Source organism: Rosa rugosa, chromosome 5, assembly GCF_958449725.1.
Source record: "Rosa rugosa chromosome 5, drRosRugo1.1, whole genome shotgun sequence".
Classification (NCBI taxonomy): Eukaryota; Viridiplantae; Streptophyta; class Magnoliopsida; order Rosales; family Rosaceae; genus Rosa; species Rosa rugosa.
The window spans coordinates 8,433,299-8,494,790 of NC_084824.1; the positions used below are offsets into that span (position 1 = coordinate 8,433,299).

Consider the following 61,492-nt stretch of genomic DNA (forward strand, 5'->3'; position numbering starts at 1 on the left):
GTTTTTCAGCTGGTCATTTCCCTGGTTCTTTTGAAAATATTTCATCGCTGTTTCCTACAAATTGTCCTCCTTTTTCTTTTTTTCTAAATAGAAGAAAATTACCTGGGTTACCGGGCACATAGTACCTCTGCACTCTGATTAAAGACGGATAACCATTTGAAAAATGTTTTTTTATGATCTTATGTAATAGAAACTCTCTGGCAGCCTTTATTAATCACACGTTTATTGATGTGGTCTACTTGTAGTATTATATTTTTGGAAGGCTGAGATGTTATTTATTTTAAGGGGGCTGAACTCCTATGTGCTTATGGATTGTAGAGAAGAGGAAGAGCTGGGCGCGTTCAACCTGGGGAATGTTATCGTCTCTATCCTAGATGTGTGTATGATGCATTTGCAGAATATCAATTGCCAGAAATCTTGAGGACACCTTTGCAGTCTCTTTGTCTGCAAATCAAAAGTTTAAAACTTGGAAGTATCTCAGAGTTCTTATCTAGGGCTCTACAGTCACCAGAGTTACTCGCGGTAACAGTCGATTTTTTCTCTATCTACTGTAATTCAATTTCAATCTACCATTATTTACAATGTTGGTCTCTTTAATATTATTTCTAAACACCTTTCACTGTTCTTGAAATGGAAAGCATGAGGCAGGCATTTTCTCCCTTGAAAGCAACAGAACACTCTCAGTCAAAAAGAAAAAAAAAATCTAACTGTCTAAATAGCTAATAGCATGTTGAGTCATCAAAGGGAAAATCAAGGGAAATGTGTGGACCTATATAATCAAATAAAAATAGTCAACATAACACAGTAGAGGGATAGGGTGACCCACCAGTAATAGGAGGCCTCAATACAGGGGCAGACATAAGAAAGATCAGATTAGAATAAAAACCTTCTTTGTGCTTAGACCTCCAAACAAAGTTTGCATCAATAAAAATACCATATTCCTTAACATACAAGGCATACACTTATAAGTGTATTGTTATATTACCAGCTTGTGGTGTTTAGTTTTGTTATTACGTATTTACAATATTTGCTTCTCACCTACAATTCACATTTTTGGTTCTTACCTTTTTCCATAGGTGAAAAATGCCATAGAGTATTTAAAGATCATTGGGGCCTTGGATGAGAACGAGAATCTGACTATTTTAGGTGGGAAGAGAGATCTAACCATTCCAGAATTTGAATTCATGCATTTTCATGCTTGCACCTCTTGCAAATGGCTGAGGTATTTTTTTTTTCTTTACAACAATAAGACTCATGTAGTAAGTCTTTTGACAGGACGCTATCTAACTATGCTTCCTGTGGAGCCAAAACTTGGAAAGATGCTCTTGGTCGGTGCCATCTTCAACTGCCTCGATCCTGTTTTGACTATTGTTTCTGGCCTTAGTGTCAGAGATCCTTTCTTAACACCATTTGACAAGAAAGATGTAAGTCAGCTCTACAATTTTATTATATCTAGAAGTATCGTATGCCCCGTATTTCCTAGAGTTAGGATTGGAGGTGATAAAAGAGAATACACAGTACAGTGGACAACCAATCCTACACAAAGCTACAGCTGGCAAATGTAAAACCAACAAAAGAATAGACAAAGCAAACATAAATCAGTATCATTATTGATATCGGCCTTTTTTTTTTTTGTCTCCCTCTTTGTAGCTTGCGGAGGCTGCTAAATCTCAGTTTTCCCGAGACCACAGCGATCACCTTGCACTTGTGCGTGCCTATGAGGGCTGGAAGGTAGCTGAAAGAGACTTTGCTGGATATGACTACTGCTGGAAAAATTTTCTTTCAGCACAATCGATGAAAGCTATTGATTCTCTCAGGAAGGAGTTCTACTCTTTGCTAAGGGATACTGATCTTATCGATGCCAACACAGCTACCTATAATGTATGGAGCTATGATGAGCATCTCGTCCGTGCAGTTATTTGCTATGGCCTGTATCCTGGAATTTGCTCTGTTATGGTAAGCGTGGTTTTTTCCTATGTTTTCTTTAAGCTATAATATTTTATTTTTCTAAAAATTTTGATGCTGTCAATCTTCTCCATCTGTTGGGTTCCATATTTTTATGCAATGATGAACAGGCCTTTTTAATCAAATTGGGAACCTAAGTGAGACATGATAAAGCTATATCATAGTTTGGCTGCTTGGTCCTTAGCTAAATTTTCATCGGTATCTGTTGTTTTGTTTTATATAGTGTCATAAACATGGTATGATTCATTTTGTTTCCTATGGTTTTCTCGAGGACTAACATAAGTGGATGTGCAGCACAATGAGAAGTCATATTCACTGAAAACTATGGAGGATGGTCAGGTGCTGCTATACTCGGTGAGCATTCTTGGCCATATGATATCAATATAAGTAATTTTATAGATTCTGTTTTGGTTTAGTCTCATCTTCAGTTCTCTTGTTTAGAACTCTGTCAATGCTCGGGAATCTAAAATTCCATATCCATGGCTAGTTTTTAATGAGAAGATAAAGGTGAACTCGGTTTTTCTACGGGATTCAACAGCTGTATCTGATTCAGTGCTTCTCCTATTTGGTGGAAGTTTTTCAAAAGGGGATATTGTAAGTATTTTGTTTCTTGTGTTTGCTGGGTGTGTCAAGTTTTAATTATATATTTGCTGGAATGTGCAAGCTAGTGCAGGATCCATTATTGTTGTTGTGCCTTTTTTTTTTTTTGTTATCTAAAGTTGATATTAACGGGGATTAATTCCTGTTCTAGCAGGATGGACACTTGAAAATGTTGGGAGGATACTTGGAATTCTTCATGAAACCTGCTGTAGCAGAAATGTATCAATGTTTAAGGACAGAACTTGATGAGTTAATTCAAACCAAAGTAAGTGAAGCTGTGAAGAACTTTTCTCTTAATCTCATTAAATTCCATTTTTCTTTTCATTCTTTTAGTATCTTTTTCGGAATCTCTTGCTACTTTGTTTTCCCAGTTGCACCTGGAATATATTCTCTCTGCTTGTTATCTGTGACTAATTTTTATTCCTGTGAATACCAACCGAGCAGCTACGGAACCCAAGGATGGCCATCCACAAATATCATGAACTCCTTTCTGCAGTGCGGCAGCTGCTCTCGGAGGATCAATGTGAGGGTAGATTTGTATTTGGCCGCCAGGTTCGTACAACCTCAAAGCCATCTGTGGGGGCAGCTCAGCCAAGCTTGGTTTCAAGAACTGAAAGTGGACCTGGGGGTGATAATTCTAAGAGTCAGCTCCAGACATTGCTCACAAGGGCAGGATATGCTGCGCCCACCTACAAAACAATGCAACTAAAGAACCTCAAGTTCCAAGCTAGTGTGGAGTTCAATGGAATGCAAATTATGGGGCAGCCTTGTAATAACAAGAAGAGTGCAGAAAAAGATGCAGCAGCTGAGGCCATTCAGTGGCTTGTGAGTGGAACACAAATGGGCCATGACCACATCAATCACATGTCAATGATGTTGAAGAAAAGCAAAAAAGGATCATAATTGAGCCACAACGAGCCAGTTCTCCCATAAAGGGTTTTGTGAGAGGCAGAGCAATGTCAGTGCTTCGTAATGCCTTGAGAATCAATGTGGCCACAATGTCTGACTCACTACCTGCCTCGGATGAGTAAAGCTCGGGCATCTTTATCACTTAAAAGCCAGCAGTTCTGGCTGTCTCTCATCCCCATAATGGATCAGACTCACCAGCAAATAGCATTTAAGATACCAAATTTGTGGTTGATTTGTGGACTTTTGGATCATCTGTTTCGGCACATAGAGCTCACTTTACATTTGAGCTAAAGTTGAGGGAACTAGAATTTGACCTATTTTGTCCATTTCAGTGCTTTTTGGACATTACATTGATGGTGTGACCAAGGCAGTTGATCATGAAGGGAGGTGAAAAATTGTAGTTAGCAGCGACAAGGAGGAACATCGTACATACATTCTGTACAAATATTATTGATTGGGTTGGTTAGTAGGCCTGTGTGGTGTAAGTGTACTACTTTCGTCTACTATTGTGAATGAGTAGCTCCGTGTAAATTCCAGAAAGGACTCTGATCGTTTGTGTTAATATGGGGTGTGTTCTATATTTTCCCAAGAAGAAATGTCCTGGATAGATGACTCCTAATCTTTTCTCTGTGTTTGCAGCTGCAAAGCGCCGCCATTACACTCTGACAGGTGTGGCCCGTGACATCCGAGCAAGCTCCCTTCTCCGGTTCAGCTGGGTCGTATTGCTAATGTTAAGCTGGTCCATTCTTTCATGTAGATCCTTAGCTGTAAGATGTTAATGGAAACTTAATACTTGGATATGAAATTGATGTGGTTGTGTTTACGTGACTCGTTAAGCATATCACATGGCACTTGGGAGCATGTGACTCGAAACTCCAATATGGGAGATAAAACCGCTGATGGGTCTTTGATTTCTAATTTCTTAAATATCTTTTACAAGGATGGTTTTTTGTCTTATAGAGGACCACAACAGCTTTCAAAATTAAAATAAAGCTCTCTGCATCATACTGCAGTAGTGTTGCCCCCAACATTTAGAAGCCTTGGGGGTTCTTCCTCATTTCTATTCTGTGATCATAGATTAATCCATCTCTTTTCTCTTGAAAAAAGAATAAACAAATTTCAATCCGACCTCGAAATGCGACATTGATATGGTGTGTCGGGGCATTGCTTATTGATTAGGTAAATAATGTCGAAAAATATGGAATCTAAACCATTATGATAAATGTTTGTGTCATGGGACAGGCTGGGAGGCTCTGACCCCTTTCATGTCCCAATTGTCCATAATGCTCCTCATAAAGTGATAAATCTGAAGCCTTTACTTGTTTAAGCTCCAAATCCTCCCAACCATGTGACGACGCGTCTTCGTTGTTACGTTAAACACACACTGGGCTGTGTTTGTTGGAGTTGGTAGTGAGATGAAATTGACCTCTTTGCCTATATGGCCCTTCGTAGTTCTTATGAATATGCAACTGTGCGTGTGTTTTGGGCCACTTAATTGGTCAGGTTTGTGAATCCCGTGACAATTAACAAAAGCTGAAACATTGGAAAAGAAATTTTGGGTTTTTATTCCTGACTCCCATGGAGCAATGTGGGCAGGCTTGTCAAGTTGTCAGTCAAATGGTCCACGCACTTCCACTTGCGAGATCCGGAACAATATGAAAATTAGAACATCGAACTCAAAATTAATCCACGAATGATCTAAAAATTCGTAATTGTAACTTTTACTTTTATGGAACTAGATTGTTACGGAGAGAAATGTGGTACCATGGGTGGAACAAAGGGAGACGGGTTTTGAGTGGAGCCTTTGATGATAATGATTGGTGAGGAGAGCATTTGTGAATTGCAATGTTGAACAACTCAAAGCAATATTCCTCCTCCCAAACAACAGCTGGATTATTCTACCTAAAAGCTTGATATGATGAGTGATGAGTGATGAGTGATGAAGTTGAAGCTATATTGTTCATATTTATTCCGCATTGATTGGTTTGTAGGGAACCCACAAAACTGAAAACCCTACTACAGTACTACGCTCCCACGAGGATTATCATCATTATAAAAAAGTTTATAGCAAACGGGAAGGACTAAATAAGGGGTCCAAAGGACTACCAGTACTGTCACTATTAACCATCTGTACCTGTACCAGCACCTTAACAGACTACGTACCAACACAATATGATAATACAGTACTTGAGACAGAACAAAAGTTCAGATTGACATAATATTCAGGTTCCGTTTGTTGATTAATGACAGAATTAAAACTTAATTGATCCTGGAAATCAATGATTTAAAGCTTAGAATCTGGAATAATTGGATAAATAACACTGTCATGATTATCATAAAAACATATGGGATGAGGTGGAGATAATAATAATAGTACAAAGTCTACATACTAAAGTACCAGATAGCATAGCGAAGAACAAATGATAGCGCTTTACTTTCTAAACCCTAGCAGTAATCATGCGACGACCGTTCAACCCCGGCCGCAGACTCTTGAGCAACAAGCACTTCTTCAATGTTTTTTGGCATATAATCTTGTTCTTATTATCTTTATCCATCTCTCATACTGTTTTATTTTTGATGCTTTTTCCATCTACCCATTGTACTTTTTAAATTCACTTGATCCATCCAAATCCAATCTCGTTTCTCTCTTTGAAAAAAAAAAAAAAAAAAGGTACCAAAATCCCACCATGAAAATTAATACCCATTTGGTTCACGAAAGGAAAATCAATTCCCTTATCTTTCCCAAGGGGAAGGGAAACTAAAGTTCCTGTCAAGTTTCATTTCCTCTATTTGGTAAAGCAGGGAAAGTATTCATGAAATACCATTTGATTTCCCTTCTGGTGTTTGGTTAGTGCAGGAAAGGAAAGTAAAAATATATCAATGTTTCAATAATACCATTGTATTTTAAAATAAAAACAACATCATAAAAATTCAAAAGTACACCAATTTTTTATGCAAGAGAGGGTATTGTTGTCCAAAACTTTTGTAATAAATGCTGGGAAATGAGAAGGGAAAATCAATCCCATTGGGGTCTGAGTGGAATGATTTCCCCCCTTACTTTCCCCTATGTCAGGAAAGTATTTCCGGAGTTTGTGGTTACCAAACAAAGGAAGTAATGACTTTCCTTTCCTGAGTCCTCAATTCTGCGAACCAAACAAGGCCAAAGTACCATAGAACCGATTGATAATGAATATGATGAAAAATTACGCGCATGAGACACTGTTTTCAAGAAAGAGTATTCAGTGCACTGACATGCACTTGCACCAACAGAAATGGACGGTTAGATGACACTATATATATATATATATATATATTTATTATTAAAATAAGGTTGTCTATAAATATCAATAGTTGAGATCGGCTGAATTTGCTGGTTCACTGTCGGTATATAGAAAAATTTTCCAATTTTCAAATGTAATGGATCATAGATATGATGAGGTTTTCTCGAAAGTATTAAAAAGGATGGTACTTTTTAATTTGTTAATAATATAGTGTTATTCGCCTAAATCAAAATCTAATCTAATCTAATGATTAGTGAAAGACCCGGGTGGATTGGTTTACTCATGAGGGACGACTGGGTTTCAGCTTTTTCATTGATGACTGGTATTGTACTGTACTGCAAGGCCCGGCCACATATCACATGAGCATTTATAATAAAGGCTGCCCCGTGTGCTGCTTCGGTCAAAATTGCAATCCAACTTTGATTTACAAAGTCATCGCTACCTTTTTATTTTTATTATTATTATTTTTTAAAAATTTTTAATTTTATTTTTATTTTTTGTCTTAGTAGGAAAGATACTTTTATTTAAAGAAAGAAATCAAGAATGATTACGGAGCACGAATGAGTGGATCTGTAATATCTCTTTTACCTACATATCAATTATTGAGAGAATCACAAACAACTTTTAGTTATAGGTAAATCGTTAAAAATAATCTTTATGAGTAAGGGAGGCATGTCTTCTAATAGAAAAGAATGATTACCAAGCATGGAATGGTGAGCTGTGGTATCTTTTTTACCAGCAACTCGATCAATTGGAGAATCATGCATAACTTTATATGTAAATTGTTAAGGATAATCGTTATGAGTCAAGGATGCTCAATATCTAATCACTGTGATGAGTGGGGTAATCTATATATCAACTCGGTCAATAAAAATTAGAACAATCAGGAGAGCCATGATGCATCTTGGTAGCTAAAATTAAGAGCTATTTCACCATCATGTGCGCAAAGGTTGACACAAACGAAAAAACACGTGGTCTTTGAAAGTGACGCAAAAACAATGACTCACTTCAATACCTAAACACCAAAACTCTAGCTCAAAAGAAAGTAGACTCATTGAACCTAACTGTTCAACAGAACTTATAATTCTAAGAGGAAAAAAAGAACATAGACTGCCTCGTTGCAACCTTACAGAAACCTGCAAAAAACCTCCGATATTTTCAATTGTTTTGTGATCTCATAGTGACAACGCACAGTCTTGATTCGATTCAATACAATGTCAAGATAAACGCAAACAAATAAAATGAAACAAAAAGAGAGAAATCCACCTATCAGATTAATTTGGAAACACGCGGCGATTACAAAACAAATTAGAGGGGAGAATTTACAAAAAAAGCCAAAGGGTCGTTGTAGCAGAGGCCTTTTAGAAAAAGAATCGCCTCTGAGACTGAGATAATATATAGGCTGCAATTAAAGAATATCCTGAGGGGTACTTCCGGCATGGGTGTTACTCTCCCCTATTTATTGCATAACAGCATCTGAAAAAAGAAAAAGAAAAAAAAAGGTTAAATCTTTGAAACTCTCTTCTCTGGTCTGCTGACATATACTTCAAATCTCTCTTTGACCGTCGTACGCCTCTCTCTCTCTCTCTCTCTCTCTCTCTCTGCTTATATAAATCCACGCATTCACAGGCCTGTATATATATATGTAGTTACACAGAGAGAGAGAGAGACACGCAGTCGCGGAAAAATCAGTTTTGGGTTTTCTCCCCTCATCACCGTCCTTCGCCGTTGTTGCAGAGAGAGAGAGAGAGAGAGACTCTCAGTCTTTTGCTGCAGATTTTGATTCAATTACAAAGAGCTTTAGAGTCTTTCCTTCACTCATCTCTTTTGTTTCAAATTTCCAAGACCTCTGATCCGACGGCCACGATCTTCTACCACGCCTTTTTCTACGTAAGTATATCTATCTCCACCCTTTTTCCACGCCAACCTCTTTCTCTCTTCGCTCTCTGAACTAATAATACTCGTGTGTTCTTGTCATGAAAGAAGAATGGCACTTGCCTTTCGGGTTGTGAGTTTTTTTTTGGTTATGTTTTTCGAAAAGTTGGAGTTTTAATCATTTCCGGCATGCAGAGATTTGAGTTGGGATTTTATGGACTGCTTGGTTGGTTTGATCTCAGTAGGTGGTATTTGAATTTGGTTTAGTGTTCAGTAAAAGAGGCTTTGGTGGGTAGCCTTTAAAGCATTGATTTTTGGATTTGTGTTCTTGGTTTCTTTTTTGTGTGCGCATCTACGGTTTGGTTTTGCTTTGGCACGTTCCGCAGTGTGCAGAGTAGTAATCAATGCTTTCTGCTCAAGCTTTTGTTTGTTTAGTAAGGCTACAAATCTAGGTGAAGAGTTTCGTGTGTATCCATGGATTTAGGGAGACCCCAGTGTTCAACATGATTTTCGGATTGGATTGGTTTGTATTAATAGATCCAGGACATACTACTTGCCGTATTCAAATTTAGTAGCGTCAATGTTATTTTCACCTTTAAACAATGTGGAAAGTAGGTTACACAAGTTTGGACTTCAGTACACCTCTGAAGGTTTGGACTTTTAATGGGGATTAGATCTCTAAAAGATTACACTTAAGAAAATTTATAAGAGTATTTGCATGGTGGAAATTGTATGTGGAAGGTGATAGTTACTTTACAGAGAATGGTGTTGGATGCTACTACACCCTGTAGGGACTCTACCTTTATGTAAGGTGCATGATGTATTGAAATTAAAGGCTGACTAGATTTCCACTTCTTTATCAAATCTATGTCTCAACATGTAGGTCTTAGTGGTTTGTGGGAATCAAACATTTGCATTGTAACATTCATAGCATTACAACGAATCATATTCTTATTCGGGATGGCGCTGTTTTGAATTAGAGGTTTCCTTTAACATTATCAAGAACCAATACTTTTGTCCTTTAAGTTATGTTACATCAATGGTTGCCATCATCGTCCGTGTGGACCCTAATTACGAGGATGAGTTCCATGCGGTAGTCTTCTGTAAATTTCATCACAGAAGAACTTAGCGACTTAACATGCCTGTTTGCTTTTTACTACACGTGCTTGTGTTATGAGGTGGTCATAATTATTACAGTAAGAAGCTTTTGTCCGTCTACTTATCATGCATATTTGCTTTAACTAGTTTGTTGTTTGTCTTTCATTTACATTGTTGACAATGTACTTGAACTTCTGCAAGTTGAATACTTTAGTCTTTTTCTCAGTCAATTATACTATTAACTTTTACCTTTATACAAGAAAAAAGGTCCAACGGAACTGATATTCAAATGAGGTCTTGTTAAAGTAACTGCATCTATAAAGATCTTTTCCATGAAGTGCATTTATGGATAGCCCTTTCATATGCTTTAAGAAATTTGACATGCCATTTGTTATTTCTGTTACGGATAAGAAAACCACTCGTAGTTTGTTTTTACGTTCTAATAGTGAATAAGTCTCACTATTGTATTCCTTTGCATGCACCTTTAGCAGGTCAAAGCATATTATATTTTCTATTACGTTTATTAGTCTTAGTTTGTTTTCTTTTTAGTTCATAGATTATATAGAGGAGACAATCAGACAAGACTTTTGAATAACATGAATCTCACCTGTTGCATCCTATATTTTGTTCTCTGTAGTAAGCAAGTTGCATCTTTCATGTCTGATGGAGCCTAATGGCCATAGGAGAACGAGGAGGAAGGATGGTTATATTCAAGAAAATGGTGACACGAGTCAGTCAAATGTAGGCGAAGAACTGGATCCATGGACTGCATGGGCATACAAGCCTCGCACCATTTCAATGTTACTTATTGGTGCATGTTTTCTTATGTGAGTGCACTTTCTACCTAGTAGTTCTTTCTATCCATGTAGTTTGAGTTGTTTATCATCCGGCTGTGCTTGCATTAGTATTCGAGTAGGCAGTTGAATATGGTGTGGGTGATGCAATGAGTGAATGAGGCTGTTAGGTATTCTCTAGTAGACTTGAAAAATCATGTGTCAAAATAAAATAAGTTGTTTCGTAATTTGTAGAGCATCTCTTTTCACTTTTTCAGGTTTAACATTGGTCAAGATATTGTGCTTTATGTTTCCTTTCATTGCCTATGTTATATGCACAATATACAATTGTAGAATTTTGAAAGTATTTACAGGCCTTGTCCTTATCTTTGTGTGGGGTCTGCAATTTCAGTAATAGAGCACTATCCCCACCCGTAGGGCTGGAGTTTGGCCCTCCGCCTTACTCATTTCCAGTGCCTTATGTTTACCCTATATCTATCAGTATCGACACTGATGAGCTATGTTCTTAATATTCGTATAAAGTACTGAGATAATTGGTTAAACTGTTGCCGGCTCATGTTAATCGTTTTAATTTTTCCACCAGTTGGGTAAGTGGAGCCTTAGATCCCGAAAGCAGTGCATCTGGAGACCTTGTTGCATCTGTAAAAAGGTTTGTTCTGTGTTGTTAATTCGTGATATTATTTGTTGTTATTTACATTTTAGAAATCATCTAAATGCCTTCGCTGATCTTTCTTGCAGGGGTGTATGGGCGATGATAGCAGTTTTTCTTGCTTATTGCTTGCTCCAAGCCCCATCTACGTAAGTTCTTGAATTGAGCGAATTTTGTTTTCATTTAATTTTTGCAATCTTAACAGTATGTGGTAACCTTTGCATCAGTGGTTTGAAACTTAGTAGCATGGCTTTTGGGATGGGATGTAGGCATATATGTCATATTGTGAAAATAATTAGTACTACTTCTTGGGTCGTTCGTTTTAACACCTGAAGTTGGAAGCCCATAGATTTTTGGGGGATTTGGCATGCTTTATAATCTGACAGGAAAAGAGTGAGGAGTGTAGGAGACCTTGATGTTGTCTCTGTTGGTGGATAAGCAAGAGAATTTTGCAAGTCTTTTAATTAGTAATATTATATATATTTTTTAATTTTTTAACAAATGGAAAATTATTGTAATGTAAATATTGGGATATAGATTTATTGAACCATATGGTTGGTTTGGTAAAGGGATGGGAATAATGTATATTCAGGTCAGTCTTTTTCAGTTCTGCTTTTCATTTTGCTATTATTCTACTAGATGGTTGTTTCAATGTAGGATCGGATAGAGTTGGTTGTTTTTTCCGATATGCAAATACTACTTTTGCTAGTAAAGTTTATAGCAATGCCTGGTCAGACTGTTAGCTTTATGCTCTTTTACGTTTCATGCAGGGTTCTTATCAGACCGCATCCTGCAATTTGGCGGTTAGTTCACGGAATGGCTGTTGTTTACCTAGTTGCTCTTACATTTGTACTTTTTCAGGTTGGTTTTGTTTTTCTTGATAATTTAATATGTTAGTTTTTTTTACGTCTGTATATACACACATTTATGCTTACAAAACCTAGCCAAGTTCTTTTCTCTGCCTATTTTATGTATTGAAGCATCACAAGTTTTCCCAGAAAACTCTAATTGGTGCATTACTTACAAATTCAGGGGTCTCCAATGTCGTCAATTTCCTTCTTTCCTCGTTTTATTTTTCATCTCTAGAAAAATTTTCATTGTGAATTGTACTGCAGTTAAATTCCTGTGGTAGCTAATATCTTGTTTTTCAATTTACAGAAGCGTGATGATGCTCGGCAGTTCATGAAGTTTCTGCATCCTGATCTTGGTGTTGGTAATGCAATTTATTTTTTTAAAATGTGAATATGGCACTAGCTTATAAGGAATATTATGTACTCAAATTATCTGAGATGCCTTACCTTCTTGTTGGCTGCATTTTCAAGATATTCATTCTTTGTTTGTATTTTTTTCTTTATTACAGAACTCCCGGAAAGATCTTATGGTGCTGATTGTCGTATATATTTGCCTGATAATCCTAAAAGCAGGTTTAAGAATGTTTATGTATGAATTCTTCTTTCACAACTTATCTACTTAAATTGCTTCTCGCGTGCTGTTATGTGCTCAATGTACTATCAGTAAGGTGCCACCTCGCCAGTCTTCTGATATTTATTTTCCTGTCTCCATAGGAAACACTTTTTGATGAATTTGTTGTCGCTCATATAATTGGGTGGTGGGGAAAAGCTATATTGATCCGTAATCAGCCCCTTTTGTGGGTGCTTTCAATTGGATTTGAGTTGATGGAGGTTATTTCTTGACTTCACCTTAATTTTGTATTTTGCTCAAGTGGTTTTTCTGTAGTCTGAAGTTTTTCTTTTTCTTCATGGTCAGCTTACCTTCCGTCATATGTTACCAAATTTCAATGAATGCTGGTGGGATAGTATTATTCTTGACATTTTGATCTGCAACTGGTTTGGTGAGAACCCTCTTACTTTATTATTATTGGGCTTGTTCTGAGTAGTAGTGAAATCTTTGTGGCTTACGGTCTTACCAGCATAGGAAATTTCTCTTTTCTTTATTTTTTTTGGGTATCTTTACTTGCTATGTATAGGTAATTTATTATGATTTTTATGTGTTCTAATTTTTGTTAAAAACCCTGGGAACCAAAACTGTGTCACTGTGATGCATATGTTTCTTGGTCAGTCTCTCTACAGTAGTTGCTTACCAGTTCGAACTGTTATGGCATTTAACACTTTAACTTGCCGGATGTGGATCCTTTTAGATGTTCTTCGTGTAACTTGATTTATATGTTCCAATTAGATAGAAATTGAATCGTTGCTATATTATTAGAGTTTTTAAGTAATTTGACAGGACCAGTAAGCATATTATGCAAAATTTGCATGAGCAGATCTTGAACTTTGATCCATGATGGCTCTAAAATGTCCTTCTGCAAGATATTATCTAGAATTATGTTTGCGATTTTTGTGACCAGTTCTGTTTGGCATACTTGTCAGGTATCTGGGCAGGAATGCATACTGTTAGGTACTTTGATGGAAAAACATACAAGTGGGTCGGTCTAAGTCGTCAACCCAATATTATTGGAAAAGTATGTAAAGAGTCAGTTACACATTATTGTTAATGTATTGTTTTTGCGGATTGCTTGGAAAATGTTCGCTTATATTTATAAAAATTTGAAAATAGTAGCAAATATCACAGTTGTAGTATGCGGTTAGTAAGTAACATGTCCCTTCCTTTGTTAAATAAGCTGTCAATAGATGATAGTTACCATGGTCTTAAGTTGATGTCATTAGTGATGCAACCGTGTTCTGGTTTCAGGTGAAACGAACTCTGGGACAATTTACACCAGCTCAGTGGGACAAAGATGAGTGGCATCCATTACTTGGTCCATGGCGTTTCGTTCAAGTCATCACTCTTTGCATAGTATTCATGACTGTAGAGCTTAATACATTCTTTTTAAAGTTCTGTCTATGGATTCCTCCCCGCAACCCTGTGATTGTATATAGGTTGATCTTGTGGTGGCTAATTGCAATTCCAACAATTCGCGAGTACAATTCATACCTTCAAGACCGGTACTCTCTCTCTCTCTCTCTCTCTCTCTCGCACGCGCGCCCACACACATATAACAAGATATGAGTTTACCATTTACCCTTTTGCTTAATTACTGTTTTACCATGTTATGCAGGAAACCAGTGAAGAAGGTTGGAGCATTTTGTTGGCTTTCTGTTGCTATTTGCATTGTTGAACTTCTCATTTGCATCAAGTTTGGACATGGTACATCCGTACTTCCTTTTTCTGTTGAAAATTAATTGTTAATTATTGTCTTATCCCCTGAGTGTGCTGGCACATACGAGTTGGTTTTAGTCATGTGATTGACATCAATTTTTTTCTTTGATTCTGATTAGGATTATATCCGAAACCAATGCCATTATGGCTGGTAGTGTTTTGGATGTCTGTTGGAGCGGCACTTGTAATATTTTTGATTGTTTGGTCTTGGCAATTGCATCGAACTCTAGGGAGAAAGAGGCGATGATTGTTCCGTCGTGGTACTTCATTCTTTGAATTGCTTCCTCAAGGGTATCAATCCATGTTGTAAATGCTTATCACTTTTATAAATTATAATTGTACATTCTGATTCTCTTAGATTAGTGGATCACAGTTCCTTGAGTAGAGAATATTTATTCTTTCTTGCTAGGCAGTGGAAAAGGAAAATACTTTAAAGGCTCGTGAATTACTGGTTGCCACAATTACTGGCAGATTTGACCCAAGTCAAAGGACGAGTCATTTTGAACTACAGATTCCCTGATGTTGTATTCTTTAGTTTTTCTTTCATCATTTTATAAAGTCACTTTTTGTAATAATATACCACATGAGTTAAATTTCCCATATATTAATATGGCACTTATTTTCACTGGGCAGTGCTTCTGTCTCCTCACCAAAGTTCCTGTTCTTTAAATAGAGGACATTTTATTAGCTATGTGTTGAGAGCATCATGTATTAATAACATCTTTATGAAATCATTTTTACTGTTTAATGTGTCGAGTAACTGTTGGAAATTAACAGACACGTTTCTGAGGCTGAATAATCTTGACCAAATAATCCAAGTATAATCTTGACCAAATAATACCACAACTGCTACATACAGACCTTAAATCAAAACCCTCTTAATCATCGCCACACATTTCACCCTTATTCACTCGGTAGAACCCATGATGAGTTTTGTCGTGCTCTTTTGGGGACCCTGCCATTAAACTTTGTTTATTAGGATCTCAATCAGCTTCCCATGAAGCTGAAGCAGAGCCAAGACGCATAAATATTCCTTCTGGGATTTGAAGCAAGCTCCACATCATGCCCATGATGTACGTGGGCTGAGAAATATTCTCCTTGATGTTCATAGAGGACAAGCTTCTGACCCCATTCCCTAATACAAATATTTTCCTATGGCGAAAAGGACTTCTTCTTCCATGTAGTTCTTCCTCTAACAATCTCGTCATTTTGGGACTCCCCATCAATTTTAAGGAGATGTGTATACCGTAATTTTTGGTTGCCAAAGGATGCAAGGAATCCATTACCCTCCAGAATCTCAGCTGCCAAGGAAAACCCATTTACGAGACTGGTTTCTTTATCTTGTTTCAGTCCATCTTTGAGAATGCCGTCTTCATCGGGTTGGCACAGTGATTGAACTATATCTGAGCTCCCACACTCCCTTCTATATTCTAGGATGATGCTTGTCAGTTGATGAGCCTCTAAAATTTGGTCAGGGATGGTCTGTCGGAAACGTAGGTGAACCCGATTAATTACGAGTTAAAAATGATTAGAACTTAACTAGGTAAAGAATGTAAATCACATATAGTTTGTTTCTACCTCAAGCATCCACCTCACATACTTGACATTGTTGACATGCTGGTTCATGTCCAAGTCGCTTCTCTTGGGCTACACATAGTAAGAAAATTACATATTCAGCATATGCCAAAATTCTTTCTAACCCTGACTTGTGGTGTAGGAGTCTTTTTACCTTCAAGTCGTTGTTCATGTACTTGGCTTTGTTGTCCAATTTGACAATTTTCTCTAGGACATCTTCTGTGATTGCTTGCTTCTCTATAAACCAAGGTGCAATCTCAGCTCTCACTTCTTCTGGCATTTTTGAGAGGCGTCTTGTTGTTCGGTTCATCATCACCCAGGTGCTGTTCCATGTTTTACATATCCCAATTAGCATCATTAAGAGATACATGCCTCACCAAGCATGAAATAGTCATAACTGAGTTTGAAGAAATTATTACATACCTGGTTGCACTAGCAAAAACATGACCTGTGGCTTCACTTCGGATTAACCAGTCTCGACGCATACCATTCTTCCCTGATGCCCCAACCCAAGTGTCAATTTCCAATACTTCTCCCCTGCATGATGTTTCCATTTTATGTTATATATATTTTACTAAACTAAGTTGGTAGCAGAAATTAAGCTGCAAGTTACCTTCTGATTTTATGAATATTGCCTTACTATTACTAGTTGTTTGTTAACTAACTCCAAGGTTAGACAGCTAATGATTTTGAAGATGGAGAAGAATCCTATGATCATTCTTTTTTAAAACTTCAATTTCATATCCTTTCGTTATTAACTAGGGAAACATCACTGTTAGACTGCTCATGTTTAGTAAAGTGGCTGATACTGCAATGTTTGAAGCATTGGACTTGACATGAGTTTGTTTGATTTATAACAGTGACGCAACGATTAGACTTACCAGATTGGATAGTGATCAACTTCAACTTGCATTCTTGACACAACCCATATGAGATCATGCTTCATCATTCCATGAGTTGCTCCAAACCCATCACTGAGGAGTCCTGACATCCACACATGATTCAATGCTGTTTCCTGCATAACAACATACCCCAGGAATTAGTACTTCTAAGATTAAAATGTAACTGTATGCATAAAATGGAAATCATATGTAACAGGTTAATTGATATTTTATTATGACCTGCAGAAGATTAAGGATGCTCTCCAATGTTACAGTTTTATCAGGACCGACTTCATAAGACCTAATAACCACCCTCTGTCTGTACCCTACACCACCTTCGATGATCATCCCTTGGCGATAATGATCAACAAACTGCTTGGTTGTCGGAATATTCTGTCGAACTTGCTGTTCACTAATGTAAGCAACTGAGGTTAAAGCGCTTGCCATGTCAAGCTGGGTTGTGGACTTTGTTGAAGTACCATTAATCTTGATGTTGTTCAGGCTCTTCTTGTTCGGATCATAACTGCTGGCCCTATTCCAGGAGAACCTAATTGTAATGGGGAAGTAGGCTAGAGTTGAGAAGGTGGCCATTTTTGTTTTAGTTTGGTATAAAGTTTGAAACTGTAAAATGGGTAATGCAATGTTTTTATAGTTGTCAAGGGACGGATTTAACAAAAGAAAAAAAGAGTGGGAGCGGAAGAAAATTAGGGGCCCTTGTTATAGAATTGTATATCTCAAAGATATGGCCTTGTGTATAATGAAGAGGGTGAACATTTCTGCTAGAAATTTGGGTTTTATGCATTGTTTTGATCGAGTATTAGGAGCAGACAAAAAAAGTTAATAGTATTTGTTTTGGCATATATTGTAGAGTCTCAAACTGCATAGTGAGGATGTTCTGGTTTTAGGGCATGACAGCAGCTTTTAGTTCTTTGATCTCGGATTTGATGATGATTTGTGAGAACAAACGTACAAATGGATCCAAATTATTATACACCAGCTGATGAAGACATATTAGCCAACAATTGGGACTTTGACTGCGCTGGAGAAATGTAGTCTTCCTATGCAGGGAAGCAATGACGTAGCTTTGATTCTTGCTCTTAACAGTTATCATTGTTTTTTGCACACTTGAGGCAGAGAGAAAATGGTGATGAAGTGATCAAGGAATCAATTCTGTAAAACTGTTCTTTGTCAACAAACAGTTAAAATAGCAGAAGGAACCGAACAATAGTTCTGTAACACGCTCTAAGGAATTAATTCTTAGTTAAAGTTTAGCAGTCATCTCATAATTTGACAGTTTTCTATTGTGTTATTTTAAGTGAGTGTTTTGAATTGAATGACTTCCTAAAGATTCAATATTTCTTAAAAAAATGGAAATAGAAAACCATTTTTATTCTTTTAGGTGGTTAATAGAACCTAAAAGAACATAAATGCCCCTCGCTTTATTAGAACATAAAGGAACACTGACAGTGTAACAAGTAGAAATGCTTGCATCATAAGGCAAATTAAAAACCAGTCAGTTGAGAACAACTTTAGTGCTGTGGGTGCATTCATGTATCAAATTTTAGTGTCTTGCATATTATACCTCTAATTTATTAAAAATTTCAATATTCCGTCAATTAGTATTACCAATGGTGAGATAAGAAATAAGACAATTTTAAATTTAAATGAGCTTTGCATGGTTTGTCATGATGAGACTTGGGAGGTGTCATAGGAACACTCGTGGAATACTGGAATGTAATGATATGCCGAAACAGTTCAACCTTGTTAACATTATTTTTTCTTGAAATTCTGTTGTACCATAAACACACCATTAGTATAGCATGATTTTTAGAACATGTTCCAATTGACCGAACACTGAAACCTCAAATGATTTTTTTTTTTATAAAAAATTTCGTTGGTTTTTGACTTGGAAAAATCCTAAAAAAAATTGCATCATGATCTTTGAATTCCGCCAGTACGAGGTGTTTAAAAATCATTATATTTAAGAGCAGAAAAGATGAGAAAATAAGAACATGCAATTCTATCCAAAAATTGTGTGCTGTAGTCCACATTGTTTTTGGTAGAAATCTTGGTACTAGAGGGGTTTTTTTAAGAGAAAGCTATGGAGTGCAAGTTCTATAGAGTTGGAGTCAGAACTATATAGTAGTTAGTAGTTTATAGGTTTTTAACCTTTTATTTAATTTTTTTTAAGTGAATAAATAAACAGTTTTGTTAGTATTAGAATGGATCTTTCCCGAGAACAATTTATCCAAACTATGGAAGTTGGAACTATTCAGAAACTTCCTCAACTTTGTGCAATGGTTTTCATTGCCTCCAGGAGAAGCAGATTCTTGCAGTCAAGAAATTGAAAAATCAATATTCTTTCGGTCTAAGGATTCTCCGAAGCAAGTTAGAGTGTGAAATGAAACTCTTATCAATGTCTTTGAAAATTAACCGTTAAAAACTTAACCTCGGGGGCATAATTACTGTGGGTATTTTACTATCTTTGATTCTTTGCAGTCAAGAAAGTGATTCGTCAAACATTGCTATTAGTGATTGAAGCAATGAGGAGATGGCTATTCCCAAGGGGCACTTGGGATGTTTTTTCTACAAACAAAACAAGCAAGCAAAGCCAAGGACAATCATGGTATGCATCCATGAAGCGTATTGTAATACATGAGAAAACATAATGAGACAAGCAGTAGTATACCAAACTTTGAGTTTTCCTCTTTACAAATAAAGCACTTCCTCTCTGCAATTAGTATAACCTAAGCCCCACCGGTGTTTTCCATTTGTTTTTTTGTTCTGATTATGCCAAAGCATTGCAATCAACGTTCCGAAATTGGATTTTTGTAGCATAATTTTGCAACATTATGTTTGCAAAATAGCATTGTTCCAACTTACTGTTAAATAAAAACGTACACTCGCATAGAAGCAGATGAAAAGAAACAAGGACTGGCCCTGATTTGATGAAAAATTGTCAAAGGAAACAATTTCAAAGCAGCACAAAGCAAATTCCTTTCCATCTCCAGTTCACAGTTGGGTAAAGGTTCACACTTGAGGGGTAAAATCAAAACCATAGCATATACATGCTATATGGCAAAATCTAATCTTTCCTGTAAAGTTCTTGAATTACAGGAAACTAAACTGCATTTCATAACAATCACATTAAGGAATGCCACATGAAAATGAGTATTATTGGTTTCCATTTCAAATGGCCTTTGATTTCAATACCCTGTTTCTATTTTAAGCGAAAGTTCACAGATGCACCAGATTTACTGTTAAAAAAAAAAAAATGCAACAGATTTCTCTAAGAAATACATCTTACATCAAATTTCTCTTTCTTCCCTTTCCATTCGTTTGTTTTTATGAAAAAAGTAGAAGGTGGCAGCCCCTTACCCATGGATGATTGGAAAATGACAAGAGGGATCTAAGTACAGGAGACCTGCAGGAATAAGAGACTTGAACCAAGCTTGAGCACAAATAAGAGAGTTCCTACCACCAGCAGTCTCGGCATTCAATCTAAATGTAAGCCATCTTACATTGAAAGACTTAACTGGCAAAATTAATATATTGAAAATACACTGTCCTAAAATGCATCATTGCATCACTGTTATCCAATAGCTAAATTTAAGAAAAGTACTTGGATGTAAAATACACGTATGAGAACAATGCAACTGCTAAATGGAGTCATAGCGATGTACAAGACATTTAGCAGCTTCCAGTAAAACTGTCAATTCGCATGTTGAAGACAATAAATCATAGTAGCAAAATTTCAACCGGACAAAATCATATTCATTACAATTATACAGAAAATGGCAAAAGTTCATCCTTTCTCTCCTTCCCTCTTTTCCTTGTCAAAAACAATAAAAGAATGAACAAACAATTTTGTCAGGGATTTTATTTTGGAACAATATGATACAGTTAGTTTCATCTGTACACTGATGTCGACTCTTCAACAAAAATGGTTTAGAATAATTAAATTAATCCAATTCAACTAATTTCAAGTATATTCTTTTTAGGTTAGCAATGACAAAAATGAGGTATTTATGGATTTGACCTTTCAGTTTCAGGTTGTCAACCTCAGCCATCAGCAGCACCCATCTAATAAATCATCTGTAACAGCAAACCAGGTAATCATCAGGGCAAGAACAATATGTAAAGAAATTGAAAAGGTAGTACTTTGAGCCTTTGAGGCAAACATTGAAGGAAGATATCTTACTCGCTGTATAACTCAAAAGAATTTATGCAGCTTGTAACAGAATAGCTTCTGTCTGGAGTTGACAAACCCCTCTCAAACTGTCTTGCTGAGATTGAATCAGCAGTTCCTTTACTAGCTAGATTCTTCTGTGGCAAGAATTAAACTCTCAAGGCAATGAACTGCATGCAGTTTATAGTCTCTGTCTAGTTGCTTAAAAAGTGCAGTGTGTGTACAGAAGTCAGGCTCAATCTCTCTGTCAAGCATCTGTTTGTACAATCTCAAAGCCTCCTTCCAATTGCCGATGCTGCAGTTCTCATTTATTAGAATAGTGTATGTATACTTATTTGGAAGTATACCCTTTTCCTCCATCTGAGTAAAGAACTCGTAAGCCTGGTCCATTCTCATAGCTTTACAAAGACCATTTATCAGAGCATTGTAGGTAACAACATTTGGCAGAACACGCTTCTCTTGCATCTCTGAGAAGTACATATATGCTAGTTCCAGTCTCCCCTTAGATGCATGAGCATGAATCAGTACTGTATAAGTTACAACTGAGGGATGCACGTCTTTGCTCAGCATCTCATCATATACCTCTCTAGCCTTCATGAGACGGCCACTTACCAGGTAAGCATGAATGATGCTAGTGTACGTTACATGATCTGGCACGAGACCATCATGTACCATTTTCTGCAACATGTTATATGCTTCACTCAAGTTGCCCAATTTACATATTCCATCCACAAAAACATTATGTGTGAACAAATCAGGAGGCAAACCCTTTGCTAGCATTTCTTCTTGCATATTAAATGCCTTGGATGGGTCACCAAGATCCAATTCCCCCACTATTCGAGTATTGTATGCAAAGCGATCCGGCTCCAGTCCGTTATGCAACATCTCATGAAATAACTCCCTGGCCTTTGATAAATTTCCTGCCTTGCAATATCCATTTACAAGAATAGTATATGTAAAAACATCAGGGAAAATTCCTTGATTGACCATTTCTTTTTTAAGCTGCTGAGCAACCTCGAACTCCCCCAATCTGCATAGACCATCCAGGAGTGTATTATAAGTAACGACAGTAGGAGTGAGAGGCCTCCGTGTCAACTCATCAAACAGTAGAAAAGCATTCCATATGTCCCCTAACCTACAATACCCATATATAAGAGTGTTGTACGAAACTATATCAGGCGACAATCGTTTCTTTAACATATCAGTAAACCAGTCCCTGGCCTCAGTAACTCTGCCCCCCCACTTGCAGAGGCCATACATTATCGAGTTATAAGTAGCCACAGTAGGAGCGGCTCCTCTTGCCGCCATCTCTTCCACGAGATTCAATGCCTCTGCAAGCAGTCCCCTCTTGCAATACGCACAAATCAAAGGGTTATACGTGTAGGCTGAAGCCCTCAATCCTGACTTCAACATATCTTGCAACAGTCCCTGGGCCTGCTCCAGTTTCCCTTTCTTCGACAACCCATTGATCAACACATTGTAGGTCACATCATTGGGGAAGCACTCCACCTTCTGCATCTCCGAGACAAGGTGAAGCGCCTGCTGCACTTCCCCTTGCTTGCAAAACGAATCCAACATAGTGTTGTAAGTAACAATGGTGGGGTTGATCCCGGCCTCAGCCATCCTCCTATAAACCTCCTCTTTAGCTCTACTCGCCGCAAGGTTGCTATCCCTAAGCATCCTAAGAAGCCTATTACAGTTATTCACATCCGGCAACAACCCGTTGGATATCATCTTGTCGAAAATCCACAAGCATTGCTCCACCAACAACTTGTTGGCACACACCCACAACAAGAGATCAAGCAGCTTGACGGAGACCTTTGCGAAAACATACTCATCAATCAAAACACCCACAATGCCATGGTGCATATCTACACTGATCACTCTCTCCATCACCCAATACGCAGACCTCATCATGTTGTGGTGGGCCAGAATCTCGAGAATGACACAGAAGACAAACTCGGACCGCTTAACCTCCGGCTGGGCCTCGGCCCATCGGAAGAACCGGAGGGCGACGGTGGGCCTGGCCCGAATCTGGGCGAGGACGCGGACGAAGAGGTCCGGGTCGGAAATCACGGGGCGGAAGCGGTGGGAGGAGGACCAGTCGCGGGTGCGGAAAGCGGAGGGGGTTGTTCGGATGGTGGAGAAGATGAGGTCGCGGTAGTGGGTGTCCGAGAGAGGTGACGTGGCGGCGGGGAGGGAAGGGGAGTGGAAGGAAGAGGAAGAGGAGAGGGGTAGAGGAGGGAGGCGTACCTTGAAAGCTTTAGAAGCTCTGGCGCAGAGGGTCATTGATACTCATCCGGAGGCGGAGGAGGAGGAGGAGCTCAGAGGTGATTGGGTTTTGGGTTTTGAGCCATAGGGGTTACACAGTGACGACGGCATCACCGCTCATGGTGGCGCTTAACTCTCTATGCCAAACCCCCGACCCCAAACGCCCAAAAGGTCTAGAGGTTTCATTCGTAGAGGTTTTACGACCAAAAAAGAGGTAAAACAAAGTGTGTGTTTTTTTTAGGCTTTTACTTTTTACTGACTAATTTTCGTTGGCACATTATTTTACCGACCAATAGCTAAATGTCTTTAGGATTTTAGCCGAAGAATTTCATTGCTATGTATTTGGCTGTTGGTTAGTTACTAATCAGGTGAATATTATTATATCTTTTGTTGATGAATAAATCGCCATTAAAAGTTTTTTTTTTTTTTTTAATAGTACGAGAGACCTGTGAAAAAGAATTATCCATGGATAAAATTTTCAGATGAAATAGGTTTTTACTCTACTCAAAATTAACCATAATGTCTTGCTAATTGCTATAATAGTAATAATACACATCAATGAGGGGTGGTAAAAGAAAAAAAAAAACAAATCACAACCTCATGGAAATCAGTTCTAGGAATTATTTGGTACCAAAAATAATTTAACAAGCAAGGTTGTGGATTTTCTTCAACAAAGAAAAGTGGAATTTGGCTTTTATAGCTCCACTGCCTGAATGGGATCCCAGAATGCAATTCAAGAATATAATTCACTGAGTTGCATTTTGTAGTAACTTACATTAACATGTCCAACTCTCATAGAGCTCCATGTCTCATTGAGTTACATTCATACATTTCGTATAGCAACTAGAAAAGTAAAAATTAAATGAAACTAAATGCTAGAATTCACATGCCCTCTCTAATCATCACAAGCATGAAGCAGCTAACCAGCCACGTTGGCCACCCACCAGCCACTTTATTTTTCACGATCCATTATTTTCTGAAGAATGGCCTGTCAACACAAACACAACGATGACCCCAATCACTTTCACAACTCATGAAACCCAAGTGACTCGTATACATTAAGTTCAATGATACCGAAAGAAAAGAGGGTTAGGTTAGAAATAGCGTAGGTTTTGTGTTCAATCTCCTTCAAAAAACTTGCAACAAACTAGAAAAATGCAAGCACATGCACACACAAAGACACAATATACTAGCAGTAACTTACAGGACAAGAACGATATGATTTCAGGCCCTGATGTAGTTGATGAAATGAGATTAAAAGTTTCACCGGACGATATTCAACAGACTGGTTTTGCCCTCTGTTGTCTATAAATTCAATCAGTCCACGTTGCAGAAGGTGTTCAAATGCCTGCAGAGATGAGAAAAATGAAAATACTGTTGAATTGGTTCACCAGAGTAGGACTTCTTATGAACTCAATTTAAGGAGCAATCCTTACCCGTAAGCACACATTCTTTGCATAATAGTCAGATGTCTGGAACGAATCATGTACGCTTTTGTACTCTGTCACACATGCCAAACATGTAAACAAAAACTTAATAATAGTAAACAGAAAACAAGAAGCTGAAATTTACCTTTCATTACAGTAGTGAAATTGTATGAGTTGTGCTCTTTAACTTCCAACCTCTTCATGCATACCAAAATGTAAAGTTCCAATATTGAACAATCTGCTTGGAATAATTCATTGTCACAAGTAAAGAGACAGAAACTATGGACATGGAAGGAAAAAGGATGCAGATGTTGAAATCCACCAATAGCAATCTCATAGAAAAAGCAATTAAATGCTCACACCTTTTATGCATTCCATCTTCGGATGCCTTTGGATATTGGAAAGTGCAGTTTTGAAGTTTTCAAGCGACAGCATTCCAGATTGCAAGTCCATATTAGAAACAGCACGGAATCTAGTGGCATGTTCTATGAACAGTGAGTATGAATGCTGATGAATAAGATTAAAAGCAATATATCCATTCAACTCTTTCAAGATGCAAGAATTAATATACTTACAGATATCTCAAGAAATCTTTGACTGTGGAATCAATATTTAGATATGTGTATATAATCTCTTCGAACCTCTCATCAGCCAATATGTTCTGTAAAATGTCAAGGACTTTACATAGCCGAGATCAACTTCTAGAACGCTGTAAAATCAAATCCATATGTAATACTCTCATATTCCGAATGATCTCAGTCCGAAAAGGATACTTGAAGTTTCGCATTGAACTCAACAACATAGTCTGTAGGAAGGCCCGAGTCTGTTGGCAATAATAAAATGTGCTCCAACAATCTGCATCATTAGAGCATAAAGTAAATATAAACAGGAACTACACTGGAATTATTAATATTTGAGGAAAAACCACACAGGTACCCTAGTCAGAAGTTAGTGATTTTACCGCTGTATGTCTTCCTTAGAGGGAGGAAGAAACAAAAGCTTTCTATTTGAAAATCGAGATATTACTCTTTTTTCCAAAAGCTGATCCGCATCCTGCATGGCAAAGTATTTCATCACTCACTGGTCTGAATCCAATTCATTGATAATTATCCAAACAATGGCAGCCACTTTACATCTTGTTTAGAATGTAATTTACAGGAATCTGAAAATAATAGTGCTAGGCATTCACATTCATGACAACAAATGTTGACCAGGAAGAGATCAAAGCATACCAGTCGGCAACTGACACCAATAACAACAGCTTGAGATGTCACTGATTGCAGTGCATCAAGCAAATTATAAAGTAATCGCTGTTTTCCCTGCAAAAGACAGAAATGAAGAGTAGCATCAGAGTCACAGTTTTCATTTTTACAGCCACTGAATTCAAATCTAACAAATACATTAATGAATTTCATATGCCCCTAAACTTATAAGTTTAACTGTCCAGGGCATGAATCAGCGCATGCTTAGAGGCAACATAGGTCAAAAATCACATCAAGCATCACGCATACTCATAATGCATATTGATGGGCATCCCAAAAGAGCCTCTTTAAGGAATGTATGTGTAGCTTATGTATGAACATTTCTTATCCAATATATGCCAGAACATTATGCACATAGCAAATGATTTTCTTACTCTTCATTGTAGACACTTCAACCAAAAACACTCAACCACAGTCAAAATTTTGAAAAGATAAGTCAGGTGTGCTATTGACAAGCAAACCCCTTCGGCAAAGCTCCAATATAGGGATAATGGACAGGCAAAGCTTTGCTTTAGGTGATAATTTTGTCTTTTCCATGACTTCCCTACATTTTATCTCTGTAGACCAAAGATTGTCACTTTTTCTTTATATTTTATGCTGCATAAACTTTACCTCAAGAAATAGATAAATAGCTTAATTTCTCCTTCATGAAAATACACTTTCCTGCAGTTTTATGGAAGTTTCCTCCCCAGATATGCTTGCAACTAATCTAGATTCTCTCTCCTCATAATACTGATTCTGCAGTCCCAAGCTTTTTTTACTGTTAATTAAACAGGTTTCCAACAACACTAATGACACCTTTAACAACTTTAAAACCTGTTAATTAATAGCATTTCACATTGCTTCTAGTTCAAAACATGATGATGCCTTTTCATCTCTAAAAGTTTTTAGAATCTGGCCACGTAAAAGAAAGCTTTTACCCATTGTAAATGTTACAGAAAAGAAAGGGAAAATAGAGAAAAAGCCAAAACTATGAGCAATGACAATCTGCTAGCCTTCAGAAAAAGCAAATGGGGATAGGATGATGAGATCTTACCAGAGCAAATAAGTCAAACTCATCCAGCACAAAAATGATTGTTTTATGTGCTAATCCGCATTCCCTAATCATTAGAGATAAGATCCATCAGAGCGTCTAACCATTTGATGATAATCACATCAGGAAAACCTTATATACGTACCGTAACATGGCTATCAGAAACTGGGAGTTCTCATCAAATGATGCCTATAAAAGTCATCACAACATCAAGGAACTGTAAGTTTGTGGAAGTAAACTTCCTTCAAAGAGGACAGATAAACATGCATGTTACCATTTTTGAAAACAACAACTGATGCTCCGTACATAGCTGTCTAGAAATTTCCTGAATAACCAAAAATCATATTAGACAAACAAACAAGACAATGATCTTACAGTATAGAAATGTCCTGATGCAGTAATCAGAACTTCATACTAACATATTTGTACGATCAAGTGTATAGATTATAGTATATCATAGAACTTTATAACTTCAAACATGGACCGTTTTGTTCTAAAAGCTCTTTAACCATACCATTATGAAAAGTAACAATGGAACCTGATGCGACAATAAAACAAAACAAGATGGAAACTAAACCGGCTAGAGTATTAATTGGGTGAGAAAAGAATGAAAAAAGACAGAATCCTCAACCTTTAACGCACAATTCTCATCGCTATGCAAAAGGCCACTCAACCTAATCTGCAACACAATGTCCACTGCAAATCAAAATCCACACTAGTATATCCAATCGCCAAATAAACCATGAAAAATCAAAGAAAATTAAGAAAAAAGAAAAGCGAAATAAGCATACCACTGTAATGGTATCAGGATATTCTTGTAATAAATCACTGATCACAAGATCCAATACCTAAAACACAACAATAACTCATCTTAACTACTCAATCATAAAAGGAATTAAAACAAATATAATGGACAATTTGGGCATACAGCAATTTTTCCAGAACCACGAGGACCCAGAAGCAGGATAGAGTTATTGCACGCCTCGGTAATCGAACTCGATACTAAAAACTTCAGCTTGCTGAAACAGACAAAAAAAAGAACCTTACTTCAAATATTGCTTCATCGTAAGATCAGAGTCAAAAGATAGCGTTTCGAAGCAAAACTGAGACAATCTCACCTGTAATTCGAGTCGGAAGATTCACAGAGCGGCCGGAAAATGAAATTCGGGTCACAGAGTCTGGTCCTCAGAAGAATTAGGGCTTTTTCCGCCGGATTTTCTCGCCCCATAACTGAGAGTCAGAACGGAGATGAGGAATGGCGGGAAACAAAGCGTTAAGTAGGTTAACTAGAAATGGGCCAAACCTCCTTGGCCCACTTCTTTTTTCTATCAGACCAGAAAGAGAAATAGTTGCGGGCCGAAAGGTTGGACGGCCCACTCCTCTGAGGCCTAGAACGAAGAAAACGTCAACGGCGCTCGGTAAAAAACAAAGGAGAGCTGAGCCACCACGGACCAGTCATTTTTTTGGTTGCTCTGAAATTGCAAAAGCTAGCTAATACAAACTAGAAGAAGAAGAAGAAGCGGAGTTTGAGATGGGAAGCACGAGCTGTGCTTCCATTTCCAATTTACACTTCATTTCAAATCACAGCCACGAGCGGCTCGGCCCAATCAGAAACCAGCTAGCTCCGGTTCAATCTCGAGCGCACTACTCGAGGAGGCGGAGACTGGAGCTTAATGGTTTACGGAGCCGGAGGAGGTTGAGGAACGACGTCGTTTGCTCTGCGGTTGATGACGATTTGAGAGAGAACGAGTCTGCTGCTGGGCCTGGGCTTGGCTCCGCCGTCGAAGATAGGCCTGGTAAGCTCACAATTTTTTTGTTTTTGTTTTTTATTCTTCTAGTTTTCTGTATTAACTCTAACACAAGGAAGAGGAAGAAGAAACTAACAAGTGAGATTTCTTTTCAGCTTTAGAGTAATTTTAGTACATTAAGAAGCAAAATATGCCTTAAATTCGACTCTGGAAGATTTGTTATCGAGTAATCGTAACTGACTGATAAGGAAGATAGTGATTTTGTTACCATTACAGGGGAAGTTTCAGAGCTGTGGTTGTGGAATTAAGTTTTCTTTATCTTGCTTAGGAAGAAGATGTTAAGGTCTTTAGTTGAGAATTTGATATGGAGTTTTTTGAATGTGCAATATAGATGTGGTTGATGAGTCGAAAGAAGAGGAAGGAAGTTCGATTTACAATTTTCTATATCCGAGTCAAGAGCTCCTCCCGGATGATAAAGAGATGAGTATATTTGATCATCTTGAAGAGCTGCGTCAGAGAGTATTTATATCAGTTGCAGCAGTGGGAGTTGCTATGTTGGGATGCTTTGCAGTTTCGAAAGATCTTATAGTGTTTCTTGAAGCTCCTGTTAAAACACAAGGCGTAAAGTTTCTGCAGCTAGCTCCTGGCGAGTTTTTCTTCACTACTTTGAAGGTTAGATTGAGTCTTTCTAGTCGCGCTCCTGCTTACAGTTTCAAGCTTGGTTATTTCCTCTATCAGTTTGATTGTGTATGAAGTAAGTCACTGTAACAAGAAAATCCTTTTGATTGTGCACTGCAGGTATCAGGATATTGTGGCCTTCTCTTAGGGAGTCCAATCATTCTTTATGAAATCATAGCCTTTGTGCTTCCAGGGTTAACGAGAGACGAGAGAAAATTTCTGGGGCCAATAGTTTTAGGCTCATCAGTACTTTTCTATGCTGGTATCAGCTTCTCCTATTTCGTTTTGGTGCCAGCGGCCTTGAACTTTTTTGTTACTTATGCTGAAGGTGTTGTGGAATCATTGTGGTCCATAGATCAGTACTTTGAATTTGTACTTGTGCTACTGTTCAGCACAGGCTTGTCCTTCCAGGTAATGCCTGCTTTTAAGTTCATTTTTTGTGCCTAGGATAACATTTGTACATTCGGATTAGCACTCATATTCTTCAAAATTAATACACACTTCAACCCAGAACCAAGTATCAAATCTTTCCCTTGCAAAACTAACATCAAATATTGGCAAAATTGAAATCAATTCATCTCATTCCACAGGTCCCAGTCATACAAGTTCTCCTTGGACAAGTTGGTCTAGTATCAGGAGATCAAATGCTGTCAATTTGGAGGTATGTTGTGGTTGGTGCTGTTGTGGCAGCTGCCGTGCTTACACCATCAACCGATCCACTCACGCAGGTTCTTCTAGCAGCACCCCTTCTTGGTCTTTACTTGGGTGGTGCCTGGGTGGTGAAGCTCACTGGCCGATGAAACATAACCCATACTGCTTAAATGCACAAAAATTGTTTGTAGTGTCTGTATACTCAGTTTGTGAGGATTCTGTACTTTACCACAAGATGTAACATAAATATGATGTCTATTAAAGGGTGAATGACCCGTATCAGTTACATGATTTTGCTAATCATTGTGCAAGAGGTGGAACAAACTTTTCTTCAGTACACAACTGGGTTGATTTGAAATTTTTAGCTGATATAAACAATCCTATTATACTAACAGAAGACAATCATATAGTTCAACTGTTGAAACACGAGCCATTACAAGAACCATTTCCTTTAATTGGAAATCAAACTTACAAAAGTTCTGCTTCAATAATCACTTGCATTTTCTCCTCCCTAATTGTTCAAATCAATCTTCTGCACTCTGCTTTCTAAACCAATAATTGTTGGACAGTCTAGTGCAGATTCAAGCTGTCTCAATGAACCCTTCAAACAATCGCATGCCTGACAAAAAGCTTCCAAATTTTCTTGAAGACTCTGTAATTCAGCTTTCATGTCATCAGTAAGGCTCGACATTTTCTCCAATACTGCCTTGATAGTGGGAACCTCTTGCGGGGGGTAGAGACAAGCTCCAAGCTCATCTATCTGTTCTCCAATTCCTTGACACATCTTCAACAGTTTCTCCAGAGAATCCACAAGATTACTGTCATTTGGACTTTCCCGTTTAAGCAAACCTGTGATGGTACGAATTAGTTCCTTTATCACTACAAGAGTCTCAGACACGGCTGCAATTGCTAGCTCAGCAACTTTCATCTCTTCAGGTGACAAGTCATTTCCCAGATCACTATCACTCGAAGTTTCATCATCATGGGGCTCAATTTCTGCTTCAGTCTCATCTTCTGTTGGGTCAGTAGCTGGCTTAAGCTCCTTCATCTCACGAAGTACATCTTTCATGGAAACTGCAACCTGCGTCATTGCTCGCCCAATTGCTGTGACATTTGTGGCAGGGGTCTTCTTAAGAGCAGAACAGGCTTCCCATACTGCACCAGCCAACTGTGGAATCGACAGTTTCCAGTCTTTATTCACTGCTCCTGCAAGTGTGCATTCAAAGTGAAGATAAGGATACATTTTCTGTAGCATATTCCAATCAATACTGTTCAACTCCAATAAATTCAGTCAAATAGAAGCAAAGGACCAGAATGGTATAAAGATTTATAAGAAAAATTGTGACCTTCATTAGCCATTAATATAAGGATTAACTAGACTTCCAGTCTCCTACACATAGCCTGACTCTAGAATGAGGTTCATGATCATACACCATAGACTATTGAGATAAACAATAAGTGAAACTAACTAGAAATGAAGTGCTCAAGGACAAGATATGCCAAGAAGAATTGTTCATATAAATACATATTCCACAAATCAAATTGCACATCCTCAGCCAATGCACGCGCTGGTATTAAAGACTAATTGTGTGAGTATAGATGGGTTTTGGGTGCCTGTGCTCTGAGACAGAGAGAGGGAGATTACCATACAACGAGATAGATTCCTTCATCAACTTAAAACTGGAGTCAACAACTTGCTTTACAGATGCGTGGACACAAGAAGAAAGAGTAGGCCCTGCACCAACCATACTCCCATGTGAAAGAAGAAGAAAACCTTGTAGCATATTAAAGTAGGCAGTCATGTTTTCTTCAAGCACTCTAGCTTCTACTCTTTCTCCACTCCAAATCATTCCAACTGTATAATGAACAGAAGTCACATTAGATTACTCGAACACGTGGCAACTATACCACACGGTAGAAGGACCAATGCAACTGAACAGCAAATTGAAACCCGGATAGACCAAAACATAAAGGTCGGATCTCCTCCAACATGCATTTCCTGGTGACACACAGGCATCATCTTTTCACTTTTCTTCTATGCATGTGGAAAATTCGTCATTTGAAGGATTTCAACAATTAGAAAGCTGCTGACAACTGATTGTTAATTTTTTATTTATTCCTACAAGTCTACAACCAGATAATCAATAAGTTCAAAACATAATTAGAATATCAAGGTCTTGCAATTGTTTGGGTAGAAACAGAATGCTCAACTTTTCGAATTGGCATAACGAAAATTACTAATAATCAACTTGTAGGGAAATTTGAAAGCATGAGGTGTGCAACAACACAGGAAATTCACAAAATACATTACAGATTCTTCTGGGCTCAGCTATGTTGGACTTCTACACGAACATTTATCACGGAATATCTAATACTAGTAATAACAAAATTAATTACTTGAAGATTAGGGGCAAGAAAGAAAGAAAAATACCAATGGTGGCTTGTTTGGAGACTTGGTTACCCAGCTGGACGACCTCTTCCCAGCTCACCTTCTCAAGTGTAGAAGGTGGTTTTTGATCCAACACCTGTTTCCATTGATTTAAACAAGCAAAAACCCACATCATTATCATCACCACCAAATCTAAAACCAAAATATATATATATATATATATATATATATATATATATATATATATATATATATATATATATATATAGGAAGGAAAACAAGAATTAAACCTCTAAGATTTCATGGACGGTGTTGAGGTGCTGGTTCAGAGTTCGGTTCAGTTGCTCTTTCTCGGCTCTACCCATTTCTGCGGAGGAGGAATTGGTGCTACTGCTGATTGCTGAAACAGCTTGAGCTCTCAGGGTTTGGGGTTTTATGAAGAAGAAGCAACTGCCATCGAAGTTAAATTGAATACACCGAGTCACTGACCCGATTCGGCCCGTTCCGTTTTCCCTAAGGTCCAAACCACATTTAAATGGGCCTCTGGATCCGCACGTTGTTTATCATTTTTCAAATAAATAAAGGCCCTAAAGGTAAAGCATTCGAATATGATAAATAGAAATTTTGATACTCCGTCAACTTTTTTTTTTTTTTTTTTTTTATGCAATGAGTGATAGCAGAGGAGCAACCTCTCTAACACTCCAATTTATTAAGCAAAAAAAAAAATGCAAATGACAATGGAGGGGGACCTAACTAAAACCTCCATAATAAACAAGCAAAACAAACAAATCAACGAAATCTAAACTGTGGAAGACCAAAAACATCACTATCATAGAATGACAAGAGAAATGGAGGAGGCATATCTCACCATACTTGCTCCGACAAAGATGTTCCATGATTAGATAGAGCATCTGCTACCTTATTCCCTTCTCTAAATATGTGTGAAGATTTGAAGTTCATATGTGAGATCCTATATAAGTAATTTAACCAACGTACTCGAAGTTGCCAAGGCACAAGAGAAGGAGAGCGAATATAATCCAATACAGTAGATGAATCTACCTCTAGCCATATGTGTTTCCAATCGTGAAGCCAAGCAATCTCTATAGCTGTAATGACTGCCATTTCTTCTGCCGCAATAGAACTAGAAATATCCAGGTTAGAAGCAAAAGCACCAATAAACTGACCTTTATAATCACGAAAGACAGCTCCGAATCCTCCAATATCTTCTTCATGTTTTCAAGCGTCGTCAGAATTAATCTTGATTCACCCAATAATGGGGGGATGCCAATTAACCTCAACCACTCTAGGAGTAAGTCGCGGTCTACAACAAGCACCAAAACTTTTCAAGATACGTAGATCTTGAATTGTATTATGCATATGACATGTTGCAAGTCGACTAGCTGCTTGGATATGCCCTCAGATTAGGTGACAAACTCCAAGAACTGAAAATGCCCTGCTCTCAAATCTGATTTGATTTCTAGCATGCCAAATATACCACAAAACAGTAGTGAAGCATATTAACCAAAGTTCTTGTAGCTGGGGACTCCTCTCCATATCCATACCCAAATTAAATACTTCATGAATTGTAGTAGGAGCTATGCCAATTTCAAAAATAGAGATGACGTGATTCCATATTGAAGCAGCAAAAGAACAACGAAGAAAAATATGGTTTAGAGTTTCAGTACAGTGACCACAAAAGTCACAACGAGATGCCAAAGCCACTCCTCGTCGTTGTAAAAGCTCATTTGAAATTACTCTACCCCCGCAAAACCTTCCAAGCGTGCAAAGACATTCAAGGCCAAATAAATTTAGACCATAAATGCTTACCCCATGGCACCATAGGAGAAGGTTGTCTCATAAAGGAAAAAACATCCTTAATTAGCAGTAAGCTTTCCAGTAGAAGAAGACTGCCAAACCATTTTGTCCTCCATCATCGGATCCATTACAATGGGAACTTGTCTAATCAAATCACACAACATCGGAAAATTAATTTGCAAGAGAGGAGGAAAAGCCCAAGATCCATTATCAATGTAATCTGAGACCAAGGAAGGATTATCGTTCAAAGCACCATGATCATCAAACAATTCAATGAGAGGTCTACCCAAGAAGTTGTCCCTCCAAAAAAAAATATTAACTCCAAGACCAATCAACCACCGAGTATTTTCTTGGATTTCACGACGACGTTCATATACTCCATCTTCTATATGGCCTGGAGTGCGTAAGTTTTGGGGTGTAGTACTCCGTCAATTGGAACACAATGTAAAGATACAAATGATGAGTTAAGAAATATATCAATTTTAATAGAAATGAGATTTTTCATTTGGCACGTTGGGAGGGGCCATGGAGTCATCTATAAAATGCAATGACATGGTCGACCCTGCAGAAAAAAAAAAAAAAAAAAAAAAGCCATTTTTTCACCCTAAAATTAAGTTGAAACAATAGTCATTTTTCTACCGCCTTTGAGGCTTGTATACTACTTAAAACTTGAAAGAGCCAAATCAGTTGGCTAGCTGCGACTCGTATTAATCAAGTTCGAACTCCCAGTTTTGATCTAAGCATTGAAGAGAAAAAAAAAAAAAAAATACTTGACTAATTTTCCTTCAGTTGACCACTGAGGCTTACAAAATTACATGATGCCCATGTCCACCTCAAGGAGAAAGGGATGCAAGTCATGCAACAGAAGAAGGAGCAATGTATTGAGTACTTAATCCCCTTATGTGTCATATCAACCCAAAAACTTCACCAATGTGTGTATCTCAACCAGATTAGTAGGTGTCAGATCGATAAAGGTGCCGAAAGAGATACTTCTATGCTTCAATGCAATCTCTGAATGTCAATTGGCAATAATTTTGCATGCTCCCTAAAGCATCACCTGTATCACAGAAGCTTAGGTGCTGAAAAAACAAAGGAAATGCTGCTATCTTACTAAAGCTGTTTCCTCAAATATCCTCTCCCTCGCCTTCTTTGCCTGACATTGTAAAAACAGTACAGGAGAAAAAAGGTCTCATTAGAAAAAGAATGATACAAGTTTCCATCAGAAACGTACAGAAATATATATAAATGATCTGAAACTAAACCATTTGATATTAAAGCAGACTAACTTTAGATACAAATTGCTTCATTTCTCAGTTAGTTTCTTCGAAATACAGTAGCACACATAATGATTAAAATCGTAGGTTTGAAAGAACAAAAAGTAGAGATGGCCTAACCTTTTCTTCCCAGTTCGTACAACTTGTTATGATAGAATAAAGGGCTGCTTGCAGAAAAGAACCGACTAGTATTCCAATCCAAAGGCCTCTTCCTCTGAAGTCGAACCAGAAACCCAATGTGGCAGCAACCGGAATCCCAACAAGATAGTAAGCTCCGAGGTTGACGAACATTGCCAAGTCCTGCCAACCAGATCCCCTAGCAATACCTGAACTCAAACAAAAGAAAAGAAGAGGACACTTTGAGCTGCACAGATATTAATACTTTGAAGATGCGCTAACAAAACTGTGGAAGAAATACAACTAACCAGAAAGAACAGCATGTAAGCTGTCTGTTATAACTGATAGACAAACCAGAGGAGCAATGGAAGTGACATAATCCACAACTTCCTTCTCATTGCTGAAAACGTAGCCAAAAACAGATCGACTAGCAAAGACGGTTGAGCTTATAATGACTGACTCTGAGACGGTTAGGAACATAGAAGCAACAACAGCTAATCGAGCTGCTTGTGGATTCCCAGCTCCAAGTTCATTTGAAACTCTAGTACTATACCCCATGAAATAACAAATTATCAGAACATAAAATAAGAAGATAAAATTAAAATTAGAAATCAGTTTTATGTTATAGATTCCTGTCCTTTGGAGTACACCTTACTGCGGCACCAAGTGCTTCTGGAATTGTATACAGTGATGAGATAGTTGACAAACTGCTCAGAAAGTGAAAATTATTGTTACTGATGAGATCACATTAAAGTTCTTATTACCACTAATAATATTTCAACATACCAAACAGATAGAACAGAAGTTTCAAGCTCCGGATTTGGTAGAAAACCAGCCATCAAGGTAAGGAGCTCAAATGACCACCATTCAAGGCTACAAGCATCAATGAGAAATCAAATTCTTAGGGTCAGTGCTAAAAAAGAAAACCTGAAATGTTTCAATATTTTAGCAAGAAGAAGGTTACCAAATCATTACAGCAGATGGAATAGCAAAACGTAAGAACTCTCCAATGCCTTGAAATACTTCAAAAGAAATTTGAACCCTGGTATGTGCACAGGCGCTGGAGTACTTCACATATAGTACGAGCAGAACCACATTCAACCAATAAGACATACCAATGGCTAAAGCTGCTCCAAGGTTTCCTAGTCCAGACTTGAACACCAAAACCCAGCAGACAAGTACATGGAAACACACAGAGGCACAAGAGCTTAAAAGCAAGGGAACGATTAAGCTTTGTGTCTGGAGATATTTACAAAGTGGCTGAAGAGCTGCATAAGCATAGAGTGCAGGTAAGAGCATCCTTGCAAACTTACCCGCTTCATGCGAAATTAGAGGGTCTTGGCCCAACAACATTAGTATCTTCTCCATGTAGATCCACACAAGAGACAGAGGGAGACAAACTAGCATTAGAGAGAAGATAGCAGTACTTATATGAAGTCCTAGCTGTCGATACTGCTGAGCTCCATATGCTTGCCCGGAGAGAGTTTCGAGTGCACAGGCCATCCCGAACTGCTCAGCATGTACAAATTACGAAATGCATCAAATTTTGAAACACTGATTGGCAACCGAATTTGATCCTTTTATTTTCAGCTTAATAGTTACCAAGTGCTTGTTCACTCAACTCAACCCTACATTGCCTTTTCTTCATTATAGTAAACACAAGTGAACAACAACTATCGGAAACAAAAAGAAAGTTCCACGGTATTAACGAATCAGTACATCACATGTCGACCAACTCTCGATCTATAGTAGTATAACTTATAACAGCTCCCTACAGTTATAGACTAGCTCGACATTAGATAGCCAGTCTACCAATACATGACTGATCTACGTACATTAATGTAATGCACAATGCATAGTAGACGAACCCTAAACAAAAACGAAAAAGTAGACAGTAATAAAATACAATTACTAGTACTACTGCCATTGTTGAACCTTCAAGTCTTCGACCATTTGAATAACATAAATTTCAAAACGAAACCAATAGCAACGAATCACCATAGACAGACCCTAATTGCCAAAACGAAACCAGAAACAGAAAACGAAGGACTTACAATAAGACTGAAGCCGGAGACGGCACAGAAGGAGATGGCAATAGCAGTGCTGGAAAGAGAGAGCTGACCCAAATGACCAACCATCATGATCGAAATGATCTGCAGAAAGTACTGTGACAGATTCACGGCCACCATAGGCCCTGCTATGTAACCCAACCTCTTCACTTCTCCAACAAACCCACCATATCGTTGATAACCACCTTCTTCTCTGTTCTCCTTCTCTGTTTCCTTTATCAACAACCCTTTTTCCATGGTGGGAAATCTCTGTGACCCTGCCTGTCACAGTTAATAAGGAACTCTTCTCAATAATCATGTAGATATATATTATACCTCGTTTATGACAATGGATTATTAAGGAGACGTGAAAGTACTTTCAAAACTTTTTCTCAAGCTTGGTTATTGTTGATTTGTTGTTAATGTTTTGGCGTCTTCGTTATACCGTATACAGATTTTGAAGTTTTCAAGAGGCACATGATATTTTGGCATTATGGTTACGTTCCACGCGTCCACTTTACAATACAGATTCTCTAAATTTTCCTCATTTTTTGCACTTTGAATATTTTTTGCTTAATTCCTTGTACCAATGGATCCACTGTATTGCAAAACAACTTGGGATAATGACCATTTACACAATTTTGGGGTTAATTAACCTCACTTACCCAAACACTCTAAGAGATTGCCCACTTACACAATATTATATATATATTTTGCCCTAATACCCAATTAAGTTATTTTTTATTTTTTTTGTTTATTTTTAGGACAATTTTGCCCTCTCTTCCTTTGTCACTTAGAGAGAGACTTTGCCGGAGCCTACCGCGGTATTCCGATGACCGGCCGCCAGACTTTGGTGATCGGACAGGTGAACGGAATCCGGTGACCGAAATCCGGCGTCCAACTTTATTGCACCCCAATAATCTTATTATTACCCCGCAATAATTTTTTTATTGGCCCCCAATAATCTTATTATTGCCTTCTAGTAATCGTTTTTTTGCCCCTCAATAATCTTATTATTATCCCCCAATAATCTTATTATTGCCTTCCAATAATCATTTTTTCGCCCCCCAATAATCTTATTATTGCCCAACCAAATCGTAAAAACAATCACTACTAGCAACATCCCATATTGAAATCGGCCAATTTTTTGGAGAAACAAACCACCGCAACAACATGGATGACGTTGGAGGCCTCCTACGCATTTACCAGAAAGAGGGGGGGGGGGGGGGGGGGGGGGGGGGGAGAAGAAGAAGAGAAGTCTGAACGAACGACGGCGTCAGAGCCCGGACCCGAACTCCGGCTGGCGCGTGGAGCTTCGGAGGTCTGATGACGACCCTGGCGTGGCGGCAGAGCATCGGAGGTTTTCTTCTCGTGGGAGCGGTGCTCGCAATCTAAGATGCAGTCGAGGTCGACCGTCAACTCTTCGATCTCACAATTCCGGCAAACATCAGCCTCGCCGAGTTTTCTATATCGGAACCGTTGACACGAAGCTTGAGGAGCTCCGATTCATCGTCGATTCAGTCAGACCCAACCTCACCGACTCAGTCCGGTCAAATTTCTCCGACAGTCCGATACACATCCGGCGACGAAGTCGCATATGATGACGAAGCCCGCAGACGTTGCCGGTTTCGGTCTCTGGTGAGAGAAGAAATCTGAGGGGGGAGGAGAGAGAGAAGAGATCGAAGAGGGGAGGGGAGAGAGAGAGAGAGAGAGTCTGAGAGGAGTCAGAGGGCGACGGCGTTGCCGGATTCGGTCTCCGGTGAGAGAAGAAATCGGTGAGGGGGAGGAGAGAGAGAATAGATCAAAGAGGGGAGAGGAGAGAGAGAGAGAGTCTGAGAGAGAGATGAGTGTAATTTATTAATTAAAATGAGGGCAATACTGTCAATAGATATTAGATTGGGTAAATGAGAGTAAAAATCTCTTAGTGGAGTAAGTGGACAATTTTTATTATGAGTTTTTGGTAAGTTTGCAGTTTCTACATTTTCATGATAGAATTGCCGACTAGCAACACTTTTCAGTGCAAAGGAGATTGCTTGGTCTTGATTGATATTGCAGTAGTACATTCTGATACGCATTTTGGTGCACTTAGTCAGTCGGCACGTCTCTCTCAATTGCAGATAGTGATGCCTGTTCATGTCAATGATCAGATTCAAATGAGTTGATACCATGCCACATGTTTCAGTGCCTATAAAAAAATAGATGCATATGATAAAGCTAATGCTCATTTTGCTCATTAACATAACCAAGTTTCTCCTTTATACCATGTTCAACGAGAATTAAGCTCATCAGAAATTCATTGATCTCTGCTTAGTGGCACAATCCATTATTGACGGGAGAGCTGCCCACGAATATTCTCTCCCTTGCCTTACTTGCCTGTAAAAGATGAAAGGAAAAAAAAAAATCACCATATATAAAGATCCTCTTAAAAAGTTTAAATGAGGCCAAGGTTCAACATAAATGATTGGGAACAGACCTGCATTTCCCAGTTTGTACAAGTTGTTACAAAAGCAAGCAGAGTGGTTTGCACAAAAGCACCAGCTTGTATACCAATCCAAAGGCCCCTTCCTCTTAGTTGTACCAAGAAAGCCAATGTAGCAGCAACTGGAATCCCACATAGATAAAATGCTCCAAGGTTTATGTAAGCCCCTATGTGCTGCCATCCACAGCCTCTAGCAATACCTGAATATCTAACCATTGTAAGATCATTTAACACATAGTTTAAACATGAAATAACTTATTTCTTAACCTGAAATAATTATAAACCTGAAAGGACCCCTTGCAAGCTGTCTAGTATAACAGACAGGCAAACTAGAGGAGCCATTGTTCTGACATAATCGATGACTTCTTCTTCATTGCTGAAGAGGTAACCAAACACATGGCGGCAGCAAAAGAGGGTTGTGGTCGTTAGAGTTGCCTCTGTGACTGCAAGAAACATGGCAGCGAAAGTAGCTATACGAGCACCTTCGGGGTTGCCAGCTCCTAGTTCATTTGAAACTCTAGTGCTGCACAATGCCAAGAAAACAAGATACCTTGGTACTTATTAAGTAAACTTGACTGCATTTTATGTTATGGTGTACAAAATATGTGAGGAGATGGTATATATGTGTTTGAACATACCTTGCTGCCGCACCAAATCCATATGGTATTGAATAGAGTGTCGAAATGGTCTGGAGACTATCCACAAAACTTGATTAGAGAATTTAGAACATCAAATTCTTCCATCGAATACATTATGCACCTCAATACTTTATTAGTATGGAGATCACACTTCGACAAATTGTTTAAAGTTGTTTTGAACAGGACACGAAAACAAAACTTACCATACAGACAACACTGAAGTTTCAAGAGCAGGATTTGGTAAAAGCCCAGACAGCAAGATAAGCAGCTCAAATGACCACCACTCAAGGCTACAACCATCAAGAAAAAAATAAACAAATAAAAAGAGACATTATAGAAACCAAAAGTTAAAGAAAACATGTAGTATTAACTTATTTCGAAAACATAAATGCAAGGAGTGTAAAACTACCATATCATTACTGCAGAAGGGACGGCAAAGCGAAAGAACTCTCCAGTTCCTTGGAATACCTCCTTAGAAATGGGAGCTCTAGTCTTTGAACATGCAGAAGAAAACTTCATGTATACTCCAAGTAAAATCACATTCACCCAATACGAAATGCTGATTGCCAATGCTCCTCCCAAGTTATCAAGGCCAGACTTGAACACTAGAATCCAACAGAGAGGAATATGGAACATAAGGGTCGCACAAGAGCTTATGAACATAGGAATTACTAAACTCTGTGTCTGAAAGTATCTAATGAGCGGTTGAAGAGTTGCATAAGCAAATAGACCAGGAATAAGCCAAATTGTGAATTTGCCAGCTTCACGAGAAATTGAAGGATCTTGACCCATGAAGATCAGTATATCCGCCATAAATATCCATATCAAAGATAATGGTAGACAAACTAAGTTGAGAGAAAATATAGCAGTGTAAGTTTGAAGTCCAAGTTTCTGATACTGCTTAGCTCCATAAGCTTGCCCACATAAAGTTTCAAGTGCACTAGCCATTCCTAACTGTTCAAGTAGCAGGTTACAGCATATATTTAGTAATTAAAACAGAAAACCAGTACAAGTTCAATTTGGTAATCCCCAAAGCCCATCTTTTATTGAATTTAATCTGTAATTTCATAGCACATCCACATTGCACACAGTTTCCTTACATGGTTTGTAATCAATTAGAATTTTAGGCCAAAAACAGAATATCACATGGAAACTTTGGCCAAGAAAATAAAATGAAATTAAATAGAGCCAAAAACTTTGGCCGCCATCTTCATTAGGTCAAAGAACCCAACAGCTGTGGGCCTGAACCCTAGAAAGCTAGACAAGTCTTTAATGCTTTTCATTCGACATATATACCAGCATTATCGCCTTGTGATTTTAAAGGAATCATTTGAAGGAACCATGGGCCATATATTCCACTCAAATACTAAACATTCCAGTCATTGATCTTAGCACGTCTGTATCGAAGTAGGGATGTCATATTCCAACTTTAAAAAGACAGATCAATAAACGAATGATGAATTGCAACAGATAATTTATACTTTAGTATAAAATCATAGAAAAAGTACTATCATCTAGACCTTGATGCTTGTATGTAACTGATATGTTCAATTAATGTTAGATGGTGATGGAGGCTAATTAGCATTTCTGCAAACTGTTTGACGTCAAAAATGCAGTTCCAAAATGCATGAAAGCAAGAAATGAACAGATTTAAGCAAGAAAAGAAAAGAAAAGGTGAAGATATATGAGACTTACAAAAAGACTAAAGCCGGTGACCCCGGCTAAAGAGATGGCTATGGCGGTGCTAGAAAGAGCTAGCTCACCGAGATGACCAACCATCATCATCGAAACTATCTGCAACAAGTACTGGGATAGGATCACAGCAACCATAGGTCCTGCTATGCATCCCAACTTCTTCACTTCTTCGAAGAACAAAAACCATGTCAGAATACTTGTACCGCCTGACCCTTTTTTTTGCTCTACTTGATCTTTGCCTCTTGGTAATAATAATCCCTCTTCCATGTTTGTTACTTCAGTATCTGCAGTGGAACTCACTCGAAGTTCTGGCACTTATATGCAGCATATGTATATCTCTTTTGGTCATTACGTGCGTGGAAGGATTAATATACAAGTATGCAACATTACAAGCCGATCCAACAAACGAGATAAAGTAAACAATTATGTGAAAGTAAAAAACCTTTATTTGCTAGACTACAAAAAAAAGAGAAAATTGTAACAGTGTCGCCTATCATAATGGCCGAAAGAAAAGACAGAAAATTTTCGGTGTGAAAATGGCTCCCCATTGTAATCCCTTATAATCTATGGTGTATTATTTGTCATGTACACTCTTTATTTTATGACTGTCTTGTCATTACCAACAAAATAATCAGTTTCAAGTGGCAAGATGCTATTTTTCTTTGAACGGCCGAAGTGAGCTGAACTGCCAAGAGCCTAAGACTTCTCAAATTCCAAATTAAGAAAGAAAATACTGAAACAATATCTGGATCTAACTTTGTGTACATTAATTTTCTCTGGATAAAATTGCTGGTTTACAATTTTTTTTTTTGAAGAATTCAAAACTGCAATAAATGAGAAAAGACGGGGCCATGAACAGAGCCCTCATGGTGGAGCAGATACAGCATCACAAACCAGAATGTGAAAGAGGGAAGGAGGCGGGTTCATATACCAATCTGAAGGCACTCCTGCCGTGAAGCCCAAGCAGCAACAAGATCAGCTGCCTTGTTAGCTTCTACTGGTCCAGGACCAGTTAACTAAAGAAAAAGCAGCAGCTGATCTTGACAAAAAACTTTGGGCACTACAGAAAGGAAAAACTTTTTATTGCCAAAAAAAGAACAGAGAAAGGCATAAGGCAAGTCCTCCAGGACTACTCATCAATAAAAGCTGTAGAATCGCTGTAAATCTGTATGTAATTAGGATTTTATTTAATTAGGATATCCTGTAATTATGGAAAGATTGTTTCCTATTAGAGTTAGACTACTCCTTTGTACTTATATATATACCCTCATTGTGGGATGAATAGAATTATCGAATTAACCCTGAATTGAAGTATTCTTTTCTACTTGGTATCAAAGCCAGGTTCAATCCTTTGAACTTGCGCTGCATCCTTTGAATCCTGAACCCTGAATCCCGAAGAACACCACAAACCGCTGCGTACCACCACCGTTGAAATCAAACCATCCTGAATTTCAAACCACCATCACCCTACCTTTTTTTTTCCAAAACATTCATATCCATCTTGAAACCCTTGAAAATCCAATCTTGCGAAAATCATGAATTCCTCAATGATGCAATCAAAGAAACAGGCTATGGGGCATTCGGTAACTACCGAATTTTCTGTTATGGCCCAACGTAAACAGGGTCCTCCTCTAGGCTTCTCAGGACCTTTTCCACACCGTCCTCTAAGTAAACCAAATCCATATGCAAACAAAAGGTGCATTATTTGTGGGGAATTAGGTCATAGCAAGGAGCGGTGCTATGAAGTGATTGGTTACCCTGATTGGTGGGACTTCACCAAGAAACCGCGAAAGAATCTGGGCAAGGCCGCTGTTGCTACTAAAGAGGAAGTTTACCTAGACAATGCCTCCGCTAATGTAGCGCAGTCAGGTATGAAGGGTAAGGTTACATTTAATAGTACATGGATAATTGATACAGGTGCATCTGACCATATGACCAATGACCCAAGTCTTGTGAAAAGCCTTAGACGTTCCCCTCAAGACTTTGTCTCTACTGCTGATGGTACTCCAACTCCGGTCACTGGAGAAGGTTCTATTGCTTTATCTGATACCTTAACCCTTGAATCTGTCTTAGTTGTTCCATCACTAGCTTATAATCTCATGTCTGTTGGTCAAGTTATTTTAGCTCTTGCATGTATTGTGACCTTCTATCCGTCTTTCTGTGTGTTTCAGGACATTCTGACTCGACGGATTCTTGGTTATGGTGTTAGAAGGGGGAAATTATACTATCTGGATCTGACAGAGACTGGAAAGAAACAGAAGCATCTTTTGGGACAAGCTAATCAGATCAACGGGGTAGAGAATGCGAAGGAAGCTGTATGGTTATGGCATCGCCGTTTAGGTCATCTATCCTTTCGTTATCTTAAGAAGCTGCAACCTCAATTGTTTTCAGTTGTTAGTGAATTGGATTTCCACTGTGACATCTGTGAACTGGCCAAGAGTCACCGTATTTCATATTCACCAAGTCTTAATAAAAGTCCTGTTCCTTTTATGAAGATTCACTCCGATGTCTGGGGTCCTGCAAAAATTCCTTCTCTTTCTGGAGCTCGGTATTTTGTAACGTTTATTGATGATTGCACTCGCATGACATGGGTGTCATTACTGAAGAATAAGAGTGATGTATTTGGAATGTTTACCGAATTTCACAAAATGGTGGCAACTCAGTATCAACAATCCATCAGAGTGTTTCAGTCTGACAATGGTGGAGAGTTTGTGAATGGCCCTATGATTGAGTTTTGCCGGTCACATGGAATTCGTCATCAAACCTCCAATTCTTATACTCCTCAACAGAATGGTTTAGCATAACGGAAGAACAGGCAATTGATGGAAGTTGTTCGTGCTTCCTTGTTTGGCATGAATGTACCTCGGTCCTATTGGGGCGAAGCAGTGAAATCAGCAGCATATCTTATCAACCGTACTCCTTCACGGGTGATTGAGTTTCAGAATCCTCATCAGAAGCTTCATACACTTTTGACCATCCCTTCTATGCCTAATTTGGAGCCCCGGGTGTTTGGGTGCACAACTTATGTTCATATTCCCAAGCCTCAACGTAGCAAGCTTGATCCCCGTGCCCGTAAGTGTATATTTGTTGGTTATGCTGACTTCCAGAAGGGTTATCGATGTTATGATCCTCTTACTGGCACTATACATATATCTCTTGATGTCTCATTCCGTGAATCTGAGCCATATTACTCAGGGGGAGCTTCTCAGTCTTCCCTTCAGGGGGAGAGAGGTTATGAAGGGAATCCTTGTTCTATTATTGATTTTGATGTCTTTGAAGACTTGGAAGATTTGGAGGAACGATTTGAAGGTAGAAATTCCGAAACAGAAAATGCAACTGCCGAACAGAGTGTTGTAAATTCCGAAACAGAAAATTCGACTGCTGAACAGAGTGTTGTAAATTCCGAAACAGAAAATGTGACTGCCGAACGGAGTGTTGTGAATTCCGAAACAAAGAATGCGACTGCTGAACAGAGTGTTGTGAATTCCGAAACAGAGAATGCAACTGCTGAAACTGCAGAACAGAGCGTTGTGAATTCCGAGACAGAAGAGACGACTTTTCTGGATAGTTTGAAACAAAATCAAGACGTATCTGAAGCTCACACACAAGATATTCCCCCTTCTGCCCCACCAACTGAAGATCCCAGTCAGAATGATCCACCTCAGGTACCCCTAAACTTTAATGAGTCTTCTGGGTTAGAAAGTGTCGAACCTAGGAAATCACAAAGGGTTACCAAGGGAATTCCTAAGAAACAATATGAACCAGATATCAAAGCCAAAGCTAAATACCCTATAGCTAATTTTATGTCTAACCATAGGATTTCTGGGTCACATGCACTTGTTGTTGATCAATTATCTACTGTATCTATTCCTAGTAACGTGCAGGATGCATTGATGAATCCAAAATGGACAAAGGCGATGAATGAAGAATTGGAAGCTCTTCAGAAAAATGCAACATGGGAGCTAGTACCTATGCCGGTTGGAAAGAAGACTGTAGGATGTCGTTGGGTATTTACTGTGAAGCTTAATGCAGATGGAACTATTAATAGATACAAAGCGAGGTTGGTTGCCAAAGTATATACACAACGCTATGGGATTGATTATGAGGAGACTTTTGCACCTGTGGCAAAGATTAATACTGTCCGGATTCTAATCTCACTTGCAGCAAACAAAGATTGGCCCTTGCACCAGTTTGATGTGAAGAATGCGTTTCTTAATGGGAATTTGGAGGAAGAAGTGTACATGGATATGCCCCCAGGTGTTAAGAATTACCCAAGTGATGTTGGCAAGGTGTGTAAATTGAAGAAGTCTTTGTATGGCCTGAAGCAATCTCCAAGAGCTTGGTTTGGAAGATTTTCAAAGTCCATGAAAGCCTTTAGGTACAGACAGAGCAATTCTGACCATACCTTGTTTATCAAACGCAAGAATGGTAAGATTACAGCTCTTATTGTGTATGTTGATGACATGATTGTTACAGGGGATGATCCGAAAGAGATGAATGAATTGCAAAAGTATCTGTCAAAGGAGTTTGAAATGAAGGATCTGGGACAACTAAAGTATTTTTTGGGTATTGAAGTTGCAAGGTCTAAGAAGGGGATTTTGCTTTCACAAAGGAAGTATGTCCTTGATTTACTTGCTGAAACAGGGATGCTGGACTGCAGACCAATGGAGACACCCATTGAGATGAATCACAGACTTTCTATTTATCCTGATCAAGTTTCAACTGACAAAGGGAGGTATCAACGTCTTGTAGGAAGGTTGATTTATCTTTCACATACTAGACCTGATATTGCTTATGATGTGAGTGTTGTTAGTCAATTTATGCATTGTCCTAGTGAAGAGCATATGGATGCAGTCTTTCGTATTTTGAAGTACTTGAAGATGGCGCCAGGTAAAGGGTTACTGTTTCAGAAAAAAGATGAATTGGAAGTTGTTGGGTACACAGATGCAGATTGGGCTGGTGATAAAACTGACAGACGTTCTACATCTGGGTACTTCACTTTTGTTGGAGGGAACCTTGTCACCTGGCGTAGCAAAAAGCAGAAAGTTGTTGCCAGATCAAGTGCAGAAGCTGAGTTCCGAGGTATGGCACACGGAGTCTGTGAAATGTTGTGGATTCGTAATATCTTGAAAGACCTGGGTTACAAGCTTAAAAAGCCTATGGATTTGCATTGTGATAATACAGCTGCCATTGAGATTGCACATAATCCAGTTCAGCATGATAGAACAAAGCATGTGGAGGTTGACCGTCATTTTATTAAAGAAAATCTTGACAGAAAGGTTATTCGCTTTCCATTTGTAAACTCAGAGGAGCAATTAGCTGATGTTCTTACTAAAGGAGTGTCCAGGAAGGTATTTGACAGCTCAGTTGACAAGTTGGGCATGATAGACATCTATGCACCAACTTGAGGGGGAGTGTAGAATCGCTGTAAATCTGTATGTAATTAGGATTTTATTTAATTAGGATATCCTGTAATTATGGAAAGATTGTTTCCTATTAGAGTTAGACTACTCCTTTGTACTTATATATATACCCTCATTGTGGGATGAATAGAATTATCGAATTAAGCCTGAATTGAAGTATTCTTTTCTACTAAAGCAAGTTTCTCCTTCATATCATAATTAATAAATAAAGAGAACTGAACTCATCAAAGATACATAAATCTCTGCGACAATCCATTAGCTTCAAGAGAGCTTCCCTCATATATACTCTCCATTGCGTTCCTTGCATGATACGTCATGTCTAAGGTTTAGACTCAAATGTGCCATGTTATGTTGCATTTGAGTACTTCTAGCTCCTTCATACCACATTAAAAAGCATTAAACCCATGAGAAACTCATTGAACTCTGCTTAGTGGCACAATCCATTATCAACTGGAGAGCTTCCATCAAATATTCGCTCCCTTGCCTTACTTGCCTGGGAAATTCAAATGAGGCCAGTGTCAATCATATTAGGCCAACCTCTGTCAAAAATTGAAAGGGCCGATCGAGATATATATTAAGAGATGATTAAGAAATAAAGACCTGCATTTCCCAGTTTGTACAACATGTCACAAAAGCTAGCAGAGTGGTTTGCACAAAAGCACCGACTTGTATTCCTATCCAAAGCCCCCTTCCTCTTAGTAGTACCAAGAAAGCCAATGTAGCAGCAACTGGAATCCCACATAAATAATATGCCCCAAGATTTATGTAAGCCCCTATATGCTGCCACCCACATCCTCTAGATATACCTGAATATAATCCATTGACAATACATATATTTAACACTAGGACCGATACATAAAAATAAAAAAATAAAAACTTATTTGGTATATTTCTTAAGCTTGAAGAGCAATGAACCTGAAAGGACCCCTTGCAAGCTGTCTAGTATAACAGATAGGCAAAGTAGAGGAGCCATAATTCTGACATAATCAATTACTTCTTCCTCATTGGTAAATAGGTAACCAAATACTTGGCGGCAGCAAAAGAGGGTTATGGCTACTGTACTCGTCTCTGCGACTGCAAGAAACATGGCAGCGCAAGTAGCTATACGAGCACCTTCCGGGTTACCAGCTCCTAGTTCATTTGAAACTCTAGTACTGTAGAATGTTCAAGGAAAAAAAAAGAGAATGTTATTTACTGTAGATCCATATAATCAAACTTAACTGTATTTAACACTATGGTATACGAAAGTCTATATTCTGATGGTCTATCAGTATTTCAACAGACCTTGCTGCCGCACCAATTCCATTCGGTATTGAATAGAGTGTCACAATTGTCTGGAGACTGCCCACAAAACTCAATTAGAATAAATCATTTTTTCGGAATGCATTTAGCTCATTATTGTAGAGATCAAACTTGACATATTAGTTAAAATTTTATACTTATTTCTTGAAGATCTTCCCTGTTTCCAAACTGGAACAAATTAGAAAACTTACCATACAGACAACACTGAAGTTTCAAGAGTAGGATTTGGTAAAAGTCCAGACAGCAAGATAAGCAGCTCAAATGACCACCACTCAAGACTACAACCATCAACAAAATATTAAAAAAGGAGAGCTTTATTTCGATGAGAAAAACAGGACGTTAAAGATAATAAAACTTAGAGAGAATGTAATGCAGGGAATAGAACTACCATAACATTACTGCAGAAGGGATGGCAAAGCGAAAGAACTCTCCAATTCCTTGGAACACCTCCTTAGAAATTGGAGCTCTGGTTTTTGAACATGCAGAAGAAAACTTCATGTATAATCCCAATAGAATCGCATACAACCAGTAGGAAATGCTCATCGCTAATGCTCCTCCAAGGTTATCCAGTCCAGACTTGAACACTAGGACCCAACAGAGAGGAATATGGAACATAAGTGTCACACAAGAGCTCAGAAGCATTGGAAGTATCAAACTTTGTGTCTGAAAGTATCTAATGAGTGGTTGAAGAGTTGCACAAGCAAATAGAGCCGGAATAAGCAATACTATGAATTTGCCAGCTTGACGAGAAATTGAAGGATCTTGACCCATGAAAATCAGCAAGTCCTCCGTATAAAACCATATGAAAGATATAAGAAGACAGACTAGGTTCAGAGAAAATATAGCAGTGTAAGTTTGAAGTCCATGTTTCTGATATTGTTCAGCTCCATAAGCTTGTCCACATAAAGTTTCCAGCGCACTAGCCAGTCCTGACTGTTCAAATAGCAAGTTACAAAATCTATTCAGTTAAACAGCAAAGGCCCATCGTCTAATCTGTAATCCTCTTATTATTAGACAAATATAATCTGAATGTGTGCATGTCCATTTGTCCCCAGCAGCAGGATCTAATGCAAGTCCCAATTTTTACAAAAACCCGTGATTAGTGCCATGACAATGCTAGTTTAGTCCCAAGTACTAATGAACTGAAGTCAGTCAGAGAACCAAAAGCTGTTAATGATTACCAAACATATACCAAAGCAACTTTTAATGTCCCACTCAACTGACTCAAGTACAAACCATTCTAATCGTTCATCCTAGCACCTCTCACCTCTGTGATCCACGTTGGGAGGTCATATATATTCGACTTCGACATGCTAGATCAGTGAACAAGCAAATGGTGAAACGCAATGAATCGGTCGCAAAGATCAGCCAATGATAGAAATTTAGAACTAAAATTATGGAAGAATTATACTGAACAACCTGATGTTAGATCACTTAGATGATATAAGCTAATTAGCAGTTCTACAAAGTACAAACAATTTGACGTCAAAAATACAGTTCCAAAGGGGACGAAAGCAAGAAATGAGCAGATTTAAGTATGCAAAGAAAAGGGAAAAGTTGAAAATACATGAAAGACTTACAAAAAGACTAAAGCCAGTGACGTTAGCTAGCGAGATGGCTATGGCGGTGCTAGAGAGAGCTAGGTCACCGAGGTGACCAACCATCATCATCGAAACGATCTGCAACAAGAACTGGGATAGATTCACGGCAACCATAGGTCCTGCTATGCAACTCAACCTCTTCACTTCTTGGAAGAACGACCGCCATGGCCCTTTTCTTTGATCTAGTTGATCTTTGCCTCTTGGTAATAACAGTCCTTCCATGTTAGTCATTTCAGCATCCGCAGTGCATTCACTCGAAGTTTTATTACTTGAACTTAGTCTATAGTATGCAGCATAAGTCTTTATTATCTTTTTCTCGTCATTACGTACGTGGAGTGACGAATATACAAGTATTGAAGTATACAACCTTACAAACCAATCTGACAAACGAGATAATCAAAGAAAGAAACTATGTCCCAAGTAAAAAACTTTATTAGCTAGACTACAGAAAAGGAGAAAATTATAACTCGTCCTGTCGCCTATCATAATGGCCAAAACAAAAGATGCAGAATTTTTGGAGTCATCAGTCCCCATTGTAATCCTTTATTATATATGGTGTATTATTTGTCATGTAGTCTTTATTTTATGATTGTCGACCTTTGTCATTACCAACAAAAACAATCAGTTTCAAGCGGCAAGATGCTCTTTTTCTTTGAAGGGCAGAAGTGAGCTGAACTGGTACGTAAGACTCCGTTCAAATTCCAAATAAAAAAAGACAACTGAAACAATATCAACTGGAGTGCTTCCCTCAAAAGAATAGAGAAAGGCATAATGCAAGTCCTCCAGTACTACTCGTTGATGAAATCAAGTTTCTCCTTAATACCATAGTAAATAAGAAGAACTAAGCTCATCAAAAATACAGCAATCTCTGCTTAATTAGTGAGGCAATCGCTTCAACGGGCTATTCCCTCAATCCCCCATATTTTCTCTCTCTTGCCTTACTTGCATGTTACGCCATGCATGTCTAAATTTAAGCTTAAATGCACCATGTTATTATGGATTTGAGTACTTCTCCTTCATACTGTGTTAAAAAGAATTAAGTCCATGAGAAACTCTATTGGAAGTATGGTTGCAGTATGGCTGTTTCTATTCACTGTCATTAGCCTTACTTTTCACTGTTGATAGCTTACCTTAGTTGTTAGAGTTGTTTAGCTAAGTTATGGTTGGGTTGTCCCTTAAATTAAGGATCAGCTTTTCTGTTTCTTTTTCTCTTCTTTGTGTATATATAGGAAAAGCTTGTAATCAGTTTCATAATGAAGTAAAAATCAGAAAACCTTCCACAAAGTTTCTGTCTTGTTTTCTTCATGGTATCAGAGCAGGAATTGAAGGCCTGACTCTGTAATTGTTCTTGTGGAGTTCCTGAGTTTGTCAGCTTAACATGGCTGGGAAATCGGGTTCTAAAGGTGAGGAGCCTCTTGTGTCTTCCGATGTTGAGTTTAATCCAAACCAACGTCTTAGTTCTATTTTGTTGAATGAATTCAACTATCTTTCTTCGGCTAGAGCTGTTACATTTTCACTTGGAGGAAGGTCCAAGCTTGGCTATGTCAATGGAGTCATACAAAAGCCCAAAGATGACTCTCCTACATATGAATCTTGGCTGTGCAAGGATCAGCTGGTTATGTCTTGGCTACTCAACTCTATGGAGAGTAGAATAGCAGAAATTTTCAGCTTTTCTGAGTCCGCTATGCATCTTTGGAAACATGTTAAAGAGATGTATGGAAATCAGAATAATGCTGCTCAAGTTTTTCAACTCAAACGAGATATTGCTGATCTTCAACAAGAAGGTAAGCCTTTTGTTCAACATCTTGGTAGTCTTACAAGCATGTGGAATGAGCTAGATGTTTATAGACCTCATACCATCGAGGCTAGTGTTTTGTTAAAGAGAGCTGAGGAGGACAAGATTTTTCAACTCCTATCAAGCTTAAACTCAGAGTATGAAGATTTAAGAAGTCATATTCTTATGAATGCTGAGTTACCATCTGATGCAGATTTTGCTAAAGAGAATATGGTACCAAGTTGCAGACTTGTTGGCGAACTATGGTACTACTTCCACAACCTTGGTTTGGTGGGATTTGACTCCTCCATTCATACTATCATCATGTAATAGTGACCGTTTAGGTTTTCCACAGTTTCGCATTCGCTAGTTTGTTTTCTTGTGTGTTGGATATTTACTAGAGAGGTTTTGGCTTAGTCCCCCTCTCCTTGTATCTCTTTTAACTTCTTTAAATAAATTTTGAGGCGTTAAGGAGGTTCATTGCCTTTCTTAACCCTCTATTCAGCCAAAAAAAAAAATGCTGAGTTACCATCTTTCAACAATGTGTGTGCTACCATTCAAAGAGAAGAGGTTCGAAAAAAGGTGATGAATATGGAGATCAAGACAAGTGGGTCTGAAACTAGAGCTTATGTTTCCAATCACAGGCAAGTTGAAGCTAAGGTGTACAAAGGCAAGAGACCAGACTTGAAATGCAGCTACTGTGAGGGTGTTGGACATGTCAATGATAGATGTTGGGTTCTCCATCCTGAACAGAAGCCGAAGTTTCTAAAGGAAGGAAAAGGTCCTCAAAAGGGTTGGAATCCACCAAAAGCAAACCTTGCAGCAGCTTCCTCTACTCCTTCTGAGGGTATGCTGAACTTCACCTCCAATCCCACTACTCTAATCAATGAATTTGCTGCCTATCTCAACAAGAAGCAGATGCATGGTGGAGGTGAAGAAACAGCCATGGCTGGGATTGAATGTCACACTACACTCCTTGGGAAGTTTGCTGGTTTTCTTGCTTAAACTGACTGTGTCCCTTGTGAAGAAGCTTCAGGTATTCTAAAATCCTTCTCAACTGCTCTCAATGTTTGTGCTATGGATGACTATTGGATTATAGACTCAGGTGCTACGGATCACATGACAAATAAGCTCGAAAATTTGCATGATTTTGAAAAATTGTCCATTCCTTCTAAAGTTTCAGTAGCAAATGGCAAAGGAGTTTCTGTTTTGGGAAAGGGAAAACTAAAACTACTTTATGGTTTCATTGAGTCAATTGCCCTTTATGTTCCTTCCTTTCCTTTTCAACTTCTGTCCGTCGGAAGAATTATACATACCTTAAAATGCCTTGTCATTTTCTCTCCTTATAATGTTATATTTCAGGATCTCATCACCAAGAAGAAGATTGGTGAAGGTTTCTTCTTGAATGGACTTTATTATCTGTCAAAAAACTCTTTTGTCTCCAAGGCTTTTCAAGCTAGTTCAAGTTTAGCACAAGATCATCATCTGTGGCATCAACGTTTGGCTCATCCTTCTGAGAAAGTGTTGTCTTTTTTGTTCCCAAATATGTGCAAGGCAACTAATCAATGTGATGTCTGCCATTTATCAAAATCCTCTAGATTACCATTTACTTCTTCCTTGTCTAGGGCTAGTAATCCTTTTGAAATCGTGCATTCAGACATTTGGGGTCCAGTTCTTGAGTCCTATGATGGATTTAAGTATTTTGTAACCTTTGTAGATGATTTTTCGAGGATTACTTGGTTGTATCTTTTGAAACTAAAAAGTGAAGTTGTGGATGTTTTTAAGGATTTTCATAATCTTGTCACCACTCAATTTTCATCATCTATTCATATTTTACGATCCGATAATGGTTCTGAGTATATGTCCAATAACATGTCACAATACTTGAGCACACAAGGCATTGTGCATCAAACAAGCTGTGTTGGTACTCCTCAACAAAATGGGATTGCCGAAAGAAAAAATCGAGACCTTCTTGAAAAGACTAGAGCTCTTATGTTTCAAATGAATGTTCCAAAAAAATTTTGGTCTCAAGGTGTTCTCACTGCCACATATCTCATCAACAGACTTCCTAGTAGAGTGCTTGGTTTCAAATCTCCTCTTGAGGTGTTGAAAGGTAGAAAGATTGATTTGTCTCACTTAAAGGTCTTTGGCTGCACATGCTTTGTTCATATTCAAGCTCATCAACGTGATAAACTTGATCCTAGAGCCAGTAAGTGTGTTTTTCTAGGATATTCATCTACTCAAAAGGGGTATAAATGCTACAACTATGCTACTAGGAAGCTTATTGTTTCTAGGGATGTGAGATTTGATGAAGTAACTCCCTATTTTACTAAGAAATCATGTGATACTGGTCAGGGGGAGTTTCTATCTGATCCGTTTCCAAGTCCTAATCTTCCTGTTTATGAGGTTTGTAACTTGCCTGTCAATCCTGTTCTTCCTGTTGATGAGGATTGCAACTCGTCTATCAATCCTAATATTCCAGTTCAAGAAGTTCCAGCTGTAATCTCTGATTCAGAAGTTGATATGCAATCTGTTGTTGAGCCTTCCTCTCCACCAGCAGTTATTCTTCGTAGAAACCCTTTGGTATCTCCACCTGCAGTTGTGCTTCGTAGAAATCCTCCACGAGAACGAGGTCCTCCGTCAAAGCTCAATGACTATAAAACCTACACTGTAAGGTACCCGATGACACACTTTATATCTTATAGGAATTTTTCCTCTGCTCATTCTGCTTTTCTAAGTGCTCTTGATTGTACTCATGAACCTCAAAGTTTTGAGGAAGCTAATCAGCTTGGTGTATGGAAGCAAGCTATGGCAGATGAACTTCAAGCACTTCATGACAATAATACATGGAGTGTTGTTCGAATTCCTAAAGGGAAGAAGGCTGTAGGAAGTCGTTGGGTTTACAAAACGAAGCTTCATTCGGATGGTTCTGTGGAGAGACATAAGGCTCGTTTGGTAGCTCGTGGTTTTACTCAAACATATGGAGTAGACTACAAGGAGACTTTCGCTCCTGTTGCTAAAATGAGTACAGTGAGAGTTTTGTTATCAGTTGCAGTCAATCATGCTTGGCCTCTATATCAAATGGATGTAAAAAATGCGTTTTTACATGGTGATCTTGAAGAAGAGGTTTATATGAAGTTGCTGTTGGATCATAATTCATATACATATTTGTCCCCTAAAACATGGAAATTACTTGTTCTAAAGTCCAAATTTAATGTTGACTAATCCAATTTCATTATTTCCCTAATCTTGTACTTTTGCTTAACCTTTGTGTTTATTTATATATATTTATTATGTTTTCCTTATCATGCTAGAAAATGATGGAGAAAAATGGAAATGCACTAAAAATGTCAACTTTACACATTTTCCTACTCCGGCTAGGAGAAACCAAGCCAAGCAAGGAAGAAGGAGCGACCACCTGACCAAATGAACTTCAAATTGAGCTAAAACCTTCCAGATTCATTCTAGACATCCTAAGAAACATTTCTTATGAAGAATGCAAGAGCCAAATAGAAGTGGAAGGCCTTCAAACAGTCAGCCCAATTTAATGCAGAAGCAAAACTGGAAAACTGGACCTGTAAGGAGTCCAGCAGCGATTTCGGCCCAATGGCATGGAAATAAATTCTGAAAATTTGACACAATGATCTACACTCATGGTGGATCATTTCATATGAAGAAGTCACGGGCAAAATCTGAAGTCTTGGTGGAGAATTAATTGAAGGAAAAATGAGTAGAAAGTGACTCAAACCTAACAAAATCCATTAGTGTTTAAATATTCAAACCTAACAAATTCCATCAATGTTTAAATGCTCAAACCTAACCCATCATCATTTGTTTAAAGCCAAATAGTTTTGCTTGGTAGCCTATAAATAGAGGCTACAACAAAGAAGAAAAAGACCAATTCCTTCATCCATTACATCTTCTTTCTCTCTTCATCTCCTTCACAAAACCTCCATCTCCACCTCCCAAAAATTCAAACTCATACTATCCATACTACTTTATCTCCTCCATCACCACCACCATTTCTTATCATCTACCTCCATTAACACCATCACTACTACATCATTTCTCCACTCTCTTTTCTATCATCATTTTCTCCATCTAGTCCACCTATTCACACAATACATAATACAAGCTTCACTATCTTTTATCATCAAATCTTCAAGAGCAAGAAGGAGAGGGAATCACCACCACCACCATCACCACCAAGACGTGAGCTTGGGGACCATCCGACACACCACTAAGCCAACTCTATCCCTTTTACTCTAGATTATATTTTGGTGTTTAATTTGATTATGAAGTTAGTATATGTAATTATAAGTGAGTAGTACTTTGTTGGGGCTAGGGTTGAAAGCCCTAGCCAATCTTGTATGAATTGATGTTTTAATTGACATTTGATGTTATTTGTGATTTTCATCTTCATATGCTAATTCAAGAAGTGAATGCATTCATTCAAACTTAACTATTTTGAATGTGTTGTGTTTGTCATCTCATGAAAAAATGTTTAGGAAGTAGTTAACCTTGAACATTAATAGCATGATAGCATCCTTTATGTGCATATGAAGGTTGTGAGTTAAAATCACCTAGATCTAAGATTGGTTTGCTTGCATGATTATCTAAACTCAAAGCTTTATGCATCTAGGAACAATGAATTGAGACTTAACCGGTAATATGAATTGTTCTTAGGTAGTTAATTCTCGACTTATCCGGTTGGAATTGATAACATTAAAGGAGTTTAAGCCTTTGTAGTCTTATCCGGATGCAAAGAGGGTAATTGGGAAATTAGAATAGCATCACTTGTATTTGAACTTCAATGCTTGCAAGGGAGGGTAGTGGTAGACAATTCAACCCCTAACTTCATCCATTATATTACTAGTTTAGTTTACATTTGAGCATTTAATTTAATTTGGTTCACCACTCTATCCAACAAACAATCTCACTACCACCACAATGCACATACTCACCATGAGCCTACATTTCTTGTGAATTTAGGTTTGTGATTGTACATTTGCATATTCTAGCTCTCCTTAGGTTAACACCCTAGCTAGTGAAAGGAATCCAATCCTCGTGGGTTCGACAACCTTTCTTAAATCCCTATACTATTACTTGTACCCCTTATACTTGAGGGTGGCTATTTGACTAACAGTTGCCTCCAGGTCATCCTCAATCTCATGATCCTGAGATAGTATGCAAGCTTCACAAGTCTATTTATGGCCTAAAGCAATCTCCTCGTGCTTGGTATGCCAAGCTCAGTTCAGTACTTGAGGAAGTTGGTTTTCAAAGAAGCAATGCAGATTCTTTTTAGTTGATGATTGGTTCAACAAGTAAGCTTGTGGTGCTCATCTATGTTGATGATTTAATTGTGACATGTGACAATGTTGAAGAGATTAATACTCTCAAGAAATCTTTGCAAAATAGGTTTGCTTTGAAAGATTTGGGAATTCTCAAATATTTTCTTGGTATAGAAGTGGCCACTTCTCAGAAAGGTCTTTTTCTAAACCAAAGAAAATACGTTCTTGATCTGTAATAACCCGAAACTTAGTATCACTGTAGAGCACTCTAAGATACCTTAAACTTAGAAGTAATCCAAGTATCTTCTAAGCACTTTTTTTTTGAAACCGATGATACCACATGCTATACTTACAAGTTATATAGGTAAATTTTTAGAGTTCTAGTAAACTTTCTAAAATACGTTAGTTCGTATTACTTGTGTACACTCGATATTTGTTTTCAAACTCAAGACTATTATCTATGTTATTTTTGTGATGCATGTTATTTTAGTACAAATTATTGCTATTTTTACCTTAAGAAAGCACTAAAGTTCTTTACTTATTATTTGGGTAAATGTGCATATGGATATGTGTGTATAAATATATATATTTAGCAAGTGGATTTATGTTTTATGATATGATTTATGCTTTCTTTCTTTTATTACTTTTTTTAATTTTATCTTATCCTTTTAATCATTTAACTTAAATAGTGATTAGTCACTCACCTTATAATAATTAGTCACTTACTTATTTTATGCTTAATTCTAGCCTATTTAAGCATATGATCTGATCATACTTCCTACAAGCTTGAAGATCAAATGCAAAATTGATCAAAAACTCCCTTAGTTGAAGAGAAAACCCAACTAGAAGTTCCTCACACAAATCCTTCACCCTTTTTCTCTTAAGAAGTTCCCTTTTTGTGAAAGAAGTCCAAAGTTTGATCACAAGACCTTCTGAGTTCCTTAAGTAAGTACATGATTACATTCCTATATTCTTTTGTCTTTAAGATTTATCAAATTGCATAATCAATGATAAAATGGAAAAGGATCTGCTTTGCTGCAAACCCGTATTTTCGTATATAACAAATTCTGTTTTGTCAAAAATAATTACAGTATTAAATTCCTCATCAAAAGTTCTTCAATTTAGGCTTTTGAATCACTCAAAAAGGTTAAGAAATGAAGAAGTTATGGCTAATCAAAGTTTTCAACTTTTAAACTCGCTGGAAATCTCATACAGCCATCACAACTTCAAAAATTCATATCTCCCTCATTTCTTATTCGTTTTCTACAAACTTTATATCAATTTGAAGCTTAGGACCTCTACTTGTGATCTGGAAAGTTTGAGAATTAATGGTAAAATACACCGTACGTAAATACTTAAACATCAAAGGGCAGTATCAAAAATATTGGTTTCTGTACTGTTATGGTTCTTCACCATTTCTGGACTATGTGACTAAGAACAGGATTACATGACTTATTCCATTAGATTCCTTGTGAAAAACCCTTTGAATTGGTGTACTCATTTGACTAATTCGGACTTGTGATGGACAACATAACACATCTTGAAGTTTGATGACTCTAATTGGAGAAACATGAACATGGTCAATGAACTTCAATGGATTTGGACATAAGAACTGAAATATTAACTATAATTTAATTTTGTATTGTTACTCATTTAATGTTTGTGCTTTATTATTTCATATTTTACTTGATTTCAATTATGTATAAGCTTATTTATTTTATTATGTTTGCAAGTGAATTTACTTATTTTATGTTATACAATTATGTTACATATGAGATTATTCCTAAGTATATGTCTCTATATGTGTGTGTACATATACATATATTACGATCTATAATTTATAAAGATTGTATTTTGTGGATTTGATTATGTCTGAGAAGTACAATTGTGAAGCCGGGTGTTATCTACTACCCCGTGCTTAAGTGAATTACTGGTAAATGTGTTTTGGTGTTATGTGGAAGTTAACCTTGGGCCCTAGTCCCTACAGATAGTGCACTATTATACTCATAGGAAAGAGGTGTCTACCTTGGGTATACATACTTTGGAGGTGTCCTCAGTATGCTGCGGCTTACCCGTGCTTTGGTATTATGGACCCTAGCACTTGGATTTATGAATTATTACCAGTCAACCTGGCTTACTTGTGCTTTGGGTATAGTACGTTGGACCCTAGCACTTGTATTTATGATTTGTTACCAGTTAATCCGAAAATTCACTAAGAAGAGAAGTGTACTTATATTATTTTGATCAAATATCTGTCTGCGATATATATTATCAATATGTTATGATGCTAAGTGAAAAGATAATCAAGCATGTATTGCTTAAAGTTTATTTCACATATTAATGCTGCAATATTTGTTGGTTCAATAAGGAGATGTGATTAAGTGATTTATTACCAGTCTCATAAACCATTCACACGAATGAATATATTTGTATATATGTGTGTGTGTATTGTGTGTATACATATACATATTTAAGAATTCGTATGAACTTATAAATGGTTCTTGGTACATTTTAACTTGGTTGTCCAAGTTTGATTTCTTATAAGACACATTAATACAAGAATGTAAGTTGTGTACTTACTGGGCTTGTGTTGCTCATGATGCTACACCTTCTTGTTTTCAGGTAACGAGTAGACGCTTGGGGAAAGTGGGGTGATTCTCTAAATAAATGAATGTTTTATTTTCTACTACTATTTCAAGAGAAATAATGTAATATATTTTTGTTCAACTTCAGTATTGTAAAAATAATAATTTCAATTCCTAATAAAAGTACTATTCAGACTTATTTACAAATTCTCTTACTTTAATTTATTCTTTGAGGAAGTTTTGTTTGAAACAACCCACATCACGAATTCGGGTACCATATTTCAATATAATATTGGTCTCGGGTTTGGGGTGTGACATGATCTTTTACAAGATACTGATCTGCAGGATAGAAAGCCAGCTTGCACACCTCTTGACAGCAAGCTCCATTTTGATGTACAAGGTGAGCCTCTCCTAAATGTGTGCTATTATCAAAGGCTGGTAGGTAAGCTTATTTGTCTTACCATTACTCGTCCGGATATATCTTATGCAGTAAGCATTGTTAGTCAGTTCATACATTCTCCCACTTTGGCTCATCTTCACACAGTGGTGTTCACCTGGTCAGTTGCTGACCAAAGAATTTATGCTCAATAACCCTTAGATTTACATCCAAGGGTGGAAAACAAAACACTTCAACTTAATAATAATTCTCTCTGCCATTGGATTTACATCCAAGGGTGGTTGAGCATTATTTTCTTGGTCAATAACTGACCAGGTGAACATTTTCGCATCTTCACATTGTTAAACGAATTCTTCGTTATCTCAAGGGTTCTGCTGGAAGAGGTGTTTTGTTTAAAAAGAATGGTAACACTCAAATCATGGGTTACACAGATGCTGATTGGGCAGGGAACTCTCTTGATCATAAATCAACTACCGGTTTCTGCACTTTTGTTGGTGGTAACCTAGTTACCTGGAAAAGCAAGAAGCAGACAGTTGTTGCTCGCTCTAGTGCAGAGGCTGAATATAGAGCTATGGCTGCCACTGCTTGTGAGCTCATT

At 37.9% G+C, this 61,492-nt stretch overlaps 10 protein-coding genes across 15 annotated transcripts in view; 3 read left to right on the forward strand and 7 right to left on the reverse strand.

Moving 5' to 3' along the window:
• The window catches only part of LOC133708582 (DExH-box ATP-dependent RNA helicase DExH5, mitochondrial), an 8,851-nt gene extending 4,479 nt beyond the window's left edge, over positions 1-4,372 (forward strand). The window contains exons 12-19 of one of the 4 annotated variants that reach the window (XM_062134052.1): positions 319-522; positions 1,077-1,146; positions 1,276-1,424; positions 1,651-1,956; positions 2,260-2,319; positions 2,407-2,559; positions 2,717-2,830; positions 3,010-4,372. In XM_062134052.1, the coding sequence (XP_061990036.1) occupies positions 319-522; positions 1,077-1,146; positions 1,276-1,424; positions 1,651-1,956; positions 2,260-2,319; positions 2,407-2,559; positions 2,717-2,830; positions 3,010-3,468 (1,515 nt within the window). In that variant the 3' untranslated portion in view covers positions 3,469-4,372. Of the gene's footprint in view, positions 1-318; positions 523-1,076; positions 1,147-1,275; positions 1,425-1,650; positions 1,957-2,259; positions 2,320-2,406; positions 2,560-2,716; positions 2,831-3,009 lie in introns of those variants that run through there. The other 3 variants (XM_062134053.1, XR_009845903.1, XR_009845902.1) reach the window with 3 other exon arrangements.
• A 3,882-nt stretch (positions 4,373-8,254) lies between these two features.
• Positions 8,255-14,976, forward strand: LOC133709441 (CDP-diacylglycerol--serine O-phosphatidyltransferase 1). 2 transcript variants are annotated; one of them, XM_062135185.1, is made up of 14 exons: positions 8,255-8,645; positions 10,366-10,555; positions 11,106-11,171; positions 11,261-11,320; positions 11,942-12,032; positions 12,330-12,384; positions 12,532-12,611; positions 12,737-12,853; positions 12,939-13,023; positions 13,562-13,653; positions 13,884-14,137; positions 14,251-14,339; positions 14,471-14,642; positions 14,761-14,976. In XM_062135185.1, exons 2-13 carry the CDS (start codon positions 10,392-10,394, stop codon positions 14,596-14,598), a joined length of 1,281 nt encoding a protein of 426 aa, XP_061991169.1. In that variant the 5' UTR covers positions 8,255-8,645; positions 10,366-10,391; the 3' UTR covers positions 14,599-14,642; positions 14,761-14,976. The 2 variants fall into 2 exon arrangements, with proteins under 2 accessions (XP_061991169.1, XP_061991168.1); XM_062135184.1 differs by having other exon boundaries at positions 14,471-14,976.
• Positions 14,977-15,152: 176 nt separating this feature from the next.
• On the reverse strand, positions 15,153-17,718 carry LOC133709442 (palmitoyl-acyl carrier protein thioesterase, chloroplastic-like). The gene is made up of 6 exons (XM_062135187.1): positions 17,048-17,718; positions 16,808-16,941; positions 16,350-16,463; positions 16,081-16,249; positions 15,930-15,998; positions 15,153-15,833 (listed from the first exon to the last, which is right to left on the reverse strand). Exons 1-6 carry the CDS (start codon positions 17,396-17,398, stop codon positions 15,504-15,506), a joined length of 1,167 nt encoding a protein of 388 aa, XP_061991171.1. The 5' UTR covers positions 17,399-17,718; the 3' UTR covers positions 15,153-15,503.
• Positions 17,719-20,531: 2,813 nt separating this feature from the next.
• Positions 20,532-23,464, reverse strand: LOC133710483 (pentatricopeptide repeat-containing protein At1g22960, mitochondrial). The gene is made up of 2 exons (XM_062136558.1): positions 21,009-23,464; positions 20,532-20,902 (listed from the first exon to the last, which is right to left on the reverse strand). Exon 1 carries the CDS (start codon positions 23,283-23,285, stop codon positions 21,120-21,122), a length of 2,166 nt encoding a protein of 721 aa, XP_061992542.1. The 5' UTR covers positions 23,286-23,464; the 3' UTR covers positions 20,532-20,902; positions 21,009-21,119.
• Positions 23,465-23,902: 438 nt separating this feature from the next.
• Positions 23,903-28,233, reverse strand: LOC133710926 (origin of replication complex subunit 4). The gene is made up of 16 exons (XM_062137081.1): positions 28,108-28,233; positions 27,918-28,008; positions 27,781-27,837; positions 27,621-27,668; positions 27,264-27,314; positions 27,135-27,178; positions 26,993-27,056; positions 25,927-26,013; positions 25,656-25,747; positions 25,468-25,549; positions 25,270-25,355; positions 25,057-25,166; positions 24,840-24,932; positions 24,704-24,768; positions 24,472-24,615; positions 23,903-24,255 (listed from the first exon to the last, which is right to left on the reverse strand). The coding sequence occupies exons 1-16, from the start codon at positions 28,215-28,217 to the stop codon at positions 24,220-24,222; spliced, it is 1,260 nt and encodes a 419-aa protein (XP_061993065.1). The 5' UTR covers positions 28,218-28,233; the 3' UTR covers positions 23,903-24,219.
• A 197-nt stretch (positions 28,234-28,430) lies between these two features.
• Positions 28,431-30,366, forward strand: LOC133709428 (sec-independent protein translocase protein TATC, chloroplastic). Its single transcript, XM_062135165.1, has 4 exons — positions 28,431-28,785; positions 29,129-29,409; positions 29,536-29,826; positions 30,006-30,366. Exons 1-4 carry the CDS (start codon positions 28,521-28,523, stop codon positions 30,213-30,215), a joined length of 1,047 nt encoding a protein of 348 aa, XP_061991149.1. The 5' UTR covers positions 28,431-28,520; the 3' UTR covers positions 30,216-30,366.
• LOC133709427 (uncharacterized) lies at positions 30,305-32,878 on the reverse strand. The gene is made up of 4 exons (XM_062135164.1): positions 32,746-32,878; positions 32,498-32,591; positions 31,712-31,921; positions 30,305-31,272 (listed from the first exon to the last, which is right to left on the reverse strand). The coding sequence occupies exons 1-4, from the start codon at positions 32,818-32,820 to the stop codon at positions 30,578-30,580; spliced, it is 1,074 nt and encodes a 357-aa protein (XP_061991148.1). The 5' UTR covers positions 32,821-32,878; the 3' UTR covers positions 30,305-30,577.
• A 2,054-nt stretch (positions 32,879-34,932) lies between these two features.
• LOC133709426 (protein DETOXIFICATION 14-like) lies at positions 34,933-38,089 on the reverse strand. Its single transcript, XM_062135163.1, has 7 exons — positions 37,716-38,089; positions 36,626-37,170; positions 36,448-36,534; positions 36,312-36,368; positions 35,970-36,208; positions 35,665-35,870; positions 34,933-35,423 (listed from the first exon to the last, which is right to left on the reverse strand). Exons 1-7 carry the CDS (start codon positions 37,965-37,967, stop codon positions 35,373-35,375), a joined length of 1,437 nt encoding a protein of 478 aa, XP_061991147.1. The 5' UTR covers positions 37,968-38,089; the 3' UTR covers positions 34,933-35,372.
• Positions 38,090-39,634: 1,545 nt separating this feature from the next.
• LOC133709848 (protein DETOXIFICATION 12-like) lies at positions 39,635-43,039 on the reverse strand. 2 transcript variants are annotated; one of them, XM_062135767.1, is made up of 8 exons: positions 42,522-43,033; positions 41,236-41,780; positions 41,030-41,116; positions 40,827-40,883; positions 40,473-40,711; positions 40,183-40,388; positions 39,971-40,082; positions 39,635-39,836 (listed from the first exon to the last, which is right to left on the reverse strand). In XM_062135767.1, exons 1-7 carry the CDS (start codon positions 42,786-42,788, stop codon positions 40,017-40,019), a joined length of 1,467 nt encoding a protein of 488 aa, XP_061991751.1. In that variant the 5' UTR covers positions 42,789-43,033; the 3' UTR covers positions 39,635-39,836; positions 39,971-40,016. The 2 variants fall into 2 exon arrangements, with proteins under 2 accessions (XP_061991751.1, XP_061991752.1); XM_062135768.1 differs by lacking the exons at positions 39,635-39,836; positions 39,971-40,082 and having other exon boundaries at positions 40,210-40,396; positions 42,522-43,039.
• Positions 43,040-48,142: 5,103 nt separating this feature from the next.
• On the reverse strand, positions 48,143-51,192 carry LOC133710503 (protein DETOXIFICATION 12-like). Its single transcript, XM_062136584.1, has 7 exons — positions 50,827-51,192; positions 49,635-50,179; positions 49,438-49,524; positions 49,229-49,285; positions 48,860-49,098; positions 48,545-48,750; positions 48,143-48,437 (listed from the first exon to the last, which is right to left on the reverse strand). The coding sequence occupies exons 1-7, from the start codon at positions 51,076-51,078 to the stop codon at positions 48,372-48,374; spliced, it is 1,452 nt and encodes a 483-aa protein (XP_061992568.1). The 5' UTR covers positions 51,079-51,192; the 3' UTR covers positions 48,143-48,371.
• Between the last annotated feature and the right edge of the window lie 10,300 nt (positions 51,193-61,492).

Bases quoted from the DNA above. Each gene is read 5' to 3' on its own strand.
- LOC133709441 (XM_062135184.1), top strand. From the start codon at position 10,392: ATGGAGCCTAATGGCCATAGGAGAACGAGGAGGAAGGATGGTTATATT. The intron at 11,172-11,260 runs GTTTGTTCTGTG...TCTTTCTTGCAG, and splicing joins CTTGTTGCATCTGTAAAAAG to GGGTGTATGGGCGATGATAG. The intron at 12,854-12,938 runs GTTATTTCTTGA...CTTCATGGTCAG, and splicing joins TTGGATTTGAGTTGATGGAG to CTTACCTTCCGTCATATGTT.
- LOC133710926 (XM_062137081.1), bottom strand. From the start codon at position 28,217: ATGGGGCGAGAAAATCCGGCGGAAAAAGCCCTAATTCTTCTGAGGACC. The intron at 24,769-24,839 runs GTAAATTTCAGC...CATGTGTGACAG, and splicing joins TTTCACTACTGTAATGAAAG to AGTACAAAAGCGTACATGAT. The intron at 24,616-24,703 runs GTAAGGATTGCT...TCATCTCTGCAG, and splicing joins CAAAGAATGTGTGCTTACGG to GCATTTGAACACCTTCTGCA.
- LOC133710483 (XM_062136558.1), bottom strand. From the start codon at position 23,285: ATGACCCTCTGCGCCAGAGCTTCTAAAGCTTTCAAGGTACGCCTCCCT.
- LOC133709442 (XM_062135187.1), bottom strand. From the start codon at position 17,398: ATGGCCACCTTCTCAACTCTAGCCTACTTCCCCATTACAATTAGGTTC. The intron at 16,464-16,807 runs GTAAGTCTAATC...AACATCATGCAG, and splicing joins GTTGATCACTATCCAATCTG to GGGAGAAGTATTGGAAATTG. The intron at 15,999-16,080 runs GTAAAAAGACTC...TACTATGTGTAG, and splicing joins ACATGAACAACGACTTGAAG to CCCAAGAGAAGCGACTTGGA.
- LOC133709426 (XM_062135163.1), bottom strand. From the start codon at position 37,967: ATGGAAAAAGGGTTGTTGATAAAGGAAACAGAGAAGGAGAACAGAGAA. The intron at 37,171-37,715 runs GTAAGTCCTTCG...CATGCTGAGCAG, and splicing joins TCTCCGGCTTCAGTCTTATT to TTCGGGATGGCCTGTGCACT. The intron at 35,424-35,664 runs GTTAGGCCATCT...TTACAATGTCAG, and splicing joins GTACGAACTGGGAAGAAAAG to GCAAAGAAGGCGAGGGAGAG.
- LOC133709848 (XM_062135767.1), bottom strand. From the start codon at position 42,788: ATGGAAGAGGGATTATTATTACCAAGAGGCAAAGATCAAGTAGAGCAA. The intron at 41,781-42,521 runs GTAAGTCTCATA...CTACTTGAACAG, and splicing joins TCACCGGCTTTAGTCTTTTT to TTAGGAATGGCTAGTGCACT. The intron at 40,712-40,826 runs GTATGTTCAAAC...GGCATTGTGCAG, and splicing joins GGATTTGGTGCGGCAGCAAG to CACTAGAGTTTCAAATGAAC.
- LOC133710503 (XM_062136584.1), bottom strand. From the start codon at position 51,078: ATGACTAACATGGAAGGACTGTTATTACCAAGAGGCAAAGATCAACTA. The intron at 49,525-49,634 runs GTAGTTCTATTC...TGATGGTTGTAG, and splicing joins CCTTCTGCAGTAATGTTATG to TCTTGAGTGGTGGTCATTTG. The intron at 48,751-48,859 runs GTTCATTGCTCT...GATTATATTCAG, and splicing joins CTTGCAAGGGGTCCTTTCAG to GTATATCTAGAGGATGTGGG.
- LOC133709428 (XM_062135165.1), top strand. From the start codon at position 28,521: ATGGGAAGCACGAGCTGTGCTTCCATTTCCAATTTACACTTCATTTCA. The intron at 28,786-29,128 runs GTAAGCTCACAA...TGTGCAATATAG, and splicing joins CGCCGTCGAAGATAGGCCTG to ATGTGGTTGATGAGTCGAAA. The intron at 29,827-30,005 runs GTAATGCCTGCT...CTCATTCCACAG, and splicing joins GCACAGGCTTGTCCTTCCAG to GTCCCAGTCATACAAGTTCT.
- LOC133709427 (XM_062135164.1), bottom strand. From the start codon at position 32,820: ATGGGTAGAGCCGAGAAAGAGCAACTGAACCGAACTCTGAACCAGCAC. The intron at 31,922-32,497 runs GTATTTTTCTTT...TTCATTATACAG, and splicing joins CTCCAAACAAGCCACCATTG to TTGGAATGATTTGGAGTGGA. The intron at 31,273-31,711 runs GTAATCTCCCTC...GCACACTTGCAG, and splicing joins GGAATCTATCTCGTTGTATG to GAGCAGTGAATAAAGACTGG.